Source organism: Amblyomma maculatum, chromosome 2 (assembly GCF_055883805.1).
Source record: "Amblyomma maculatum isolate TAMU_Amacu chromosome 2, ASM5588380v1, whole genome shotgun sequence".
Lineage (NCBI taxonomy): Eukaryota > Metazoa > Arthropoda > Arachnida > Ixodida > Ixodidae > Amblyomma > Amblyomma maculatum.
The window spans coordinates 177,320,082-177,392,170 of NC_139345.1; the positions used below are offsets into that span (position 1 = coordinate 177,320,082).

A 72,089-nucleotide genomic window follows, 5' to 3' on the forward strand; every position below is an offset into this window, starting at 1 on the left:
AAATTCATAGCTCCTTCCTTTTGTTCCTACTGTATGCAGCACTCTAATTTTGAGTCTCTATGCTTGCATTTTTCAGGTCATCCAACAATAGGCCCTTCAAATCCAACCGCTAAGGAAGAACTCGCCACGCATGCATTGGTCTTCATGCTAGCAGGCATAACAAGCAGATGGAAGCAAGCTGTGTCTTACCATTTTACATGTAAGTGATCAGATAGTTTCACTTCATAAGTTAGTTTTTCCAGAAAGGTCTGCACACGCTAAAGTGGATTAGGGCAAAAAATTGATTTCAGTGAGGTTTGCAGGAGACCGTTTTAGAAGATACTTCTAAATTTTGCTATTATATTCTTTTGAGCCCTGCAGCAGCACTTAGCCAATGCTTATTTAAGTGGAAATTACAAGATAATAGTTGTAAGAATGGCAAAGCTGGTTCTTAACTATTTCAAGGCATGTATTTGCCCATTATGTTCCGTACACATTGGGCTCGTGTGACAGCCGCACAGATATTTACTCCTAGAAGAAGCCTTTTGGCAGGGTGTACTTCTACTTAATAGTTACTCATCAAGACAGTTAAGTCACATTGCACCTTGCACGTGTTGACACCTGTGTTCTAGCAAAGGGTATGCTATTTTTTTCAGTAATGCACTAGAAAGCTATGTTATCTGACAGTGTCGCTTTGGTCCTTTCATACATGAGGCCGCATGGTAGTGATTTTGTATTCTTGCAGGCTCATCTTTCAATGCAGAAGAGGCAAAAAACTGCCTTTTCGAGATTATTCGTCGCGCAGAAGATTTGGGCATCACCATTGGTGCAGTTGTGACTGATATGGGACCAGGAAACTTGGCCATATGGCGCCTGTGCGGCATTCAAGTCACCAAGTATGGCAAACCTAGTGTGTCTTGCTCTCACCCCTGCGGTGGAGGAAGACGACTGTACTTCTTGGCCGATGCTCCACACCTGCTCAAAAACCTGAGGGGCCATCTTGTTCGAGGGCAGCTCATCATGCTGGACAAGTCCACAGTGGAGAAGCACAACCTGCCTAGCAATAAGGCAAGACTCACAAATTGTTCTCAGAAAGTATTTGCTGTGCATTAGAGTGCCTAGATTAAGGAATACAAAATAAGTCATAATAGAACAAGCTTAACTTTAGGCTGTCGACAAACCTGTGACACAGCTGAGCATTTTTCTGCACCTTTTGCTTGGATTTACTACTTCCTATTTTGTTCAGTCAATTTAATTTTTAAATCAAAACACAGCTCTTGACTGTGGTGCACATGACTAGCACCAGTTGCCACAATTTTGATCACAAGTCATCGTTCGTTATTTTCTGTCACTGTTGCTCTTAATTCAGCTTAACAATTTATCTGATGTTCCTAAAAGCATGGGCACTCAAATATTGACACACGATAAAGCAAGCATCATAATTGTAGAAAGCAGGAATAGTAAGAATGTGCTATCATGCAAATTGTGACGGTCATGGAGAGAAAGATTCTCGGACAGTGGCCGCGGCAATCATCTGTGATGAAGGCCTGTCAGGCACTCCTTCCGTTTGCTGAGAGTGTCAGGTCGGCACGTCAGGCTTTGACTTTCAAGTACGCTGCTCTCCTACTGACGTCTTTTCTTCTTTTACTCCCCTTTTTCCCTCCCCTCTATATCCCATCATCCCTTTTCACTTGTGCAGGGTAGCAAACCGGCTACTTTTCTCTGTTAACAAGGTATTTGGAGCATAGTTCACAAAGCAATGCAAGTCGAGGAATGAAGGAATGTTATTCATTTCATGACTAATGAAAAGAACAGAGTACCTTGCATTTTTTGGTATAGAGTCCTCAGTATGACATTCCATCTGCTTGCAATAGATTGGAAACCTATTGCTTCACGCAGGGCAAATTTGGTGTGCTAGAACGTAATAAAGGTTTTCTAACAGGCTATTTCTTGAACACTACTATTTCTCTTGCATATTTCTAAACGAAGGGCAAAACGTAACTGTATTATGTTCTCTCTTGTAGGTGTTCGTATTTCTTATGTAGCAGGCTTTGTTTTGTGTGTCTACTCACACTCGCTGACCTTTACATTCAGCCAAGGAGTTCAGAAGTATTTCCGTAATAGGAAATGCAGCAGTGTAACCATGCATGCACACTTTGTTGTCAGGACCTTCAGGCTTTTTCTGATTTTTGCAGGTTTCCCTGGAGTATGTGAAACAGGCATGCGAAATTGATGCCAAAAACAAGCTCAAGCTGATGCCCCATTTGAAGCTGCGGGACTTGGACCCTAATCATTTTGAAAAAATGAATGTAGCATCGGCACATGCCCTTTTGCACCACGCCACTGCTGCGGGTCTGCGGTACCTGGTTCAAAATGACCGCCTGCCTAAGGAAGCCCTCACAACAGGTTTTTTCATAGAGCAGGTTTTCAGATAGTTCACCATCATGAGTTCACGATCAAGGAAGACTGCTCTAAGTGAAATCTGCCCCCAGAAAGCTGATGAAGCTAAAACCTTCCTTTCAGGATTTCTGGTCATGTTTTCAGATTTGTCCATCGTGGACAAACTTGGAAAAGGGTCGTGGAAGCCAGTTCAAACCGGTGTTGTACTCTCAACCTTGTGTGCTTTGCAACTGAGGGAATACTACATTGTGGAGCAGGGGTTTAGGTTCTTGATGTTGAGCAGACTGAGCCAGGATGGTCTAGAAAACTTGTTCAGCACTGTAAGACTAAAGTCACCAATTCCACGGGCAAGAGAGTTCAAGTGCACATTAAGGATAATTGTTCTTGCACAGTTTTCGCAGCCTAGTCGGCATGGCTTGTATTCAACTGACGACTCGCATGACCTCCTAGCTTTTTTGATGAGTAGACAGGAGGAAACTGAGGCTTCTGTTGACAGTATCGTGGACACCAGTCTAGATGGAGTGCTAGAGTTGTGTAAAGAGGAGGAAGATAGCCTACAGTACTTTGCTGGTTATGTTGCGTATGCTTTAGTGCACAAGTACAAGCTGTGTCAGCAGTGCCATACCAGCATTATAGACCAAAACAAGGAGGTGCCTGAGCTAGTGGCGCTGAAATGTTATACAAGGCAAGGAAGAAACCCTCTTAAGGTTCCTTCTGACTCTCTGCTGAAACTGCTGCTCACGTGTGAGCAGCTGTTTCGTGCTAACGAGGCTGGCCTGTTGGAGTCTAAGTGCACTGTGGAGAGCTTGAAAAAGGCAGTTGAAGGCAACTGTGAGTCTCTCAGCATATTTCCTTCGTGTCACAATGTAGCATCAAAGGCAATAAGCCATTTTGTTTTGTGCAGAATGAGGTTTGCCATTAAAGAAAGGAATGCGCAACTTTTGTCTAAACTGCGCCAGCCTGGCAAGTGTGGCTCAAAGAGCGTAGGAATGCGCATTCTAAGCCAGACTGTAAGTTAACCTTCTCATTCCTTACATAGTAATCCAGGAGTGGCTATCTGGGGGCTCAGGTGAGGCAATATTTATCTTTTAAGCGGAAACCGCATGAAGCGATAATCCCTGGCGATCCGTCATGTGACACTGCCGCCAACTCCCGTGATTGCTGCTGGTGCATACCGCACGCAGCAGTCGGACCCGGCGACAGATGCGCTCTTTCAGCGTTGCTCTATTACTGCCGCCTCGTCGTTCGGTCAACGGGAGTACAGTTACACTATATCCCGTTTCTAACACTTAACAGCATGAAGTGCATCGAGGTCACAGCGCTACGGTGGGCTACTACACTGCGCTGCAGACTTGCTTTGCAAGCAGTTACTTTCTCTTGCTCCTTCCAAAAGTGAACAATATCTAGCCACACTAGACTTTTCCTTTTCCTGCCCTACCAATCTTTCACTGAACTGTCTCGATGCACTCATATATGCACAGATCGGCCAAAGTGAGTGACGCCCAAACTGGACTAGGAAAACAAACTTCACTCGCAAAAGAAAAGCCAGAGCGGAAGTTGAGCACCCCCAAAGCCTCCTGCGATTGGCTGCCTTGCGAGCTGCTTCTGGGCGACACGCGAAGATTTCTAAAAACCCAGAACCTGAGCGAGAGCGACGAGCGGAAATGCTTTGGTGGCCCTCAGCCCGCCACGTGGCATGTAGCCGCAATTTGTCAACTCGTGCGGTTAACGTCTTAAGTAGCTTTCCAGGGCCCGCTTGCACAAACAATCTTAAGACTGTCTTAGCTAAGTCCAGACTTAACTGGAGTCTAAAGAATAGGCCACTAGCATGGCCGCTTAAGACTGGAGTCAAGACTGGGCTTCAGTCCTGACTTGAATAAGTCGCTTGTATGATTACGACTCTAGTGCTGTCTTGGTTAGGACACAAGGACGCCAGGTGTCTAAGTAGAGAAATTAGGGAAATACATAGATGCGCTGGCACTGTCCCTGCTGTAAGATGTACACATTCCGTCAATTTTGTGTTGTGTAAAATCCGTGCCATTGCTTTTTGCGGCATAAGATTGTGTTACGAGGAAAAATGCCCCAAGTGGTTGCTGAGGCCGTTCTGGGAAGCCACTCTGGTGAACATGAACCCGAAGCGTTCGACGTTCGGAACACGAGCCGTCTTAAATTAGCTTGGTCTTTCCAAAGACACCATTTAAGTCTGGACTTAGCTCGGACTTTATCGTGCAAGCCGGCCCAGGTTGCAGATGAGATTTTTACTGTAGCTACCTGACCAACTGAGATGCAACAGAACAGTGAATCTCAAGCCCTCGGAACAGTAAAAGTAATTAGGGTTCAACATCCTGAGGTGGGACGTGTTCATGGCAATTTTCATGTATTGTGCAATGTCAGGGTACGGTAAAGAACCTCAGGTGGTCGAAATTGTCCAGCGCCCTCCTCTACGGCATCCCTCATAGCATGAGTCCCTTTGGGATTTTAAACCATATACACCAATCAAAAGAAGGATTTAGGATTGAGAGCACGTGAGGTGTACAAAAACTGCAAATAATTGCTGCTTTGGGGTATAAATGGACATCAGCTGTTCATGTTAGCCCATTGGAGGATTGGCAGTTACAGCAAGAGAATAAATAGGTGTGATATTGCTTTATTACTTGTATGTCTGAGTGATGCATTAGGAAAAGAACAGAATATTGCACTTAGATTTCTGTACTCCAAGTATTCCAGTTTGATTAGAGTGTCACAGCCCTCTGCTATCAAGCGCAATTACATATACTGACTACTCGGTGAAACTGCTTATTTGACGTTTCTTTTCCAACTTTACTACAACCAAATTAATATTATTAAGCATGACTGCTTAAATCCGCCGAACCACCATTCCAGCAGAATGAATCGCACCAAATGTGTTCGACCGTTTCAGTCGCAATGTAACAAGTATTCTTTCCGTTTTCTGTTGAATTGTGCAAAAGTTTGCCCAACGACATTGCCGAAGCAGTCTGCTAAGGCATTTGTGTCAGGGTTAGTTTATTTCGAGTCTTTGCCTGACTGAAACAACAGTGTTATTTATGGCTGGATCTAATGATAAGTACCATGATCCTGAATATCCTTTCTTTTTTTTTCTTTCATTGTGGCCTACCAACCACCTGTGTTTGCATACTTAGCATACTGTTGCGTTTTTTATCATTTTGTTTCTATCCATATAGCTGTATTCTTACTGCTTGGCACCAGAAGTTGTCTGAAATGATCCTTTTATTCCTGTATGCCCTCTCCAGTTTGCACCTGTACGACAGTATTGCAGTATTGATAAATAAAAATCTATAACATGTCCTCAGATCTACCTGAGCCATCACGACCAACATTTGCCTGTTTCAACAGCGAAATCAGAATTGAATTGGAAAGAACCATTTTTCAGGAAGAGGCAGACTGCATGTGCTGATGTTTGTTTACCTTAATCAAATCACTTTTTTTTTCTACCTTGCAGATATCAAATAAAACACAAGTAACAAAAATCTTGTTTGTTCATTCATTTCACTTCGTTTCCTTTCTTGGATACTAGTGCAAGTCTATACCTGTACCTCTGAGCAATATTTGTCACATATTGTCGTCCCATCCTATCTGTAATATTATTACTGCATTAAAATTTTACCGAATTTGCAGTTTGCATCTGCTACTCTTCTACATTTTACTGGTGTATCCTCTGCTTATTCTTCTGCTGCTTCAAACCTTCTGCAATAATCATTTAAGATCAAATATAAGGGACAATGAATCTTGAAAAGGCAAATTTCATGCAGAAAGTTTTGCTACATTTGGATGCTTGTGTAATTTCCGTATAAGCTTCGTTTGACTATGCCATAGTGTTTTGTGGTTAGTAAATATGACCTTAAGAACCATCTGGCAAGGATTCTGTGAGAGGTTTGAGGGTACTAGAGGCAAAAGTCCCATCTAAACAAATTTTGCAAATCCTACATTTGCGAATGATTTCAACTAAAGAAAGCAGAGGAGCCATAACCCCTGCTTAAAAAAAAATCCAGGAGTCGCGAAATGCTTTTATACTGCAACCCAAGCCGAATCTGTGAAAAGTGAGTACTAGTATGCGAAGGGAACTTTAAAATGAATTGTCATTTTTTTTCCTCGAACAATAAGGATCAAGCAGGCAGAAAAATCTCTTGCGTTAGGAAATTTCTGCGTTAAGTCAGACTCGCCTCCTCAGTGCACTGGTCTGCTGAACTGCCTGTAACATGCTGCATAATCATTTTAATGCAGTTCTAGGGGGATGCCTTTCCATATTTTCCACGAATAACTCAACACATGGCGGTGCTTGCGAAAAAAAAAAAAGTAATTCACCGCAATACTCTTTTTTTTTCTTGAGACGAGCACGCGGGAAGACAGGACGGGACAGACACTGTCCCATCCAGAATAGTGTTCCTGTATATGCTCCCGCAGGGAGCATATACAGGAACACTAATCCAGAATGGGACTGCCTGTTCATACCAAAGTACTTGATTCATAAAAAAAAAACGCATGTTTCCAAGTATTTTTTCGTAACGAAAGTATTTTTTCATGCCGCTTGCACACGCTCGGCAAATCACAGATTAGTTTTCGGCGTTATGTTTAAAAGCACCATCCAGTGCAATTTGTACGCAAATAAAAAACAAGCCCAATCGCTCTACGCGGCCAGCCCATGAACGCAGCCCCTGGACGCACGAGCAATGGCTTTCCCGCACAGCTTGGAACATGATGGCGGACGTTCGCGCAACTCTGCTCCCTGCGGGAGCATATACAGGAACACCAGCTGAGACGGTACGTCAACGCCGCTTGCGGTGGGGGCTAGCCAGCCACCGAATCTTTATCTGTTATAGGCCATGATTGCACCCGCCACCGCGTTAGCGGTGGTGGACGACGGCTGTTGCGGCGCGCTCTTTCTCTCCCTCTTTTCTTTCCCCTCTACTTTCCGCACAGCACCGCCGGGGTGGTACAGTGGTAAGACGCCCGACAACTGTGCCGGAGTACTCGGGTTTGAACCCGACCTCGGCGGCTTCGTTTCGATGGAGGCGAAACGAAGAGGCGTCGTGTGCTGTGCGATGTCAGCGCACGTTAAAGATCCCCAGGTGATTGGAATTACTCCGTAGCCCTTCACTACGGCTCCTCTTTCACTTTCCACATTCACTCCCATCTTCCTCCCTTCCCCAACGGTGCGGCTGAGGTGTCCACAGAAAACAAGTGACACATTTACCGCGCCTTTCCTTTCCTATAAACGAATCAGAGGCAGCGGAGGTGGCTCAGCTCGCCGCCGTGGTGGTGCAGAGGTAAGACGCCCGACTACTGTGCCGGAGTTCCCGGGTTCGAACCCAACCATGGTGGCTGCGTTTCGATGGAGGCGAAACGAAGTTGCGTCCGTGTGCTGGGCGATGTCAGCGTTGTTGTTGTTGTGGCTGTAGGAAGACAAAAAAAGAAAATGCATGGGCCTGCTACTGGCTCTGTAGCTGAGCCACCTCCGCTGCCTCGTGTGGACAGAAGAGTAAATAGACAAGAAAGAAAAGAAGGGGAGAGAAAGACGCGCGCCGCAACAACAGCCGTCGTCCACCACCACCGAAGCGGTGGCGGGTGAAATGACGGCCTACAACAGATAAAAATCAGTAGCTGGCTAGCCCCTGCCGCAAGCGGAGTTGACCTACCGTCCCAGCCCCGTAGGATCAGCAACTGCCACCTTTCACCACCTCCACCCTCCCGATGTCAGCGCACGTTAAAGATCCCCAGGTGGTCGAACTTCCTCTGTAGCCCTCCACTACGGCTCCCTTTTCTCTCTTTCCACTTTCCCTCTCACCTTCATGCCTCCCCTTACGGCGCGGTTCAAGTGTCCACAGAGCAAGTGTGACAGATACTGCGCCTTTCCCTTCCTGTGAACCAATTATTATTATTATAGGTGGCTCAGCTACAGAGCCAGTAGCAGGCCCGAGCATTTTCTTTTCCTTCTTCCTACAGACACAACAGTAACAACGCCGAAGTGGTGGCGGGTGCAATGACGTCCTGCAACAGATAAAACTTCAGTGGCAGGCTAGCCCCCGCCGTACGCGGTGGTGACCTACCTGTCCCAGCCTCATCCGCGGCAGCTGTGTTTCGATGGAGGCGAAACGAAGAGGCGCCCGTGTGCTGTGCGATGTGGGCGCACGTTGGTCGAAATTACTTCGAAGCCCCCCACTACGGCTCCTCTTTCTCTCTTTCTAATTTAACTCCCACCTTCCTTCCTTTCCTTACGAAGTGGTTCAGGCGTCCACAGAAACAACTGCGACGATACTGCGCCTTTCCTGTACTGTGAACCAATTAACATATCACACACATTACCCGCTTTGCTCAGAAACAATCCTGCGAAATTCTTTCAAGCAGTTAACCTTAAGAATACCCACGAGATTCCAGTAATGAAAGATTTGGGCAGACGTGTGGTGGCTCCAGAGCCACTGCCTGATTTATTTAACCAGCACTTTACAGAAATCTTTACTACCTAATCAATACCTTTTAATTTCCCCGAACATATGGATTCTTTAGCTCTTCATCCATCAGAACCTGTCGCCGTTAACGCATTTGGTGTTTCCCGTGCTCTTGAGCGGTTGCCACTTAATTGTAGCCCTGGTCTGGACGGTATCCAACTCAGCTTCTAAACCTTACAACACATGTGTCGGCTACCATGTGGACTCACATATGTCAGCAACCTTTAGATACCGGATGCCCTCCAGATGACTGAAATACAGCAAACTTCAGCCCAGTTTTTAAATCCGGTGACAGCACGTCTCCGGAAAATTATAGCCTCATATTACTAACCTCGATTTTTTGCAAACTGTTTGAACATATTGTGAGCACTGCGTGGCGCTATATCTTCCACACGGCTTAACGTGCTGCTTCATCTTCATCCTGCTCTCTCTTGTAGATACCCATCGTCATCGCGGAGTGTGGTTGGCTGCAGTGTGCGACCAAGGCTTCAGGTCTGCGATAAAACCTGATTCCCCAAGTCCGACCTTCGCGTTACCTTGCACGTGGTGGAGGTGCGCCTTAATTTCCCCGCTGCTTCGTCACCTGCATCCACCTGGAGCTTCGTTCTGGCCGCCGTTTGACCCCGACCACCATCGTCATGACTTAAGAGGGCCACTCCGCTATTCCGGCTTCTACCAACCCGACTCCAGCTCCCCTTGCCACTTGGACTGTCAGTAGCCGTCAGCGCGACCCGCAGATGTTCCCTGGTCTCCGCGGCGACAACGCAGATGACTGGCTCGACAGCTACGACCGGGTCAGTGCTTTAAACCGGGGGGACGATTCTCTTTAACTAATTAATGTGCCCTTTTATTTGACGGATGTGGTCAAAACGTGGTTCCTAAATCATGAATCGACGATTCCATACTGGGCTACCTTTAAACAAAAGTTACGCCAGATTTTCTGCGCTCCTACTGTTCGCACGGAGTCCGCCAAGAAGAAGCTAGAAGCCCGACTTCAGCGGTCCAATGAGACCTATACCTCTTGTATAGAAGGTGTCCTTGCACTTTGTCGGCGCATAAATGACACCATGCCAGAGGCCGAGCGGGTTCGGCACGTCCTTAAAGGTATTGGGCCACTCGCCTATAACGCCCTGGCCGTGCAGAACCCTACCACAATCGACGCCATCATATCGACTTGTCAACGCCTTGACGAACTACAGTCAATACGCCTGCAGCCTGATCCCACTTCGTTTGGTTTCACTGCCGACGCTGACCTCCGTGCGCTTATTCGCGGATTAATTCGTGAAGAGCTCTCGGCTCAAGGTAATTTGTGCCGCCCTGCATCTGAGCCACATCCTTCAAGTGCCGGCCTGCGTAGCATTGTCAAAGAAGAGCTGGGCTCAATGACCTATTCCCCCCAACATCGGTCGCTCCTACCATCTGTCAGGTGCCAATGTACGCCCAGGTCACGTCCTTGCCGCCTGCAGTTGGAGCGCCTACGCCACCGGCGCCTACCACTGCTCACGTCGCTGCTGGCACCACCTGCCGTGGCACCGACATACTACCCCAACTGGCACCCAGCCCGCCCTGTTTGTTATTACTGCGGGTACCGAGGCCATATTTCCCACTTCTGTTGTCGCAGGCTCCAGAATGAACGCCGCGGCTACGACCCATTTGAAGCAGACTACCCTCCTGGCTTTTCCGGCTCTAACCACCGTTCATTCCCTGATTATCCCCGACGTCATCCCCGCCAGAAAGCCCCGCTCCGCCTGCTGGTTACAGGCCTTCAAGACGCCGTTCTCCTTCGCCTTTTCGCCGCTCAACCTCGCCTCTCCGTCAAGCTTCTCTGACGACCCCCCACCTATCTAAAAACTGACCACTGCAGTTTTAGAAGGGAAAACTACACTCTTTGGCCATCCCAAAAATCCTCCGGAACGTCCCTGGAATATTATTTTAGTGTGGGTTGAAGGTTTATCTGTTGAGGCTTTGGTTGACACGGGCGCCGCTGTTTCTGTGATACACACTGACTTGTGCTCCCGCTTGCGAAAAGTGAAAACGCTTTATGATGAACCTGAACTGCGTGGAGCTAATGGTGCAATAGTTCGGCGTTTTGCTAAATGTACTGTGCGAGTTCTTGTTGGTGGTGTCCGCCACCATGTACAATTTGCCGTGATGTCACCGTGCGCTCACCCAATTATTTTAGGCTGGGATTTTCTGTCTGCCGCATCAGCCAGCATTTCGTGTCGCGACAGGGTCATTTACATGAACGAGAGCAATCCGTCTTCTGAACTTCCCGAGCCCCGTCATCGCCTGCTTGCCGCTACTAACTCAGTGTTGCCCCCTGGATGCGAACAACTTGTCGCACTTACTTCTACTGACATTGATAACGGAGATGTGCTAATGGTGCCTTCTGATCGCCATCTGACCCGTGGAATCGCGCTACCACCAAGTCTTGTTCGGTTTGAGCATGGCACAGCGCTTGTCGCTGCTTCGAACACTTCCCCAGAGCTCATTGTGCTAACTAAAGGGACACGTTTTCCTTGTGCCCTGGACATTCACCCGGTGTCCCTCACCACCCTTATCGCCCCTCTTCCTCACCAGCAGCTTCTTCCGATGCTTCTCTCTGTGTTCTCTTTGGCACCATCAATCCTGACCTTCCTGCGACTCACCGCCAAACGTTGCAGGAATTACTTCGAAAGCACCAAGCCTCCTTTGATGTCACTTCTCCGACCTTGGACCGAACGTCTTCTGCATAGCACCACATAATTACAGAAGGTACTTCTATTGTTAGCCGCCGCCCTTACCGTGTTTCCTTTTCAGAACGTAAAATTATAGAAGATAATGTGAATGGTATGCTCCGACGAGACATTATTCGGCCCTCAGCTAGCCCCTGGTCCTCTCCGGTCGTCTTGGTCAAAAAAAAAAAGGATGGGTCCTTGCGTTTTTGTGTTGATTACCGCGCACTTAACAAAGTCACTCGCAAAGATGTTTACCCTATGCCACGAATTGACGACTCCCTCGACTGTCTTCAGGGCGCCGAATATTTCTCCACTTTGGATTTGCGTTCCGGTTACTGGCAGATACCGATGCACGAAGCCGACAAAGAAAAAACCGCATTCGCTACTCCCGATGGGCTTTACGAATTCAATGTCATGCCTTTTGGACTTTGTAATGCCCCCGCTACGTTTAGCGCATGATTGACACTGTTCTTAGAGAACTTAAGTGGAAAACATGCTTGTGCTACCTGGACGACATAGTTATTTTCTCTGCGAATTTTTGTGATCATGTATGCCGCCTTGATCAAGTATTAACGGGCCTGGCATCCGCCGGTCTCCAGCTGAACACAAAAAAGTGTAATTTCGCCAAGAAAGAAATCAAGATCCTGGGCCACCTCGTCAGCCGCGATGGCATTCGACCCGACCCTGACAAGCTTGCTGCAGTTTTGAACTTTGCACGCCCTCAGCGGACTAAGGAACTATGCAGTTTCCTTGGCCTGTCTTCGTACTTTCGCCGTTTCATTCGCAATTTCGCTACCATTGCTGCACCGCTCCACCGCCTCCTTACCGACCATACTACTTTCAATTGGTCCGAAGAATGCGAAAAAGCTCTCCAAACCCTAAAGAATGCCTTCACTTCGGACACTGTTCTCGCTCACTTCGACGACACTGCTGCCACCATTTTTCACACACATGCCAGCAGCCTCGGTATCGGCGCCGTACTTCTGCAACCTGATACCGCTTCTAGGGAAAATGTAATTGCGTTTGTCAGTCGAACTCTAACACCAGCGGAACGCACCTACACCATCACTGAGCAAGAGTGCCTCGCCGTCGTTTGGGCAGTTCAGAAATTCCGCCCCTACCTCTACGGCCGCCATTTCACGATCGTTACCGATCACCACGGTCTGTGCTGGTTATCAACCCTCAAAAATTTGACTGGACGCCTGGGCCGTTGGATTCTGCGTTTGCAGGAATACCACTTCGATGACATATTCAAATCGGGTCGCAAACATCGAGATGCCGATGCTCTTTCCCGCTGCCCGCTCCCAAAATCACCACCTAGTGCTTCTTCGCGCCTTCCTGCGTGCACCCTCGACGTCCCAATGTCGTCCAGAGCTCCAAACATCACCTGTGCTACTCCTGCCGCTGCTCCAGATCGCTACGCCATTATTTCACGCCAGCGAGCAGATACCTACTGTCTTTCCCTAATCAACCTTCTCACCGGTGCTTCTCACCCTCCTACCGCTAGGATGCGCAGGCAACTCCAAAAGTTCAAACTTGACAACGGCATGCTCTCCCGTTATATGTATTGCTCTGAAGGCACCCGTTGGGTCCCGGTCATTCCGAGAGCGCTTCGCACCCGTATCTTGGCGGCTTTCCACGATGATGCTACAGTCGGTCACTTAGGCTTTCATAAAACTTACCACCGCGTGAAAACCCGTTTCTTCTGGCTAGGCCTCGCCTCATGTGTGGCAAAATACGTCGCCTCTTGTCTGCCATGTCAGCGCCGCAAACGGCCCACTTCTCCTCCTGCTGGCCTACTACAGCCGCTACCTTGCCCTGCTACTCCTTTTGCCGTTGTTGGCATAGACTTATACGGGCCACTTCCATTGTCCGCACGAGGTAATCGCTGGATCGTCACCGCCGTCGACCACCTAACACGCTACGCTGAGACCGCTGCCCTGCCCAATTGCTCAGCACATGAGGTCGCGGCCTTCTTTTTGCAATCGCTCGTACTGCGCCATGGGGCCCCTCAAGTACTTCTCAGCGATCGTGGTCGGACATTTCTGTCGACGATTGTAGCCGAAGTTATTGAGGCCTCAACCACACATCACAAATTGACCTCCAGCTATCACCCGCAGACCAATGGGCTGACTGAGCGGTTCCATCGCATGCTTTCAGACATGTTGTCTATGTACGTCGACCAGGACCACTGAAACTTGGACGTAATACTTCCTTTTGTTACGTTCGCCTATAATACGGCTGTACAGCGGACCACAAGTTACACCCCGTTTTTCCTCGTTTACGGCCGTTCTCCCGCTACCTTTCTTGACGCCTCGTTCCTTTCTACATATGCCAGTTCGTCATCCTCTCTTCCTGACCAGTTCCTTTCCCGAGTGGCCAAATCTTGTCGGCTTGCTTGCGTCAACACGGAAGCTAGCCAGGAAGACCGCAAGTGCCGCTATGATGCAACCCATCACCAAGTTTCGTTCCGTCCCGGCGACGAGGTGTTACTTTCGACCCCATTACGCACTCCTGGCCTTTGTGACAAGTTACAGCACCGTTACATTGGTCCTTACACAGTTCTAGCAAAAACCTCCCCGGTCAACTATCGCGTCTCCCCTGTTTACCCTCCTCCGGACTCTCGTTACCGTGGCACTGAAGTTGTCCACGTTTCACGTATGAAACCTTTTATTCGGCGCAGTCCTGCGGACTAATTGCGGCCAGGCTGGCCGTTTCAACTGCGCGGGCGAAATAGTGTGAGCACTGTGTGGCTCTTCATCTTCCACACGGCTGAACGTGCTGCTTCATCTTCATCCTGCTCCCTCTTGTAGATACCCATCGTCATCGCGGAGTGTGTTTGGCTGCAGTGTGCGACCAAGGCTTCAGGTCTGCAATAAAGCCTGATCCCCCAAGTCCGACCTTCGCGTTACCTTACAATATTGATACGTGGCAAGGTTAGTCCACGAAGGTTAGTCCAAGAGGACGTAGCACACAAAACACAGAAGCACAGCAGCGGCAACCTTCATCTAGCATTAACCGTTGCTACCACTTTGGCTTCTGTGTCACTGTTACTGATCGTTGTCTTCTTCAACGTCCAGCGACGCAGGCAATATATGTCACATTACCCCCCCCCCCCCCCCCAAAAAAAAAGCACAGTCCCGGTGCGCACTAGGACAGACTACTGCAGGAGTAGGACGGCTTCATTCCGACGACATGTACAATCTCGGTGCGTGGTATAGAAGACTGTTGCGGCGGATGTAGAGGGGCCATCTCGTATGTCACAGGAGTGACTGGCCGTAAAACATGGTAGGGTTCTGCGTAGCGTGGCAAAAGCTTCCCACAAAGCCCAACTTTACGAGCGGGAGTCCAGAGCAAGATGAAAGAGCCCGGAGAGTAGTGGACATCCCGGTGGCGAGAATCATGCCGCCGTTTTTGAGAATTTTGGGAGGAAGCCATTCGTCGGCGAGTAATAACACGGGCGGCGTCACCTCGGGAGAGGGCGTCACGAACGTAGGAACTGGCGTTAGTGGTGGGAGGCAGTATGCTGTCAAACGGGTCGCAGCCGTATAGAAGATAAAAGGTTGAGCAGCCCATTGTGTTGTAATGGGAGGAATTGTACGCGCACGTTACAAACGGCAAAGTAATACCCCAGTCACGGTGATCATCCGAGACATACATTGGCAGCATGTCCGTGAGCGTGCGGTTGAGGTGTTCGGTGAGGCTGTTCGTTTATGGATGGTAAGCGGAGTAAAAGAGTGCTTAATGGAGCAGTACCGAAGAATTTCTTCGACTACTCGAACAAGAAAGCATCGGCCACGGTCAGTGAGCAGCTGGCGTGGAGCACCATGGAGCAGGATGACGTCGTGGAGGAGAAACGCAGCCACGTCAGTTGCACAGCTGGTGGGTATCGCTCTGGTGACAGCGTAGCGCGTAGTATAATCCGTGGCGACCGCAATCCATTTATTCACCGACGCAGAAAATGGGAAAGGCCCGAGGAGATCAAGGCCAACTCGGGAAAACGGGTCTACTGGGATATCGATAGGCTGCAGGGATCCAGCAAGCATACCCGAGGGCTTCTTTCGTCTCTGACACCGGTCACAAGAAGCCACGTAACGACGAACAGAGCGATAGAGGCCTGGTGAAAAGAAGCGGTGGCGGACGCTGTCGTACGTACAAGATACGCCTAGATGACCCGCTGTGGGCGCGTCGTGCCGCTGCTGAAGAACGATGGTACGCAGGTGTTCGGAGACTACGAGTAGAAGCTCGGCGCCATTTGGTCGCACATTCCGCCGGTATAAGGTGCCGTTGTGGAGCAAACACAGAGCAAGGGTAGCACCATGGTGATCAGTGTTGAGGCAATTGATAACGCTGCAAAGCTTGGGATCTAAGCGCTGCTCATCGCGAATGTTTGAAAGGTCCGAGATGGCCAACACACATGGGTCATCATCACACTCGCTCGCAGTTGGCGGATCTACCGGGTTGCGGGACAGGCAATCGGCGGCAGCTTGCAGCCGGCCAGACTTGTGGACGACAGAAAAAGTGTATTCCTGAACGCGGAGGGCCCAACGGCCCAGGCGACCAGCAGGGTCTTTCAGCGTAGAAAGTCAGCATAAGGCATGGTGGTCGGTGATAACGGAGAACGGGAGGCCAAACAAGTAAGGGCGAAACGTTGTAATGGCCCACACGAGGGCTAAGTACTCACGTTCTGTGATCGAGTAATTCCTTTCAGCCGCAGAAAGGAAGCGACTGGCATAAGCAATGACGCGAGTGCGACCCATCTGCTGTTGTGCGAGTATGGCACCAATACCGTGACCACTGGCGTCGGTGCGTACCTCCGTTGGTTCCGAGGGATTGAAGTGTGCCAGGACGGGCGGGTTGGTGAGGGCTGCAATGAGAGCAGAAAAGGCTTGGAATTGTTCTTTGTCCCAGCACAATGGAGCGCTGTTTCAAAAGATTGGTGAGTGGACGAGCCGTCTCCGCAAAGTTGGGTACAAACCGCGGAAAATAGAAGCGAAGCCCAAGAAAACTACGCACGTCACTGGTAAAATGGGGTGTAGGAAATTCACTTACAGCACGTGCTTTATCTGCATCAGGTTGAACGCCACGTGCGTCGACCACGTGACCGAGCACCTTGAGTTCACGTCGGCCGAAGCTACACTTCTTGGAGTTCAGCTGAAGGCCAGCTCATCGGAAGGGCTCTGGAATGTAGACGAAAATACAATGACGTCATCGAGATAGCACAAGCACGTCGACCATTTCAAGCCGCGTAGGAGAGAGTCCATCATGCACTCGAATGTCGTGGGCACACTACACAAGCCGAAAAGCATCCCTTTGAACGTATACAGGCCATCGAGAGTGTAAAGGCTGTCTGCTCTCGGTCCCGTTCGTCGACTGCTATCTGCAAATAACCGGAACGAAGATCAATGGAAGAGAATTAGCTGGCACCGTGCAAGAAGTCGAGGGCATACTCTATCCTGGGGAGCGGGCAAACGTCCTTCTTTGTAATTTTATTGAGGTGTCGGTAATCAACGCAGAACCCCCTTGTATTGTCCTTTTTAACAACACGACAGGCGACGCCCAGGCTCTATAATGGTTTTTGCCAACATCTTGTCTACTTCATCTTGTATGACGCGACGTTGAAAAATGGCGACTCGATAAGGTCTGTGAATTGGGCTGGTGTCTCCGGTGTCGATGCGATGTGTAACGAGGGACGTTTGTCCTAAGGTGCGATCACCAAAATCGAAAATATCTCTGTACGAAGTCAGAAGGCTCGTAAGTGCTGTAGCACGGTCAGGGCGCAAGTTAGGTGCAACCATTCCTGATATGCAGGCCTCTGAAGGTGGGGCCGGTGTAGGTCATGTCGATACTTTAGTAGTAGGGTCAGGTAAAAGAGCGGCCACTGTGACGTCAGACAGTGGGGTCAGTTCGGAGAGAGTAATATTCTTTATTTGCACATAATGACCGATCTAAACGGCAACAACCTTCTTTTTGAATCAGCGTGGACTTACGCAAAAGAAGTGTTGTCAAACACAATTATTCCAGCTCGTAACAGATCTTCATGAATCGGTACACGAAATAATATACAGGGTGTTGCTAGGAAGACTTTAAGCAGTTTAAAAAAAATGGACTTTCCGAGTTAAAATTATTTTTGCTGCATGAAGTTATCAAGTGTCTGGGCGGGTTTTATATAACGGGTTAGATGTGCTCTTCAGTGGAAAAATAACTAAAATTCTTAAATTAACTTTTTAAGTATTGCAACTGGGTGCATGATTGTAATTTGGAAATTGCAGAGAATCATGAGTCAGCCCGATATCCATCGTTAGTTTTATGAAAACTTTATGGTGCGGAGAACTGCAGCGCTCACAAACTCAGCTCTCCAGACGCGCGCAACGGGCTCCACGCAGCAGCTGAGCGCCGCAAAGTCCCGCTCCCGTGTTGACGTCCCTTTCAGTTGTACAAATCACAGGCTAGCCACGCGTTATCTTGGGCCAAGCAGCGGCAAAACACTTTTCTTTCGAACCACAGATAAAGCGCGGCGCGCGGGCGATGTGTACACTGTAAGTGACGTCCACACGGGGGCGTGACTTTGCGGCGCTCAGCTGCCGCGCGGAGCCCATTGTGCGTGTCTGGAGAACTGAGTTTCTGAGCGCTGCACTTCGCCGCACAATAGTTTTTATGAAACTAACGATGGATATCGGGTTGACTCATGATTCTCTACAATTTCCTAATTAGAATCATGCACCCAATTACAATACTTAAAAGGCTTTTGTCGAATTTTGGTTAATTATTCCACTGAAGAGCACATCTAACCCGTTATATAAAACCTGCCCAGACCTTTGATAACTTCTTCAACAAAAATAATTTGAACTCTGAAAGTCAATTTTTTTAACTTACTTAGTCTTCCTTGTAACACCCTGTATACGGACGCCATATTTATAGATTTTTGAAAAGCGTTTGACCGCGTTGCCCAAAAACTATTTATGAAAAAATTTAATAACTTTCAGCTGCAGCGCGACATTATCCGATGGATTGAAGATTTCTTAGGCAATCGCTACCAATGGGTCAACATTGAAGAGTATTTTGTCTAACAGTTTCCGCGTCATATCAGAAGTTCCACAGGGATCAGTTTTAGGGCCTCTGCTTTTTTTAATTTATAATAATGACATAGCATCTAATATATCATCTAGCGTACGCCTCTTCACTGATGGTTACGTAATATATAGAAAGATAGTTGACCCCAGTGACGCAGGTATCCTATAGACTGAATTAATGGATCTAAATGAGCGTTGTCAGATACAGCAGACGGAACGTAATATGAAAAAAGCCAAGCTAATTACCTTTTCCCCACGTGAATATACGCCTTCGAATCTATACACGATTAAAGGCAGTTTAGCTGAAAGAACAGATTGCTTTAAGTACTTTTGTGTTTTTTTTAGTGCTGATTTAAACTGGAACGCTTATATAGATCACATCACATCACATAGATCACATCACATTTCGGAAAATGGGGCACATTAAACATCGTCTACACCTTGCCAACTCCAAGACAAAACTTCACGTGTACACTACTCTTATAAGGTCAGCTTTAAAGTATGCCTCCATAATATGGAATCCAAACAGGTTTCATTATTTGAACGTATTGAGTCTGTCCAAAATAAAGCTACCAAGTTCATCATTTCGTCCTACTCACCGTATCCCATTCCGTCTAATCAAAACCAATCACTCAATATTCCCGACCTTGTCACTCAACACAAGTTCTCCAGTTTATCGTTTTTTCCTTCCTTATATTACGGTGACTGTCCATTTCCAGCTAATCGCATCGCTCCTGCCCATAATACTTCATCCCGGATTGATCATCCCTAAAATTGCAGCCAATATTCGCACGAACGATATAATATCAAGCCTCAACCCTACTGTTATTTATATAAAACTGGAACTCATTACCGAGTGATATAGCTATGAGAACTACTTCATCACAATTTCAAAAAAAAAAACTTTCAGGGCACCTCGGTTATCTGTGATCATCATGATTTATTTTCAGTCTTGTAGTAACCGTTTATATCCATTGTAATGAATATGTCCTACATTCATTACTAGCGTCCCGTCTAAACTAATGGAACATGTAATCTTTTCTCTCATCATGAAATTTCTTTTATCTGTTCATTTCTTTCACGCTAGCCAACGTGGTTTTATAAATGGCTTTTCTTGCTACACACAGTTAGCTCTACTTATTAACGACTTAAGCTCCAACCTTGATCACAACATCCTAGTGGACGCCCTCTTCTTAGATTTCGAAAAGACGTTTGACAAAGTTCCCCACTGGCGGCTATTTTGGAAGCTTCCACTTCTTAACCTCAATTCCTTGGTACTTCACTGGCTTCGTAACTTTCTAACTAACCGGCAACAGTTTGCTCTTGCTAATAAATGCTCTTTTTCTCACCCCTCTGTTAAATCTGGGGTACCCCAGGGCACAGTCCTGGGGCCCCTACTTTTTCTTATCTATATAAACGACCTGCCAACTGACATATGCTCTAACATACGCCTATTTGCTGACGATTGTGTAGTGTACCGTCCCATAATCACTCACAGTGATCGCCAACTTCTTCAATCTGACATAGATCGCATTTTAACTTGGTGCAGCAAATGGCTCATGTCTCTTAACGTGAAAAAAACTTCCGTACTTTCTTTTCACAGGCGTCCCTCTGAACCACCTTTTAAATACCTAATAGCTAATTCATAAATTGCAGCAGTGACCACATATAAATACCTTGGCCTTCACTTAACACAATATCTTAAATGGACATACCACGTAAATCAAATTTCTAAAGAAGCAAATCGAGTTCTGGGGTATTTTCGGCGAACACTACGTCTAGCACCAACTTCGTTAAAATCACTAGCCTATGTAGCATTTGTACGGCCCAAACTAGAATATGCTTGCGCTATTTGGAACAATAATTAACTTAATCTTTCTAACACGCTAGAAGCAATACAAAACCGCGCCGCTAGATTCATCTTCTCTGCATGAAAGTGTAACCAAACTAAAATACAATGCTCATCTATCAAATTTAGCTAACCGGCGTAGCATCGCAAGACTATCTCTATTTCATAAATTCTATTATCATCTTTCGCACGAATCTGTTATCATCCCTGCATACCGCACCTCCAGCCGCACGAACCACGAAAAGACAACCCATCCTCCGCAAGCCCGTACATCTGCGCATCTATATTCGTTTTTCGTTCGCACAGCAAAAGACTGGAATGACTTGCCTGCCGACGTCGTGCTCCATACAGACCCGTCACTGTTCAAATCATCACTCGAAGCAATATTATGCCCTGAAACTCACTCCCTCATGTAATACCCCTTCAATGGGGCCTTTGAGGTTGAAATAAATAAATAAATAAATAAATAAATAAATAAATAAATAAATAAATAAATAAATAAATAAATAAATAAATAAATAAATAAATAAATAAATAAATAAATAAATAAATAAACCGTTATGTGCTGCTCCCTGAACCTAGGTATCCATTAGTGAATGTAGTCCTGTGTACTTCAATATGTATGTATAATTCTTGAGTGCATTAGTATTTACTAATACGTGTCAAGATTATGTATTGGGCTGTTTTTATGTCACCCCCCCCCCCCCCGTGTAATGCCCACTTGGGCTTTTAGGGTATTTCAATAAATAAGTAAATAAATAAATATTATCTAAAACGGAGTTTGAAAAAAAATTAACACGCAGGAATAAATCTGATGTCTTAAAGTGCCAAATATCGCAGCAATCTATCTAAAGAAAGAGGCGCTGTTATTTTTTCAGCCTGTGGTATTTTACTTTTTTCATCCAGCAGTTAGAAAAATACTCTAAGACAAACAAAACCTACATCTTTTATGTAGGTTTCAATTATATTTTACTTGCAGGTGTTTTATTATACCGAGCCACTATATAGCAAGAGCTGTATGCTGTGCACATATGTCAGTTAATGAAAGAATATTGTAAAGAGATTACAAAAAGCTTTTTAGTAAACATTGCAGTCCAAAGGAAGCCTGAGTTTTCTGCCGCTTGATTTTTAGTACTTTTAGGTGCTCATGGCAGACATTTCTGATGCTAATACTTTACTAAGGATGGCTGTAATTCCAGAAATTGAGAGGAATCTAGTTTTGTGTTGCATTCAAATCTTGTTCTCAGTCATGTTATAGAAAGTTTCCTGTGCACATGATCACTGGTAAGTGGTGAACTATTTACAGCACTATGCTGTAATATTATAAAATATTTTGTCCGCAACTGCATTCTGTTCTTAATGTGTGTAACACCATTTTGATGGCTGTATTGAATTTTATACCTGGCAATACCAGTTCCACTACACCTATAACAGTAGGAGGCAGCAGCTTGATTAGTGAACCATAGCGTAGCACCCCAGGTTCTTATTTATGCCATGTGCAAGCAGTTAGGAAAGGACTATTGTGCGCATAGATTGGAAAGTCTATAGGTCTAACTGCAAATTTTATCAGGGAAAGTGGAGCCTTGTAAATCATTTTCTTGAATACAGCTGCCATGGAAAGAATTAAACTAGAACAAATGGTCGTGATTAGAAATATATATGTCACATAGCTAGTAAACAGAGGCGAAACATCTCGAGGAAAGGCATGTATATGCTGTACTCTTCATTTGTGATGTGCTGCTATACTCTGCATGTTCCAACTCTCTTGACATTGTTACCCGGTTGAGATGTATGTTTCTGGGCTTGAGAATAATAACCGTTATTGGGAACCCTCAGTTGTGTGGCTTCAAATTATTGCAAGCAGGTTGCAGCCGACCAAGTTGGCCAGTCTTTGACCATTACCAGTCCCTAGTGCTAGCTAACCTGATGATGGAAACGTTGGTCATAAATCCGTAGCCGCTATGTCGGCCAGTCTCTAGCCAGGGTCAATCCCCGACGTCGAGCCAACCTTGGCATGCCAACCAAGAGCCTACCGAAAGGTCGGCCGGTCTAAGCTTAGTGTCAACCCCCACGCAGGGCCGACCTTGGCAGCGAACGTTGGCCCGACCAAAATATGGTTGACTAAAGTAGGTTGGCATAATGTCGGAACGAGCACTTTTGTCTGCTTGGGTTGTTTATACCAATTTGATAGAGGGCAACGATGTATCAAAGGTGTTATGATTGCAGTTACTGACCACCTTGTTTCGTCATGTGTAGACATTTTAACCGATTCGCAAACGATATGGGTGCCTGTCGTGCCTTATTGGTGCCATCGTGTGCCTTTCAAGAAATTGATTTTGCTCATTTGTTACCGGCCATCATGCTGTGGCAGTTGTTTTATAGATTATTTACATGATGCTACAAATAAAATTGCTGTATGTTTTCCGGGCGTTAATTTTAGTTGTCGATTGTAACCACCTATTCATCGTGTGCTCAAACTCACTCACTTATCCCAGCCCTTTCTCGACGAGATGCAGTACTTTTCTCCACATGCGAGCAATTTTAATCTATTGCAAATTATCACTGCAGCTAACCCATACTTTGTCACCATCATCAAGCGTGTTAGATCTAGCGTTGACCAACTCGCCTGACATCGTTACTTGTGCGCCATAACTTCTCCGGTGAAACGATCATTCTTTGCTTTATTTTGAAATCAATGCTTGTGTTCCTACTCGCGATAAACAAATTAAACGCATTACGGATTATAACAAAATTGATTTTGCAATGAGTAATTAAGACATGCCTTTCTTTATATAACCTTTTACCAGGGTTCACCGAGCGCTCGGTCAAAGCGAGCAAAAATCTCTTCAGAGAAAAGGTTGTTTCGCTCACATAGCGCATTCGTACCACTAAGAATAGTGACGCCTTTTGAGCGATCATCTTGATTTATTCAGTTAATAAAGATAGTAGCTAAAACGAAATAGGCGTCTCGTTTTGCTAAGCGATGTAATTTACAGCATTGATGGAAGGCGTACCTTAGGGCAGCTGCAGTTTACCGAACTGCCCTAAAAATGCTGAGGATTCTTTTTCTAACCAAACTATACGTTCAATACTGAACATCATTGTAAAAAGAATTTTGGAATATAGTGTTCAGTAAGGATGCGCTTGCTCTCCTCCTTAGACCTCCAGAGGGCGCAGATAAATGTTTCCCTGCATTAAATTCTATGTTTTTGTTGTCTTTGTCGGTCACGCCAGTCGCTACTACTGTACCTGGTTATCGCATCATAAATTTTTCTTTGAGGCACCCAATCATTTTCGACACAGTATATAGGAATATTGCGCATATTTGAAAGGCTTAAGGATGGTCATTCTATAGAATTGACAGCATAAATTCGAAGTTATTGTTAAATACAAAGCTGTGCTCGTCCATTATCCTGGCGAAACGTTTTGAGCAGTCTCTAGATACAGGCTGCGTACCCAATGACGGGTCGCTGGCAGAAGGCAAATTCCTGGACTTTTGTAAAGGTTTTTAAAATGTTTCACATTTATACTTCTGTTTAGAACAACAGCTTGAACTCAGATGCTAACATCCTTTTATGGCTGCACTTTTATTATTTATGGATCTCAGTTCATAACTGCAATTATTACGCACTCAGTTTTCCACGTTGGTTTCGTGTGACTCAAGTTTCTGTCTTAGTATTTTGCTCTTTTGCATAAATTATTTCCTCAAACCTTACTACATCATTTTTTCTCTTTGTGAATGACTGTGTTACGTGTGGTAAGATGAACAATGAATGCTAACTATCTATGTTTCAATCAATATTAACAGCATTTCAGAATGGTGCCAGCATTAGAATATGAAGCTTAACAGTAACAACTTTAAATATATGCGTGTCACTGACGTCAGTGCAATAGCTCCTACGTACTACCTCAACAATGGTTCTCTTGAATCTGTCTCTTCATACAAATATTAGGATTCACATGACTAATAACTTGTCATGGAAGTTGCATGTTCATCACGTAGGTTATTATGCTAGCCAAACGCCTCGCTTTCTCAGAAGAAACTTTGACGTTATCTTAGCGCACTAAAACTTCTCATTTACAAAACTTTGGTTCGTGCAAAGCTGTAGTATGCAGCTTTTGTCTGGCGTGAGGCCGTTGTTTCACTCATCACGCAAATTGACCGTGTGGACAATCCCCCATCTCGATTTATAATGTCTACCAATCCCTGCACTTCTAGCATGACTGCAATAAAAGCTTCTTTGTCATTGCCTCTTTTTTCGGAATGCAGAACAGCATTTCGACTGTGTTTGTTTCACAAGAGTTTTCACTATAATACAGATATCAGAAAGAAATTTGAAATAGCCCCATCCTACACTTTATCACGCGTTGGTCACCATCAGAAGGTGGGAATGCCGTTATGTCGCCCCAAATACTGCCATGTCACCTACATTTAAATCACTTTTAACAGTTGGAATTGCCTTGTTCGTCCAATTGCTGATATCGCAGATGTCACTGCTTTCTGTGCAGCTCTCACTAAGCTTTGTTGCTCTAATGTTTAACAATCGTCTTTCGCTTTCGTTGTTCAGTGTTTTTGCATTTTCAACATATCTATTGCTTGGTTGTGTTGCTCCTAATTTTATATTTTGATACCTTGCTGCGCAATTTGAAAATTGTTGTATAACGAACAGCCATTTAGTTTTGTGTTATCTTTTTTTTCGCTTTCTTGTGTTTTACTCTATTACATTTCCCCCCCACTTCCCTCTGTAACGGGCCCTGAGGATAGATAAACAACCATCCACACATCATGCCCTATTTTCATACATGATGTCTTCTTTGCTTTAAAACTCACTTGCGCAGGGCGCGCACATATATTTGTCGTCGATTTAAAATTTTTTGTTGTGCACTCCTACCGGCGAGTAATTGTTCTCCTAGGGACTTGACTGGGATGCGGTTGTTGTTTTTTATAAAGCATCCTAAATGTGATGCTTTCGACAACGCTGAGTTTCATCCCGGCATCGGCTGCGAGATCCAGTGTAACTGTCCTCGAATTCTTTTTTTTTTTTTGTAGTATTTAATAAGACCCTCATAATGGCACCTCTTTTTTAACCTTCTAGAGTACCTTCAGAGAAGGCTGACCGAAGCTCAAACTGCCGCGAAGTTCATCCCGATGAACGGTATGCAATGCCATCAAAACCAAGTTCGGAATTTGATCACAGAGCGAATACCTGGTTGGTGTCACCGCGCAAAACAGTGCTGCCTTTCTAAATACCTATAACACAACTTACAACGAATATGTCTTTCTTTGATGTGCCAGGCAAAATAGTATTTCTCCTGTGCTCTTCCGCGATAGTCTGTCGCGATTGGCGCACTTAAGTATGGTTGGCTTCGAGTCTTTCAGGTTTCATAAGTATGCAGATTAGCTCTTCACATCTGAATCCACTCGGCAGCTTTTCAGTCATTTCATGTGTTCAGAGTTTCCTGAAGAACAGCGCTTCATCCGTACTTATGAAATCCGCAAAGTTCAACTGGCGGCAAGATTTCTCTGCTTGCATTCCACGCGTTTATTGACTCAATCCGGATAAGAGTCCTGAGGCGCCAGCGTGATCAGCACTTCCGGTGACGGTGCCGAGAAAGGCAGACATTCCGTCACATCTACGACATGGGCAAAATTCTAACGCGATAGTGTATAGGGCCTTGTATCGCAGAAGTTCCGGTGTCGACTTTGTGCTTGTAACGCGAAAATCAGAAGCAAACGGAAAGCTTTGCGGAAACCCGCGGAGGCGGAATCGAACACGGTTACTTCGCAATGCGAGGCGATTATGCAACTACTCCGCCTTAGAACCGCATTGCTTCTCTCCAAATAATGGTTGCCTTATAACTGTCAGATAATGTTTAGGTGCGTCAATAAAAAGAAACTAATCACGGAAATAATATTCCAGCGAGTATCAAAGAACATCTACGCTTTGCTTACTTGCGAAGCGGCGCTCACTGCAAAATTCCTTCGATCGTACGGCGCTGCCGCAGAAGATGACGTGAGCCGCCAACCGATTCAAATGCTTATAGACCCACCCATCGCCTTCAAATAATTGAGGTTTTGAATGTTATTTCGTAGAGAACTTCAATGCGAAGGTTAAGCGCACTCAAAAGTTTGTCTTGGGGGAGGGAGGGCAAATTCGTGGCATCGCAGTGGGGAGGTTTGAAAAACATTTGCTGCCGCCGCCTTCCCCTAAACACCCGTTGGAGTTCAAACATTCTAAAAAGTTTCTTGTTAGGGATGTAAGCGGGAAACTAAGGAAGCACAGGTGGAAAAGAGATGGAGGGCAAGGGCTGGTGTGGCCGGGGGGGGGGGGGGGGGGGAGGTGCAATTGCCCTTTTTGCACCACCCTGTCGGCGCCTATGGGACTCTGTGATGCGATGCAGCTCCACTAGCGCCCTGGGCCCCTGCATCTAAGCAAAACGAAGTTGTCATTCAAGCCCGAACAGCCTCCACGTCGCAAAAGATCATGCCCGAATCCTGGTCCAGCAGGTTAAAATCTCCTCGAATTTGACAGAGTAAATCAAGCTTTCTCTTCCTCTCTATATGTACCCGGCTGCGCAGCTGATGTAATTTGAAAATAACAAAACTGCAGTTGCGTCTCCTTAATATAGCCGTAATGTGTTACGTTATTTCGGAAACCATTTTTAAACGACGACTTGATGACAGGAAAATGTTTTGTCAACATGTATGCATGGGCAGACATTACAGCTATCGGCTGTAGTTTACGCCACTTTTTTCGTTTTTTTTTTCAAATCAAAGTAGTTTTGATTTCTTATAGCATTATTTTCAAAATCTCTAGGGCATCTTAAGAATTACACTGTTTAACGATACTCGAGGCTTGAATCTTTTCTTTCGGCATGTTTTTTGACGCCAGGCTCTCGCGAGCTATTTTGACTTAATGTAGGGGCGCCTTCCAGGCCGAATCAGTTCGCTAGTTTTATGCGGCGAACCACGCCATGAGAAACAAGGCTATGAGGTGTCCCACCTGCGAATTCTCGTCGGAGAGTGCTCTTTTTTTTTACTCCCGCTTTGTCTTACTCAAGGGCTAGCGGCAGGTTCTTTCCGTGCAATCGCCGACGCTGGTTAGAACCATATCCGCTTACTTGAGTAGAACATGACATCCCATGTGGGCTCCGAAGGCTGCCTGAATATTTGAGAGTGACAGTACGTCCACTACATAAGGATGACGTCATGTTCCGGGGATGTTTGCATTTTCCATCGTATTCCCTTGGGTAAATTTTGCTTAATATGGTTGGATTCGATTATGCTTGCGCCTCTACCGTTTCCAAATTTTTTCCTTTTTTTTTTAAGGGCTGCCGATAAGCTTCCGTTATATAGCTTCCTTCCTTTGCTCAGTTGTGCGGGTGTAAAGGATGATGTGAGCCGCCTCGAAAGTACGACTTTGAACCAGTTCATTCGCCCTTGCATTGGCTGCAATCGTTTGGTGCGCGGAGATCTAGAGAAAGAGAATCTGGCCCTCGACTTGGCTTTTTGTTGTTGTGTTGTGTGTTGTGTTTCATGGCGCATAAGCATCTAAGGCTATCATGCGCCAAACACATGATGAGATCTGCTGTCCATGCAGCAGATGTATTTAATATGGTTAAAAAAAACTCATAATTTGTTAAGAAGGTTGGCATCTTTTAAGAACATAAAAACGCATGATATATTAACAAGAGCATTTTCTCCTATGAGTAAGCTAGGGTGAACAGGAATATATTCTGAATAAAATATTGGAAAATGCTTCTTTCTTAGTTCTTCTAGCTTTGTACAGGAATATAGAATGTGATTAATTGTGATTGTTTCTCCGCAAAGGTCGCATGTTCGTAGTTCCTCTTTTCTAAGAATATAATCATGTGTAAGGTGTGTATGTCCAATACGGAGGCAACATAAAATGACTTCAGTGAATCGTTCTTGGTGTGTGCATGACTTCCATTCAGATATGACAGGTTTTACTAGGTGTAGCTTATTATTTTCTTCATTATTCCATTTAGACTGCCATCTATCTCTTACCTTAGACTGCATTAATTTGACTGCTTCTTTGTAGGGAACGTGCACTTTCTTCATATCTATATGTCGAGCTTGTGCAGCGCATATATCAGCGCTTTCATTTCCATCAATTCCTATGTGACTCGGAACCTAGCAAAGCTTTACAGTATGTCCCTGGGTTGTGGCTGTTTTTATGCTCTGTATGATGTCACCAATAAGCGATTTGCCTGCATTTGTATGATTATATGCTGTTAGTATGCTCAAAGAATCAGCGTAAATGACACTATTTTCTATGTTTTCAATTTTAATTTTTTCTAGGGCCATGAGGACTGCATAACACTCGGCAGTGAAAATGGATGCACACTGTGGTAGCCGTACTCTTCTATTTCAATTGTTTTGGACCACTGCGCTTCCGACGTATTGTGCAGATTTTGAACCATCTGTATAGAATGCCACATATTCTCTGCACTTTTCACTTAGGGCTAAATATTCCAGCAATATGTGTTCGTGTGGTGTTTTTTTTTTTTCTGGAATTGGTTTAATGTGAAGTCACATACGGACAGCAGGCAGTACCATGGTGGAAGTGGATCAGATTTTCGGGTAATATTAGGTAATGAGTCTATTAAGTCTAAAACTTGATATTTCTCTTCCAAGCGGAGCAGAAGTGGTTTTATTTTTTGAGGTTTGTTTATGAACAGTGTTCGAGACTGCCACTTTGTAACTATTGGGTAACAGATATGGTTTGGCAGTGAATGGATCGTTAGAATGTATGAGCATGTGAGCATGTTTCTTCGGCTTGTAAGTGATGGTTCATTGGTTTCTACATATAAGCTGTTTATGGGGGATGCCCTGTATGCGCCAGTTGAAATACACAAGCCTGAATTGTGTACGGAGTCCAGTCGTTTTAAATATGACGGCCTTGATGATCCATATATTATGCAGCCATAATCTAAACATGAGCGAACCACAGAGCGGTACATTTTTAAAAAACATGTTCTGTCAGATCCCCAGTGTTTATGTGAAAGGACTTTCAATATATTGAGAGATTTTGAAGCTTTCTTTTTAGGTTGTTTATGTGGAGAAGGAATGAAAGCTTTCTGTCAAAAGTTAGCCCTAGAAATTTATGTTCGTGCTTTACAGGTAGCTTAACATCATTAAGCTGGATGGTGGGATCAATGTGCAGTCCTCTTCTGAGAGAGAACAAAACAACTACCGACTTTTGAATAGAAAACCTGAAGCCATTCCTATCTGCATACGTTGCCAGTCTATTTACTGTGAGCTGTATTTGCCTCTCACATGTTGACACATTGGAGGATGTACATGCAATCTGAAGGTTGTCTACGTAGACAGAGTACATAACGGATTTTGGGATTATTTTTGCTATACTGTTAATTTTTACTGTAAACAGAGTAGTACTTAAAATACATCCTTGAGGCACACCATTCTCCTGTATGAAGGTTTTAGAGAGGGTAGAACCGAGGCGTACTTTAAATGAGCGTTGAGAGAGAAAGTCGCTTATACATTTTAGCATCCTGCCGCGAATGCCAAGCTCTCTCAAATCACGCAGGATCCCAAACCTCCACGTGGTGTCATAGGTTTTTTCGAGGTCAAAAATACGGCAAGGCAATGCTGTTTATGGATAAAGGCTTCTCGGATAGTATTTTCCAGTCGGACAAGGTGATCAATAGTTGAACATGTTTTTTTGTAGCCGCACTGATGGGTATCAAGAAGTTTCCGGGATTCAAGAACAAACATGAGCCTTGTATTTACAACGCTTTCAAAAGCTTTTGCAAGGCAGCTCGTCAGGGCTATTGACCTATAACTGCCTGGGGAGTCCGGGGGCTTCCCAGGCTTTAAGAGTGGTACTATAACGGCTGTCTTCCAGGCTTCTGGTATTGTTCCAGATATCCATATTTTATTAAAAAAATTCAATAATGCATCTACTGACAATGGAGTCAAATGAGCAAGCATTTCATAATGTATTTCATCTGGTCCTGGTGCAGTTTGTTTGCCGGCATTTAATACTCTAGTTATTTCTTCAAGTGTAAATAAACAGTTAAAAGGTTCATTTGTGCCTCCAGCTATTGGGAGTCTTTGTTTTTCAGCTGCTGTTTTATACTTTATAATGGAATGTGTATAGTGTGCCGAACTAGAGATTGTAGCGAAATGTTCCCCCAATATGTTTGCTTGTTCTTCTACACTCGTTTGTGTACCAGGAGTTGTTAAAAGTGGAATCGTGAAAGGATAGTATTCGCCGTCTAGTTTATTAACCTGCTCCCACATTTTTTTAGATGTGGTTGAGCTATTTATTGATGACACATAATTTTGCCATGAGGCTTTTTCAGCTTCGCGGCGAATGCACTGTGCTTTAACCCTGGCCTTTTTAAAAGTTATAAGGTGCTCATGTGTGGGATACCTCCGGAATATTCCCCAAGCTTTATTTTGTTTTCTTTTTGCCTCTTTGCACTCTTGTGTATACCACACTTTATGGTTTTGCTGTACAGTTCCCGAGGACTGTGGAATAGCTAGGTGTGCTGCAGCAATAATACAAGCTGTAATCTCTTCATTCAGTTCATCTATGCTGAGATTTTCTGAAAATACTTTTATGAGGTCAGCTTTGGACTGAAAAGTGTCCAATCTGCCAAGTGAAGTTTCCATCGCCGTGGTTTGGTTAGAGTGATGGATGGTGAGGATGTTAGACTTATTATGACAGGTAAATGATCACTTCCATGTGGATTGTCGAGAACGTCCCATTTAAAATCGGTGAAAATTGATGGTGAAAAAAATGATAGATCTAAGCAGCTCATTTTTCCTGAGCTTGGGGAGCAATATGTTTGTTTACCTGTATTCAGGAGGCAGACGTTGTTGCACAGCAAAAAATCTTCTAAAATACGTCCTCTACTGTCTGCTTGCTCACTCCCCCAAAAGGAGGAGTGTGCATTAAAATCTCCAACTAAAATAATGGTTCAGGTAACTGTGGTAAAAGTTCCTCTAAATCGTGAAGGGTAACAATGACATGAGGTTGAAGGTAGACAGAACATATTGTGATTGTTTTATAATGAACAACAGTAACTGCAACAGCTTCGAAATTAGTTTTGAGATGGACTTCTCGCGTTGCAATACTGCTCTGCACAACAATAGCAACGCCTCCGGAGAGGCGACCTGCTTGCTCTCTGTCACATCGAAACACTTTGTGCTTTTTTAAGATTGTTTTTTTGTTGAGGTCCCAGATTGGTCTCTTGTAGGCATAGGACCACAGGGGACAGTGAATTCAAAAGGTCTGTTACGTCATTGTAGTTTTTTTAAAAGGCCACGACAATTCCAGTGGATTAGGAATGACATGTTTAGAAACCGGTGAAAAAATTAAAAAAAACATGTTGGTTGGTCTTTTGGACCTGTAATAGGGATTTTGTCCCTTCTTTTACGCTCCAGAGAGCTCTGCCGCCGCTGCAGCGGAGGCGGGGTTGTATCCATCACATCGTCAGATGTGCTGGAAGATTATGTACAGGGGATGGATAGGTCTGTTTTAGACTTCCCCATGTGTGACGGTGCCTTGGGGCCGGCTGACCAAGAGGTTCGCGCGGCCTGCTTTGCGGGTGGCAGAGCAGCGCCAAGGGCGCAGATGGCGCTGCTTCTGGCTCACTGTGCGTGGCCTGGGCAGGCGCCGAAATCCGCTGTGATGCTACGCCCTGCTGCGTCACAACGGAGTATGTTGGGTTTTGATTTTCAAGCTTTGTCCGCGCTTTTTTGGATGTTAGGTTTTCTTTGACCTTGAGGGTTAGTATATCTTTTTCTCTTTTCCGTACTGGGCAGCTTCGTCAGTAGGCAGGATGCGCGCCCTCACAGTTTGCACAGAGGTGTGGTTGAATATTGCAATCTTCAGTTTCATGCTCATGAGCGGCACATTTAGCACAGGTGGGTCGGCCTCGGCAGCTCTGTGCACCGTGACCATGCTTTTGACACTTGAAGCAACGTCGCGGAATAGGGATGTAGGGTCTGAGGCTGATTTTTGTGTACCCCACCTGCACCGAGTCTGGAAGTGTGCTCAAAGCGAAGGTGAGGACAAAGTTTTTGGTGTCGATTTCCTTGTTGTCTCGTCTGATTCTTATCCTGTGGACGTTTGTGACGTTTTGATCTTTCAGTCCCTCCAGAAGCTCTTCTTCGGTCATGTATTTGAGGTCATTGTCTGAGAGGACACCATGAACGGTGTTCAATGAACGGTGCGGGCTTATAACAATTGGTGTGTCTCCAAATGCAGTGACTGCTGAGAGTTTCTCGAACTGATGGCGGTACAGCACTTCCAAAAGAAGGTCTCCGGTTCCTAATTTCCGTTTCCAAGGTTCTCGCTACATCCGGCGAGACGCGACCGCACTTGTAACTGTTTGTTGCGATCTTAGAGTCTCTTACTGTGCATATTACATATTGTGAGGTGGTATTGTGAGGCTATTGCAATGGCGACTTCTGCTGATACTATGAAACTATTCCTAACCATGCAGCAGGCCTGTATTTGCTCGTTCTCCTCACTTGCCTCTTGCACATTGCTTGTTTTTCTTTATTATTCAGGTTCTTCAATGCAGATTACGCCGTTTTTTCCTTCTAATCCTCACCGATGAGCTCAAAACCTGCCTTTTCTATTTTCCTTGTGATGTAGACGGTGTATGTTCTGCGGCAGCGCGAGTTTAGAATGTGCTTACCGGATTCCGACCTCATTAGCCTTCCACAGTGCCCCATCTCCGTGGCTTTTATCAGCTTCTTCAATCTGTTCAAGATGTAAGAACCGGAAGACTGAGCGCATTTTTTTTTACTTTTCCTTTTCTGTTTATGCCGTCCAGCTTCTTCCCAGATTTTGTAAGGCGCTAATACGGGGTGGAGTTCGTGACTCTGCTGAAAGCCTGGAGGAGCCTGAGGAGGCTGGCTTCTTTCATGTCCGGTCTTCATTCCACAATCCGCCGAACCAGGCTTCTTGTCGACATCTCTGCTACACTCTTTTTTTTTTTTCAAACCTGTGCATCGATTCGTTGTTTCTTCGGTTGTCTTGCCGCTACATGCAAAAGATGAGAATCCTGTCTGCTTTACTATCTCGCAACTCCCCTCCCTACCCGCGCGATTAATGGAGAGAGGGAGAACGGTGCCCTAGACTTTCTTGCTGGGCCCTCGTGCCAGAAATACAAGCTCAGACTTTTGTAGAGAGCTTTTATGCTAATGTATTTGTGATAGTCTTATATCTCATTCGTGGCAGCCTGCTGCAGCGTTACTTCAATTTGCCAAATTTTTCACTCGGTATTCAACTGGTGATGTCATATTAGTAAAAGCTATGGCCGAGATTTTTTGATTTTCTGCAGTTGTAAAAGAAGCTTTCACACTCCGATTTGAATGACGTAGGCTGACCCCTTCGACGTTCATTTGTCCAAAGCCGATGTTTGCGGAGCGACGCGTTAGGGAATTTCTTACAAATTCGTACATTCTTATCCTGCATTCAGATTTAACCCGTTGTTTCGAATCGCTGTATGCTTCACGTTGTCAAAAGCAACGTCCATCTACAGGATCATCTTTCGATCTTTGGTCCCAGCCTAGAATAGCTGTTTTAGCCGAGCCATTATGCCCTGCGTAGATAGATCGGTCCGTAATACAACCACAGCGCTTCTTCCACATACTATCGCGCTCAGTATGGGCTACACCTCGCGAGCGTGTGTACGAGAGCTCTACATGGTTGTACAGTAGCGCCGATTGAGCGTAGTGTTAGAGCTATCTGGAGGGGTGTAGCTGTTCCAGCAAGCTCACATCACCTCCACTTGCTTGCTTTCACCTTCACCCTCGTTGAGTCTGGTTTTGATATCAGTTTCGAAAATAACTGTAGCCGTCGGTCGACGGCCAAACTTTATGCGCGCAGGGCCGTCTTGGTCCGCACCCTCGGTGTTATCTGGTATGCCACTTTGCGCTTCATCATCTTAGTGAACGGGGAAGGCTGCTCTGGAGCGCAACAGACTTACAAGCGTCAAACTGGCTTCTTGTAGATGCTAACATTCTATTGAAAACACTTCTTGGGCCACGTTGTGGCTAATTCTGATTTTAGCTGGACGCTAACGCGCTCAATGAGTGCTAATATCATGTCTAAAGGCACATCCCTTATTGGACGAAGAGAACGCTTCTTTTGATAACTTTTGCATGCCATGCTTCGTCGGTGGCAAATGTGCTGCATGATCTTGCAGTTTCTCCTCCAGTGAAAACAAAGTCAGAAACAAATGATGTATCCTTCCGACAAACGGGACTGAGGGGTTCAAGCACGCTTACTGGAACAGCTGAACACTCTCCAGATAACTCAAGAACCGGGCACAGTCAGCGCAACTATACAACCTTTCAGAACGCTCGGCCACGCGCTCGCGCGGTGTAGCTCATACTGAACGCGATAGTTCTTCTTTAACCTGTCTAGCACGATATCTACCATAAGTTTCGTAACGCGCGATATCACCGAGCTGAGCCATATGATTGTCCAGATGAACTTTTTTCCTGGTTCCTGGCTTTGGAGCAGCAACGGACTGGAACGGCCTAGCCCATGACATCGTCAACATCGTTTCATCATCTAGATTTGAAGAACGTGTCAACAATAATCTTCAATTCTAAATAATCGTCGCTATTTGTGTGTTTGTTCTAATAAATCCCACCCCGTTATATAATACCCCCGCGAGGGTGTTTAATGTAATACAACTGAACTGAATATGATCTTCGCTTTCTTCCATTCTTCGGCTAAGAAGCCAGCTTCCAAGCATTTCTGCGTGTATTCCGTTTTCAGCTCTCGATCTGTCGTCGTAATTTCTGGTCATTTATGATTCGCATCGTTGAATCCTGTGGTAGGATTTGTCTACAGTTTAATAATCTTTGCCATTACTGCGGCAGACCCTATCGAGCTATCTAGGCTAAGGTATTCGTGCCTCTGATAATTCGGTAGGAATTCCATTCCTGCCTCATCAACGTACCGCTGTTAGACGTCGTTTAAGTAATACTCCTCCCAGCATTCCAATCTGTGTGCTAGCCTCTAATATTCGGCTGTTCGCACCCTTGCTTTCTTCGGGATCTAACAGATGTCCAAGCAGTCTCCATTGTATTGCATTTTGCGTCCCTGTATTCTTCGGTTAATCATTGCGCTTGTCTGCGCAACCAATCGCCTTCTACTGGCACCGTAATTATATTTAAAAGCTTTGATATTGTCACGCACGTCCCGCGGTGATATTCAAATCATCCTTGCAGATGAGAAAGCTGTATACGTTGAAGGCTCCGCCTTCTAGAATACGGGTCCGCGAGCGATGGTCTCGCCCGACGAGTGAAAACCAAGTCTTAAAAACACCGGTTTATTCCGGATCAACAGAAAAGTATAAAATAGAAAAGAAACAGCATTGGTCAAAACTGCGCTGGAAACATGCCGTCGAAGTGTGCGACAATGGACTATGCAGAATAAAACGGAACATTAGTCAGGGCTTCACCGCGACAACACAAAACACACTGCGGCGCGGATAGGGCGAGTACAAAGCGCTGATTACGGTACAAAAGCATTGCTACTCGCGTGGCAGCACTCACGCTGCCACGCGAGTGCGAGTGCGATCCGCTCCGGCGCGCCGCGTCCGGACGAGTCCGACCCGGCAAACCGGCGCTCGCCGCCCGCGTCCAACCGGGCAGATGTCTCCGGCAGTCCGCATGCGAAGCCTGGCGAAGCGACGCTCCGGCGGGTGGCTGCAGCCAATGCGAGCGCGAACAGCGGCGACGTCACGGTGACGTAGGGGCTGTGCGGTGGAGCGCCTCTCGGCTCCACACATAGAGAAAGAGATTGCTCCACCGTCGATGTGCTGCCGAGCAGACGACGCATACGCGCCAGCCGCTGAAAAACCCTTCAGTATTGTTTCTTCGTGTACATAAAAAGTCATTAAATACAGGTCTGTCAACTACTAGTAAATTGTGAAGATCGCCGGCCAATACTGAAGTGCTGCTGCGAGTGATAACTGCGACATAAGCGAGTTTATGCGCACAACCACTGCTGGTGCCCGGTCGATCGCCAAACGTCTGCTCGCACCGCTGCCAAATGCGCCGCTCAAATCGAGCTTATGTTCATTCTATTATAAGATGTCTTTCTCACTACGCTGGGGATGAAATTCGAAACTTTATTACAGTGCTGGCCCGTTCCGAAGCGCGGTCCGCTGCCTCTTCGGTACGACACCGGCTAGGCCTAGCGACGACTAGGGCAAGCGCGAATCGGTGGAGTTTGTCGCCCAGCGTGTCCGCGGGTGGCATCGTTGCCGAAAGCTTCGTGCGTGTGCAGGCATGCTGTTGCACGAGTACAGTAGACAATCCTTCTGATAACATCGCTGTTTTGTTATTTCTTGTACCATGTGAATTGTTTATCAAGCCAAGCAGTCTTCGGTCTCCGCTGCGCGGTGACACCGGCTGTGGGCGGAGCTTGTGGGAGCTCGCTTGCCGGACGCATGGTGCTCCATGTGTCTCGGCTGGCACTGCGGCGGCAGTTCGCATGCGGCGTTCGCTGCGGCATGCCGGTCAAGCTTTCGCACATGTGTCTCCTGCTTAAGGCTTTCTTGTAGGCGCCGCTTCGGTCTTTGCCTCGCAGGACTCCGCTCCGTCGTCCGTGTACATCCCGCCTGCTTGGGACGCTGTCACGCCGCACTTCTGTGGCCGGCCTCCCGGCGAAAAAGCCCCGAGCCCTGCTTCCGACGCGCTTATCTACCCTCTGTCTCGCGCCGATAACATGTCGCCCCCGCTCCGGGAAGCTTGCTCATGCGTACTCGCGCTGCCCGGGCGGACACCAACACAAACAGAAAAAAGCGCGCGCGGTTCGAAACGGTAAAAGGGGCTGTGGGGCCCCACACTCCCCCCCCTCTCAAGACGGGACACCTCCCGACGTGTAAAACAAAAATAATGCGGGATAAGGACGGAACTGATACTGCTGCTGGCGGGGCGCATGCTTGGAGGTACCCGCCGAGCGTGGGTACCCGTAGTGCCTCGTAGGTCAAGTGGTTCTATGTGGCTAGTGGACGGCCGTGGTAAGCTCGGAGATCGGCCACGTTTACTGGTCCGGCTTCTCGACCACCTTGCACATGGCGAATAAAGTAAGAAAGCCGAGACGCGCGCTTTGTTATCGTGTAAGGGGCAGTCCATCGTGGAGCGAGAGAAGCAGCAAACCCTTTTGCTGCATCACTTAGTGGGTGCGTGCGGCGAAGGACTTTGTCGCCGACTGTGAATTCCAAAGGTCGCCTTCCCTTGTTGTACTGGTTACAGTGTTCCAGGCGGGCAGGGTTCAAGTTTTCCCTTGCCTCCTTCAGAGTCGAGGCCAAGCGGCTGGAAAGATCATGCGCAAATTTAGAATGGCTAAGACCCGGTAAATCAGAGCCATTCAGAGCATGCTCAATAGGGAACCTGAGCTCACGACCAAGGAGAATGGCCACTGGCGTAAAACCTGTTGACCGGTTTACCGTGGTTCTTGTAGCGAAGGCCATCTCCTGGATACGAGCGTCCCAGTCCTTGTGCCGCTCCGTGAATGCCACCATCATAGTCTTGAGATTTCGATTCACTCGCTCTGTAATGTTTGCTTGAGGATGGTAGGGCGTAGTCTTTTTGTGCTGCGCCAAGAACTTTGCAAGTGGCAGTGAATATCCTACCGGTGAAATACGTGGCATTATCAGTGATAAGCTGAGCTGGGAAACCAAAGCGAGTGAATGTTTCTAGTAGCTTATCCCAAATTATTTTCGAGTCTAGCCTACTCAGGGGATACAATTCTACCCATTTCGAGAAATGATCAGTAATTACTAACAAGTAGCGATTCCCTTTCGCTGATCTGGGATAGGGACCCATTATGTCGCAAGCTACAATTTCCCATGGGTATCGGCTCTCTACAGGTTGCATGAGGCCCGGTGGTCTTCCTCCCCTCGGCTTCGCGGTCTGGCAGGTATGGCAAGTGCGGACGATTGTCAGGACATCCCTTCTCATGCGAGGCCATGTTGCAACGCGATACAATTTGTCATATGTTTTCTTGCCATCGCTGTGACCTGCGAGGCGTGTATCGTGGAAGTACTCTAGAAAATGCTTACGTAGGCCCTTAGGAACGACCACACGAAATGCAGACTCACCACTGTCGGTGTCCGCAGCAGGTATATACCGCAGGATCAAACCATCTTCTGCTTCCACGTAGCTGTCATAGCTTCCGTTAAGCGCCCGACTCCCTGCAGGGTTGGCGCTGTTCAGGCTTTGGCGTATCTGGTTGCACTGGCCGTCTGAAAGCTGAGCGTCAAAGAGTTGTTGACGGGACACCAGTGTGCCCTAGGTGTCGGCAGGAGCTGTCACAGCATGGACCGCGGGTACTCGCTCTCCCTCACCAGGAAGTGGAGCTCGTGACAGGGCATCGGCCACTTTGTTGAAAGTGCCTCTTCTGTATTCTACCCTGTAATTGTAATTTTGGAGAGGGAGTGACCAGCGGGCTAGACGGCCAGCTGGATTTTGCAACCTTGAAAGTCACGATAGGGCCTGGTGGTCGGTCTGAATAGTGAATTCTGCGCCATCCAAATACATGTCAAATTTCTTGAGGGCAAACACAATCGCGAGACACTCTTTCTCTGTCACAGTATAGTTCCTTTCCGGTGCCGTCAGTGTATGACTAGGAAACGCCAATGGGCAAAGCTTTCCTTGATGTTCTTGAAGCAATACCGCCCCAATTCCGTACTGACTTGCATCCATTTGTACCGTGAATGGCCGGTTAAGGTCTGGAAGCCGCAGGCGTGCAGTATCCGCGATGGCTGCAGACAGTGAATGGAATGATCCCTGCTCGGCTTCTGTCCATGACCAGCGGGCACCTTTCCGGAGGAGCTGATGGAGGGGTCGCGCGAGGTCAGTGCAGTTCGGGATGAAGTGGCGGTAGAATCCCACCATGCCCAAGAAACGCTGGAGGCTCTTTATGTTGGTTGGTGGGGGGAGCTGCAGAATGGCTTGAAGCTTCTCTTCATCCGGGCGAACTGTGCCCTGTTCCACAATGAACCCAAGAAGATTGATTGTGCTTGTCACCAACTGAACCTTGCCGGAGTTAATGGTGATGCCCGCCTTCTGCATTCGTTGAAGAACATTCGTTAAATGACGGAGGTGCTCTTCTAACTTTTCTGAGAACACTACTACGTCATCCATGTAGGCCATAGCGTAGTTAAATTTAGCGTCTCCGAGCACAATATCCATTACCCGTTGAAAAGTAGCAGGTGAATTGCACAACCCGAAAGGCAATCGCACAAATTCGAACAGTCCCCGGTGGCAAGTGAAAGCCGTTTTCTCAATGTCGCAGTGGTCAATCGGGATTTGCAAAAATCCCCTACTGCAGTCAAGAGTTGTAAAAAATTCTGCTGACCCAAGTGAGTACATGACAGAGTCAACAGACGGGAAAGGGTAAGAGTCTCGCACTGTCACAGCATTCAGACGTCGATAATCGACACACAAACGTGCTGTTCCATCCTTCTTAGGCGCGAGAACAACAGGAAACGCCCAGGGGCTTTTTGATGGTCTCGCCGCACCGGTAGCCACCATTTCGTCGAGGGCCCCATCCAGCAGCGCTCGCTTGTGGACACTCAAGGGCCTTGGATTGAATCTGATAGGACGAGCATCGCCGGTGTCAATCCTGTGGGTTAGTATGTTGGCCTTCCCCGGAGCCTCCGTGAACATTGCTGCAAAGGGCCTGAGCATTGTCTCGATTCTGCTTTTTTCCGCTGGTGACCCCGTGAAGGAATTCAAAACTGTTAGAATACCACAGCCTGTGATATTGGCCGAATTACCGTTCGTGGCAAGCAACTGTGACTGTGGCTCAGCGGCCTTAGTCTTTAACTGAAATGCTTCTGTACCGGTGCCATACCGGTAGGTTCCCTTACTGAAATCTACCACGATTCCTGCCTTCACTATGAAGTTACGGCCTAGTTTGACTGGCCAGGATAGTCCGGGGAGGTGTAAGAAACGCTGTCTAATCTTTCGAAGATTTATAGTAACTGTTAGGCGGGCTGCTGAGGTTGCGGGTACTATGTGAGTCGACGCCATACGAAGGTTAGTGTTTACACTCCGCAACCGGACACGTTTTGTCTCACAGGAATTTTTCACCTGATCGCCGATGACTGACACCGTAGACCCTGTGTCTAAAAGGGCTGGAAGCTCCAGTCCGGCCATTTTGACCAAGACCAGCGGGGTCTTGTCTGGTTGGCTTTCCTCAAAAGAAGTTGACGGGACTGCACTCACCGAGTGTTTGTAGGGTTTCTCGGGGTCTGCCTCATGCATAGCAGGTGGTGACAATGGCACCTGGGTCGAAGGCACCTGGGTCGGTGGCACCTGGTTCGATTCAGGCAGGAAAGGTAGCGACTGGATCAGCTCTCCCGGTGGTTGGCCACGTCTGTGCGGCCTGGCCGCTGGATGGTGCAATGACCAAAACACCCTCTCCTGTGTTGTCCTGGATCTGCGAATCGGAGGACAAGTTGTGCCCGGGGGCGACGCCCACTTCTCACCTGATGGCGACAACGTTGCACCCGGTGGTGACACCCACGTTGCACCCGGCGGTGACGTCCACGTTGCACTGGTAGGTGACGTCCACGTTGCACCCGGTGGTAAGACCCACGCTGCACCCGTAGGTGACGTCCACGTTGCACCCGGTGGTGACACCCACGCTGCACTGTAGGTGACACCCACGCTGCACCCGTAGGTGACGTCCACGTTGCACCCGGTGGTGACACCCACGCTGCACCCGTAGGTGAATGGTAGCCGGCAGCCGCTGTAGGAGATCTCCGGGATTTGCGCGCTCTGACGTGGGGTGTCCCAACTGCTGCCACACAAGGGGTACCAGCGCCTGCGTATGGCAAGAAGACACGGGGCCCCGTCTGACCTGTCACCCCACGAAATCGGCTCGTCACCTGAGTAGACGCATCAGGGCTTGTGACTCCGTGCAAGTCGCCAGCCCCCGTACGGCAACCTGGCATCTCCAGGCTGCGTGCTGCCGATGATCCAGGCCACGCACAGGACGGCTCAAGGCAAGTCTCTGCAGGGGGAGGTGGTTTGTATTGGAGCTCCGCCAGGAAAGATGCCTCGATTCGGGATGCTTCTCCAGCCATGTCATCTAAGTCCGCGAACTGGCGACGCCGGAGATATGGCTGGTACCTTGGATGGCACCGATGTATAGCATGAGCCACATTCTCTGGTTCCGGAACTGCAGGATCTGCCCGCTCATGCAGCTCTTGAAAACTGCGCAAAAACTCTAGCAAACCCTCGTTTTCGCCTTGCGTCCTGGTGCAAAGCTCGTCTTTCATACGGATGTCATAGTCAGGCGGCAAAAACTCTTCTCGAAAACGGTCTATAAAATCCTGCTTTGTGGTGAACGGCCGCTGTCTACGCCTCCAGGTTGCTGCGGAACCTACCAAAGCTACGGGAAGCACACGCGTGACCAGAGCGCTGTCCGAAATTGCCATTGCCTTCTGATAATCGTCGTTTCATAAAGAAAATCGCAAACAGATTTGTTGTCGGCGTATCCTTCAAACCTTGGCACGGCTAAATTCAGCCGCAGCTGATTATCGCGATACAAGGGAGTGGGCGTTAATGAAACTGCCTCGCTTCCTACCATTTCTCTGAAATGTGCCTTTGATTCAAGTAGCTCGAACAGGAGGCCGAGAATTCCGCTACAAATGTCCGAGGGTTCGCTTTTCCTGTCTTCTGATTGCTCATGCCCGGAACCCGCCTGTGTGGGAGGCCGAACTGTCTCTGTTAACTGGGCGCTTGCACCCGGTAAGTCCGACATCGCTACGCACGAAACGGCATGAACCTCAAATTGCTACACATGCGGGGCAAGCCAAAGCTCGAGCAGAAATCACGTTGGGCGCCAAATGAAGGCTCACCCTTCTAGAATACGGGTCCGCGAGCGATGGTCTCGCCCGACGAGTGAAAACCAAGTCTTTCTTAAAAACACCGGTTTATTCCGGATCAACAGAAAAGTATAAAATAGAAAATAAACAGCATTGGTCAAAACTGCGCTGGAAACATGCCGTCGAAGTGCACGACAATGGACTATACAGAATAAAACGGAACATTAGTCAGGGCTTCACCGCGACAACACAAAACACACTGCGGCGTGGATAGGGCGAGTACAAAGCGCTGATTACGGTACAAAAGCATTGCAACTCGCGTGGCAGCACTCACGCTAACACTCCTAAGGCTTTCTTGTAGGCGCCGCTTCCGTCTTTGCCTCGCAGGACTCCGCTCCGTCGTCCGTGTACATCCCGCCGGCTTGGGACGCTGCCACGCCGCCCTTCTGTGGCCAGCCTCCCGGCGAAAAAGCCCCGAGCCCTGCTTCCGACGCGCTTATCTACCCTCTGTCTCGCGCCGATAACATGTCGCCCCCGCTCCGGGCAGCTCGCTCATGCGTATTCGCGCTGCCCGGGCGGACACCAACACAAACAGAAAAAAGCGCGCGCGGTTCGAAACGCTAAAAGGGGCTGTGGGGCCCCACAACGTCTACCACTATTCCTTTGAGGAGGTGGCCCACTTTATCTTCTTCCTCAGTCATGCGAGCATCAACTATTCTACACAGCTTGAGGACTTCTGTGTAAGCTGTGCAGGTCTCCCCCGGTAATTGCGCTCGCTGAGCCAGAGTCTGTACGGCGCTCTTTTTTCGACCATCGGCATTGCCAAATTCCGCTGTCATTTCTTCCATGAAGCGATCCCAGGTGATAAGGGATGCTTCATGATTATCAAACCATGTTAGCGCCATTTCTTCAAGAGAGAATACTACGTTCGCCAACTTGGCCTTTGCATCTCAGCGGTTGTATTTGCTTACCCGATTGTAGTGGGTGAGCCAGTCATCCACGTCTTCCCCGGGCTTGCCATAGAAGTGCCGGGGTTCCCGATAGGGCTGTGTGGTGGTCAGTTGAGCTGTTGACATTGGCTGCGTCGGAACATCTGCTTGGGCCATCTCCGTCAGTAGAGGGGATAGCCCAGCTATTCTTCTGCTTTGACGGGGTAGGAGAGATTCCGTGGTGATAGATACCCGCCAACTCCACCACAGTTGTTACGTAGTTTATTTACGCGGCTTTGAATCTGCTTTGTGTGAAAATTCTCCGACCAATCCTAACACGTATACTTTCGCTTTCGGATGACATAGTCATTCCTGCAATGCCAGCAGAGTTTATACAAGTCGTTTGTTCAAGCTGTACCAGTGATGCCTTCGACGTTGTAGTTGAACCACTCACTTTCAACTGCGTGAAGAAAAGTGTTCTGATTCCCCGTTGCATCGTTTCAGTCAGGAATTGCCATTCTTCTTTGTGGACGACTAACTGCTCTAATGAACCTGTTGTATTACCACGTGGCCTAAAGCTTGCCAACTTTGACGAAGACGCTGTTGAATCAGTGGCAGTGCTCAGCACAGACAATTCTCAGCCTACCGCATGCTCAGAAGTAGATAAGACAAAATTTCTTGCCATGATTAACAAATCCCTGCCAACAAGTGACCATTACAGTTTAGTGGAAGTTCTATCGAAATATGCTGCGGCTTTTGGATTTCTCTCGCGACTCGTCACCGCGGATTCACATTTCCCGTACTCAGCACAGAATAAATACTGGGACTGCTGATCCAATCCGTCAGAAGCCTTATCGTGTACCCCCATCAGAGCGTCAGACGATCGAACAACAAGCTCGTGTTATGCTGCATAAGGGCATCATTCAAGAGCCCGTGGGCTGCCCTTGTGATATTAGTCAAAAAGAAAGATGACACATGGCGATTTTGCGTCGATTATCGAAGGCTTAATGCTGTTAATAAGAAGGATGTGTATCCTCTGCCACGCATTGATGACTCCATTGATTGTTTGCATTCTATTTTTCCTCAGTTGATCTGCGATTAAGCTATTGGTAGAGTCCCGTGCACCCGAAAGACAAAGAAAAGACGGTATTCATTACCCCAGACGTATTATATGAATTTATTGTGATGCCGTTTGGATTATGCAACGCTCCAGCCACGTTCGAAAGATTCATAGATACAGTTTTGCGCGGACTGAAGTGGAACATTTGTATGTGCTATTTGGACGCTGCAGTAATATTCGGAACTACCTTTCTTCAACACAACAGTCGATTAGTGTTTGTCATGGAGTGTATTGAGAAAGCTGGTCTGGTACTCAATTCCAAGAAATGTCGTTTTGGAGAACGCCAGACAGTAGTACTTGGACATCTCCTAGACAAGGATGGGGTCAGGCCTGATCCGAAAAAAATTGAAGCTGTCACTTGTTTTAAACTACCGAAATCGTCAAAAACGCCCAGGAGTTTTTTGGGGCTTTGCTCCTACTTCTGGCGTTTTGTTTCGAAGTTTGCTGATCTAGCACATCGACGTACTTGTCTTCTGCAAAAAGATGTGCCTTTCAAGTGGACTACTGATTGTGACTCCGCCTTTCATCAGTGAAATTTTTTTTTGACATCTATTCTGCCCACCAGCTCCAACTCAACTAGACAGTGACGCCAGCGCAGTCGGAGTTGGTGCGGTCCTCATACAGCGCCAGAATGACAATGAAAATGTCGTTGCATATCCAAGCCGTTCTTTAAGCAAGGCAGAGCGCAATTACACGGTAACTCAAGAGGAATACTTAGCTGTTGTTTTCGGTGTACAACGGTTTAGGTCATACCTTTATGAATGTGCATTTAAAATTGTGACGGGCCATCATTCATTATGTTGGCTTGTAAACCTTTGTGACCCCTGTGGACGCCTTGCGCGGTGGGCTTTGCGCCTCCAAGAATTCAATTTTACTGTGTCTTTTAAGAGGGGTCGTAAGCACGGTGGTACTGAGTGCCTGTCACAGTTGCTTCTTGAAAGTACTGATTGCGAGAGTGAGATCTTGGATGAATATATAGCTGCTTCCTTTACACGCTTCCCCGATGTTGGTGAATTCAAGATTGCACAGCGGAACGACAGCGAGTTGGCATCGCGTTTTGATGCGGCAAGTTCTCCGAACCCTGTGACCTCATTCTGCATTCGTGATCGTCTACTATACAGGAAGAACTACTCTTCAGTAAGTGCACGCGGTTTCTTCTGGTAGTTCCTACAAAGCTTCGGCGTCAGGTTCCTCGGGTAATGCACGACGATCCTATGGCTGGACACTTCGGTTTTGCCAGGATATTGCACAGGATTAAGGAACTTTTTTATTGGCCGAAGATGAGTCAAACTACTCAACATTATGGTGCCAGCTGCCTCCTGTGCCAGCGCTTCAAACACCCAACCTGCTCTCCGCCGGGTCATCTTCAGCCTATAACGCCGCCACGAACTCCATTCGAACACGCTAGAATTGACCTTCTAGGACCATTTCTCCGTTCCACCAACGGGAACCGCTAGATAATCGTGTGCGTAGATTACCTTACGCGGTACTGTGAAACTGCCGCCATACCGTCAGCCCCTGCTTCTGATGTCTCAGCCTTCCTCCTACGGTCCAGCATTCTTCGACATGGGCCTCCTCGTGTGCTAATAAGTGACCGGGGGCGATAATTTACGGCAGAAGTTGTAGAAGAACTTCTTCGTCTCTGCTCATGCCGTTTTCGTCATTCAAATCCTTACCAGCCAAAAACAAATGGCCTTACCGAACGCACCAATCATACCCTTAGCAATATGCTCGCAATGTATGCCGATTCCCGCCAGAAAAACTGGGATCAAGGTCTTCCGTTTATAACTTACGCATTTAACACTGCTAAGCACGAAACAACAGGCTGCAGTCCTTTTTTTCTTCTTTACGCTCGACTTCCCCGAAGTACTCTGGACACATTATTACCTTTCTCGCTCCCAGCTGAAACATCAGTAGCGCATACTTATTCTTTGGTTGAAGAAGCTCGCCGGCTCGCTAGACTTTGCACTATAGCCTCCCAAGAACGCTACAAGCAACGCTACGACAAGCGTCACCAAGATCTTAATTATGCCCCTGGTGACTTGGCGTGGCTTTTGACGCCGTTGTGTAAGCGCGGCCTGTCCCAGAAACTGTTGCACGAGTGTACTGGTCCTTTCGCTGTGCTGGAACGCATCAGCGAAGTCAACTTTTTAGTCTCTCGCCTGAGCACCCATGGTCGTCGTTCTCGAAAGACTCAAAATAGTTCACGTGGCTCGCATGAAGCACTGCTATCAGCGTGACGAACCTTGACTCGTCCGGCGGGCTTCGTCTGCGAAGGGGGCTGTGTCACGCACCTTCCGCGGTGGTCCTGTGTTGGAGGAAGATGACAGATTGCAGGAGAAGCGGAAGAGGAAGAGGAAGCTGGCTTGGTTCGATCTGGGTGTGCTAACGACCAGCGCATCTAACACCCGGCGTGTAAATAAACAATGTAACAATATTAATGCGTATAAAGTAATGTCGGAAATGTTGAAAAGTTAGGCTCTAAATGGCAGTTACATTGATGTTTTAGGTGGTATATTATAGATAGACTGCAATGCGTTACGATTGGAAATAAATAGCACGAACTTCTAATATCCGCAGTTTTGTAAGAAAGCGCACTGTCACATTGATATTCAATATCTATGTCCTGGGATCCTCGAAGCCAGGTTTCTACTCAGGAAAAAAGTTTTTTTCAGCAAAATGGAAAGTTGGGCTAGTTGAAAGCTGTTCATGATGGATAAAAGGGCGCAGAAGGAACGTTTACACAGAGAAGAGTACAACACAAGCGCCGTTTTCACAACTGGTTTATTGGGAAAAATAGGAACTCTTAAATAAGAACAAGTATCTAATCGACAAAACTTAGTCATGTAACAAATCTAGGAGAAGAAGAAAACAATGTCAAAATCTGCGCAGATATCCTATTTCTCCCTTAGTAAGTGAAACCGAAGGCTTGCTTACACAGTTACCATATGATGCAATGTAGAACGCTTCCATCACCTCTCTGGTTCTTTGCTGATGATGACGAAGCAAGACCTGTATATCTTAATAGATAGGACTGCAATGGTTACACTCTCGCAGGTGTTCACTCACCCCAGAAGAGCTATCATATTTGTGTTCACGAAGTCGGATATTTAAACATCGCCCAGTTTGTCCTATGTAAGCCAAACCGCAGAGAAAAGGAATTTTGTACACCCCACCAGATTCACAACGCACAAACCTTGCTCCAAGCTTTACTTTGCAGTTGCGGGAATCATTGGCTACATTTTCTGCCTTTCTTTGCACAAGATGACATAATCTTCCCAACTTCAAAGAGGCGGATAAGGCTATTCCTACATCATATCTTTTTGCGACATGTTTTAACCCGTGTGACAGGGAATGGATGTATGGGATGACAGCACGCTTCTTCATGTTCACTTGAGTGGGTGATACGCGGCCTTTGACCCATTTCAATAGCTTAATGCATGACTGTGAAATGACATTATTGGGGTAACCTGCGTTTGACGTTCTAGAAACTTGGATATTGAAGCTATCAGTGAGAACATGTGGGCATGATTTTGCCAGGCAGGATCTGAGACAAGAAACCGCTATTCCGTTTTTAACTAGTTTCGAATGTTGTGAACTGTAATTGAGCAGTGTTTTTTTTATCTAGGCCGGTATTGCCAAACATGTGTGTGGGTGAAGTACAGCTTTAGATCAAGAAACTGTAACTTAGTCTGTTTAGCAACCTCTAAAGTGAATTTGAGCCCTGAGCCACATTCCTTGAAGACTTTTATGATGTTCACCATACGATTACGAAACCCCTTTCTGTCAATGAAAACCACAAAATTGTCAACATAACAAAATATACTTTTGTGCATGCCATCCAACCTCTGGCTAAGGACACAATCAACGTTGCTCAAAAAAATACTACTCGAAATGGGCGCAACAGGGAACCCGATGCAAATTCCCGACTTGGGCAGATATACATTGTCTCTCCAACCGACAATAGTGGAACTCAGGTACACAGTCAACAATTCTAAAAACCCCTCCAATGAGGCACCTGATTCATTTACAAACTTCATTTCATTATCCTCCGTTATGCATGACTTCACGGAAGACAAAAGCCGGTCATGTGGTAGGGAGTAATACATGTCTTCAATGTCTATGCTGAAGGCATATGCTGTGCCGGGATTGTGGTCTTTCAGAAAGCTGACGATAGAGTCAGAGTTTGGAACACCAAAAGGATCTATGTAGACCAACTTCGATAGGTGCTTCTGAAAATAGACGGCCACAAGATTCTGCCAAGTTCCTCGTTCAGACACTATAGCACGGGACGGAATGTCAGACTTGTGTCTTTTGGCAGAAAAGAAAACTTGAAGTTGATCAAGTTTGGCTGTGCTTACCGAACGGTACTTCTTTTGCAGATTCAACTCTAGAAGGATTTCCAGCTCTCATTCCTTAACTTCAGGTGCCTGAGCACACACTTCCTTGAAGTTCTTCTCAACTGCAGCGAGCGCCTTGATGTTATAAGTGCCGTTTGGTACTATGGTGAAAACAGCTTCCTTATCTGGTAGTAAAATCCTTTGATTGTTCTGCACTAACCATTTTGCCACAGGTCCCACTTTGTCTTGCCTTCTTGAGTCTCCCATCAATGCACTCGAAAACGCACCGAGGCCTGTAGTCCTGAGGAGCAAGCTGGGCGATGGACCTAGTCATGACAACCTTCTCAACCGGCTCAGGTGAGGGCTGGAAGCTGAACTTCGGGCCTAACCGTAGAATTGGCTCGTGTTCCTCAGGTATAGCTGTTTCTCCGACATTTACGAAGCTTCCTGGTGAAGCGCACCTTTTCTTCTTTGTGGGAAGCGTAGGACGTACAGTGTTCCAGACGAACTCGGTGAACTGGTCTGTGGAAGCGCACCATTCTCGACAGGGGCTGGGACGTCTGCTAAAAGGCGGCGAGAGAGAGCAAGCAGTTCTGAGGCGATCCTTCAGGAAGCGTACTTGATTACGCCACTCAGCTGACATCATGCGTCACAGCCTTCTCGCATGGCCCTAGGAAGGTTGAAGCAGTCCAAATATCGCTTTAAATTCAGGTGGGCAAGTACCAATCTTCACGTACCAAGATGCAACACGTGCTTTGAAGGTGAAAATGGCTATCAACGGGGAGATGATCGCGGGAGTGGAAAGGTCGAAGTTGTGCACGTAAAAGAGCCCTTTGTACTAGATATGTGTTCAGCAGAATGGAAAGTTGGGCTAGTTGAAAGCTGTAATGATGGATAGAAGGGTGCAGACGAAACGTGGACAGAGAGAAGAATAGAAGACAAGCGCCGTTTTCACAGCTGGTTTATAGGGAAAAATACGAACTCCTAAATATGAACAAGTATATAATCGACAAAACATACAGTCAGCCAACAAATCTAGGAGAAGAAAACAATGTCAAAATCTACGCAGATATCCTATTTCTCTCTTAGATAGTGAAACCGAAGGCTTGCTTACACAGTTATCATATGATACAATGTAGAACGCTTCCATCACCTCTCTGGCTCTTTGCTGATGATGATGAAATAAGACCTGTGTATCTTAATAGATAGGACTGCAATTGTTACACTCTCGCAGGTGTTCACTCACACCAGAAGAGCTATCATTTTTGTGTTGACGAAGTCGGATATTTAAACATCGCCCAGTTCGTCCTATGTAAGCCAAACCGCAGAGAAAATGAATTTTGTACACCCCACCAGATTCACAACGCACAAACCTTGCTCTATGCTTTACTTTGCAGTTGCGGGAATCATTGGCTACATTTTCTGCCTTTCTTTGCACAAGATGACATAATTTTCCCAACTTTAAAGGGGCGGATAGGGCTCTTCCTACATCATATATTTTTGCGACATGTTTTAACCCGTGTGACAGGCGATGGATGTATGGGATGACAGCATGCTTGTTCATGTTCACTTGAGTGGGTGATACGCGGCCTTTGACCCATTTCAATAGCTTAATGCATGACAGTGAAATGACATTATTGGGGTAACCTGCGTTTGACGTTCTAGAAACTTGAATATTGAAGCTATCAGGGAGAACATGTGGGCATGGTTTTGCAAGGCAGGATCTGAGACAAGAAACCGCTATTCCGTTTTTAACTAGTTTCGAATGTTGTGAACTGTAATTGAGCAGTGCTTTTTTTTATCTAGGCCAAGGTTAAAACATGTCGCAAAAGATATGATTTAGGAGCAGCCCTATCCGCCCCTTTGAAGTTCGGAAGTTTATGTTATCTTGTGCAAAGAAAGGCAGAAAATGTAGCCAGTGATTCCCGCAACTGCAAAGTAAAGCATAGAGCAAGGTTTGTGCGTTGTGAATTTGGTGTAGCGTACAAAATTCCTTTTCTCTGCGGTTTGGCTTAGATAGGACAAACTGGGCGATGTTTAAATATCCGACTTCGTGAACACAAAAATGATAGCTCTTCTGAAGTGAGTGAACACCTGTGAGAGTGTAACAAATGCAGTCCTATCTGTGAAGATACACAGGTCTTATTTCGTCATCATCAGCAAAGAGCCAGAGAGGTGATGGAAGCGTTCTACATTGCATCATATGGTAACTGTGTAAGCAAGCCTTCGGTTTCACTATCTAAGACAGAAATAGGATATCTGCGTAGATTTTGTCATTGTTTTCTTCTTCTCCTACATTTGTTAGCTGACTGTAAGTTTTGTCGATTAGATACTTGTTCATATTTAAGAGTTCGTATTTTTCCTAATAATCCAGTTGTGAAAACGGCGCTTGTCTTGTATTCTTCCCTGTGTCCACGTTCCGTCTGAGCCCTTTTATCCATCATGTTTCAGCAAGAAATAGAATTTCAGGGCGCGAGTGGATTTTGATCCAAAGCCGGCTTTGCTGGCCACTACCTTAGGGCACGTTGCCACCGCCGCACCTCGAACAGTCTCGAACTCGCTCATCTTTTTGTTCTGTTGAGGCATTGAATCTTTACCCTATTCTTTTCACGAAGTACTAAAAGTGCAAAGTTTGTCTGGCAGCCTCCCTCTCGCCAAGCTTTGTATTAAATTGAGACATTACAACGTAACAATGTTGTTATAATTATTCAACAGAAATGACAATCTCTATCGCCAAAGTCAACTGGCATATGGGGTGTCCGCGCATAACTATGATAATTTACCGCTCATGAAGTCCTGCACCTTACTAAGTTCTTTGTGTTCATGTGTTATTTCATGTCCCCGCATCGCAATTAAAGCAGTGAATATTCACGCTGCGCGGTCTCTCATTGTCAACCCGCTGCCAACGGAGAGGCCCTCCTGGCAAGAACAGACCGAAAGCTTGTTCCTGGAAGCATGCATTTAGGTCTAGAAGCGAGATAATTATTCATGAAGAGAGCATTGCGCCAAGCTCAAGAAAATGACGCTTCATTTAGGGCCTCAGTAAGGCCTCTGCAGAAGGGCGCGTTTAAATTTATCGCACGAAGGCAAGCCATTCCTGGGGATTCCCTAGGGAGCCAAGCATTGCTTTAATGTTGCACCCCAGACACCTTAATGCGGAACCTAGGTGAGTAAACGCCTTCGATTAAAGCGATCGTGTCGCACGTATGCAACTGCCTCCTTGATATTCTCGCTTTTGCATTACTTCAATCATAAGCACACAAACTTGCACGCAACAGAAATTTGTGCCATAAATAGCGCGTTCGAAAAAAGGTTAAACATAAACATTTTCTTTATGTAGTCCCAAAGTCTTACCCCAACTTACTGACTTAGCCGTTTATTATTAGCCTGTAATGTATTCTTCGCTCATGCCCCTACCGGTATTGCCTTTTAACAATGTTGCAACAGATAGCTAGTATCGTACGCATTGCTAACATATATATGTCGTGGAGTTCGCACGTTGATGCGATCTAAAGGAGCCTTTTCTGTACGCCACTAAAGCACAGAACCATTACCCGTGTTTCAGGGCGGTGGTATGTAACTGTCCTGACTGCCAGCGGCCTTGTTCAAGTCCTCTTTGTATTCGCCTTGTAGCACCTGCTCTATCAGAGTGTACATGCACCGGTTACTGTTGGCTCTTATTGATGCCGCTTCTTTTGCCGTGAAGGCGTCCGCCCCACTTATGTCTGTGGTCAAGTTAAACGGGCGCACCAGCCACGTGCGCAACCTTGGCCGACCACCTGCGATAAACAAAGCACCATGTGAGGGACAGATTTCGTAAGTAGCATAATTATCAGGCATTTCAGTGGGATGCCACCATATAAAAGAGATCTTCTACCGAAAGCAAAGACTGATCTTAGGAGCATTGTACTAACTAATTACGAGTAGTTCCTATTGCATCACTCAGCAGTCTTCTAGGCACTGTTGTGCGCTTAAAGCAATAGACCGATCCCACCGACCGACCTGCGCATGCGCCGGTTTTCAAGAAGTTGCGCCACCTCCATGTTTGTTGTAGTCGGCTGTCGGCTGGTAAGCATGCACCCATGCAACTGCACTATTGCAACCTCCGTTCCACAGGAACTCAAGCCATCTTACTTAAGAGAAAAAATTCGTTGTCATTACTTCACAAATTTAAAATGACAGTTACGTGCAAAGCAAGCGTTCTAAGGGCCTTAAATTAGTTTTTTTTAACCAGTAACCGCGTGCAGTTGTAAAGACCTTGTCGGAAATAATCAAGGGCTGCACAAAAAAAAAAACGAATCATGGAAATATGTGCTTCTGATTATTGATGATTCATTCGTGCGTGATAGGCGATGGCGAGGTAAAGAAATAATTGTAATTCAGTGATAACTAAACGAAAATAAAAACAATTGAATTGGACACTTATGCTTATGCGCTTGATCAAATAAGTGAACTAATTGAAAAAATGAGAAATTGGAAAAATCAGTTTCAAAGGTATCAAAATGCTCACAACGAAAAGCCAATGCTCGATTACCTAGTAGAGAAAATTTAAATGCGTAATAAATCAAATAATTGAAATACCAAAATTCAAGAAACGAAAAATGGCCTTCAAAGGCGCTAAGTTTCAACAGCGAAAATCTTTGCTTGATATAATATTCACAAAATTTTAGAAGGCGAAACTGGCTAATTATATATTAGTATTAGAGAAAAAACAGAAACTTTATGAAGAGGGGCAATACACATTATTAAAGGTAAATGCTTGATGATGTAATGGAAAATTTAGTGTATAAGTGACCAACCAATAATTTTAATGAATGTATGAAACGAAACAATGCATTTAACGATGTTAAACTGATATTTGTCAATTTTGGTACGCCTCTTTAATAACACAAGATTTTCAATTATTTTAATTATTTGTTTGTATATTTACACACTTTAATTTTTTTTTATTTAGCCCCGTCTAGCGTTGAATTTTGTTCCCGGGCATTTTGACACCTTTGAATCCATGTGTTCGTTTTTTTTCAATCATTTCAGTTAACCATTACAAAAATTAAATTTTCCTAATTAGTGTCATCATGCATTGGCTTTTCATTCCTAGCATTTTGTCACCTTTTAACCCACTTTTTCTACTTCATCATTGTGAAATATTTCCATTATTCAATTGACCGATTACACGCTCTAAATTTTCTACCTTACAATCATCAAGCATTCTCTTCTTGATCTCATAATTTTAAAACCTTTGAGCCCCGTTTTTTTTCAATTTTTCACTTTTTCAATTTAAAATAATATTTGATTATTTACACATATTTTTTTATTTCGACTGATCAAGCATCGGATTTTCCTTGTGACAATTTATTTTGACACCTTTGAAGACCCATGTTTCTAGATTTATTTTTTTTTTTCAATTTAATTACCCATTCTAAATTTTCATAAACAGCACCATCTAGCACTGGCTTTTCATTCAATTAATAGGACAGAAGTTTTCATTCTTCAATTATTTCAGCTAATTAGGTGGTAAATTACACCAACTTGCGAAGTTAGCATCAACTTGGTTTTTCATTCTGAGCATTTTGAGACCATTGAACTACCCATTTTACAATATTTTTATTCTTTATTCAATCGATTAATCACACTGATTCCGTTAGCTTGTCATCGCCTACTAAGCACCAATCAATTCTCAATGAATACAAGAAGAAAATAGCGTGATAATGTTTTTTTTACGGAGCCCTCCTCATTTCAGATAGGCGGTTCCCGCCACTATTACCTTTGCTACTAAAACAAAGCCGACGGCTTTTCTGCAAAACGAGTTCTATAAGCTATTGCCTAAATACGTAACACTACAGTACTATATGTGCCATGTGCTGTTATAGCGCCCAGGAATGAGACAGGTGAATTTTCCAATGCACTCCCTCATACGCATTAGCTAAACATTGGTTCGGAAACACGGTTCGCAAGGGCCATAACTGAACCATATGTCGAACCACAGAAGTGTCTGTGGAGCGGAGACTCTAGACGATGCGCTGAACGGTAAGACGCCCGACTACTGCGCCGGAGTACCCGAGTTCGAACCCGCCCTCGGCGGCTGCGCTTCGATGGAGGCGAAACGAAGAGGCGTCCGTGTGCTGTGCAATGTCAGCGGACGTTAAAGATCCCCAGGTGGTCGAAATTGCTCCTTAGCCCTCCCCTACAGCTCCTCTTTCTCTCTTTCCACTTTCACTCCCACCTTCCTTCTCTTACGGTGCGGTTCAGGTGTCCAAAAGAAACAAATGAGATAGTTACCATGCCTTTCCCTTCCTATAAATCAATCAGTCAGGTCCAGAGGAACACGTGTGACAGATACTGCGCCTTTCCCTTCTTGTGAATCAATTTTGTAGCGTTAGCTATTGTGTTGTTGTGGCTGTAGGAAAAAGGAAAAGAAAATGCACGGGCCTGCTACTGGCTCTGTAGTTGATCCACCTCCGCTGCCTCGTGCTGACAGGAGAGAAAGTAGAGTTAAATACAAGGTAGAGGAGAATGATTATAGAGATCATGGAATTTGTTCGTTAAGAAATCCAGGCATTACAGTGAATGGTGCTTCTCGAGACTGGTAACAGAACCTTGCTGAGGCCCGAGGAGTTTGCTCAGTAAGAGCGAAGTTTTTTTTTATTTAGCGTGATATCGATAGCAATAAAAGTGTGTTTCATTGATTCGTGGCAAGTCTAAAGGAATCTTTTAACCTGTCCTGTCCATTTGGTAACAAACTTGAACAGGTGAGAATTTTTCGGCTGAGGGTGAAGGGTGCGCAAGAGTCTCTTCCGCATCTTCTAGATGCGAATAAGGTAAGAGTCCAGATTATACGATCAGGCTATTGTGGAACCGTTCTGCGTGGCTTGTTTCTGGGCTTACGCGAGTGCTTTTGTCCAGCTGTGAAGACTGCGAATCATATGAGAGATATCGCGAATAGCACGAAAGATCTTCCAGTTTGTGTTGGAAATTTTACGTTTCTAAAGACAGTGACTTGAATAATTTATTTATTTTGTAAGAGTACGTTCAGTGTGAGGTCGGTGTTCTGGTCGAACGTTTAACTAGCGCGTCAGTCTCTTGCGTCTTCTTCTTTGTCTGCCGTCTTCTTCGTAGCACGCGCCATTTCGACATACGCTTGTCGTCTTTGTCACCGTCGACAGTCACCGAGCGTTGGTGTGACACTACAGTTATCCCCGGGAGAAAAAGGAGGCATCCTGCCGACTCATGGCATCAACACAACAGGCGGGCGACGCATATCCGGTGTCGGTGCAAGTGGTTCTATAACGTAGTTCACCGGAGAGGTCTGGCAAATAACCCTATATGGGCCATGATATTTGGAAGCAAGTTTGATAGAGAGGGGTGGCAAGACAAAGCCACACGAGGGAGTCTGTGCTGTATGAAGGAGCTGGACAAGACGGTGTGTGAAGGAACTGCTGGTGACCTTGGTTCTGGGGTGTAAATGATCGGGCCAACTGGCGATATTCTTCTGCATATGCTGCCGCTTGAGAGACTGCGGTCGATTCGGAGGTGTCAGGGCGATAAGGAAGTACCGTGTCCATAGTTGAGGTTGGTTCACGGCCGTATAGAAGGAAAAGAGGGTAGAAGCCGGTCGTGCTTTGTAAGGCAGTATTATAAGCGTACGTGACGAAAGGGAGAATCCGGTCCCAGTTTGAGTGGTCGGACGCGAAATACATGGCCAGCATGTCACTTAAGGTGCGGTTAAAACGTTCCGTCATGACATTTGTGTGCGGATGGTAGGCTGAGGTAGAACGTTGGACAATGCGGCACTGCTGAAGAAGGGCTTCAACAGTCTCGGAAAGAAAAACACGGCCACGGTCACTGAGCAATTCTTTAGGTGAACCGTGGCGGAGAACGAGATGGTGCAGGACGAAAGGCGCAACGTCCGGCGCCGACGCAGAAGGTAAATATGATGTTTCTGTTCGGGTAAGGCGGTCAACAGCCACGATAACCCAACGGTTACCAACTGGAGTGACTGGTAGTGGCCCGTAAAGATAAATACTCACACGGTCGAATTGCCGGCTGGGGCAGGGCAAGGGCTGCATCGGAACGGTGGAGTGGTGTGGAGGGTTTTTGCGGCGTTGGCATTCCTGACAAGCGCGGACGTAATGACGCACGAAATGGTACATACCCTGCCATTAATAGCGGAGGCGAAGACGAGTGTAAGTTTTCAACACTCCGGCGTGGGCTCACTAAGGTTCGACGTGAAAAGCGGCGCATATTTCCGCACGAAGGTGCCGAGGAACGACAATGAGCCACTTGCGTCCGTCGGAAAGGTAATTCGGCGGTAAAGCATGCCGTCGCGAATGGCAAAATGACCAGCTTGGCGGCGAAGCGTTGGAGAAGCTGGGCGCAGAGAAGGTGTAGATAGAAGCGTGAGAAGTGAAGCGATCCAAGGGTCTTGCCTTTGTTCATTGGGCATGCCGGCAATTTCTAAATTTCCTGTGAAAATGAGTCACCTATGGTAATAGCTGTCGAGTCAGAGCCGCATTCAAGAGGTGGTGACCTAGACAGGGCGTCGGCATCACAATGCTTACGGCCAGACCGTTAGGTGACCTGAATGTCGTACTCTTGTAAGCGGAGGGCCCAACGAGCAAGACGGCCGGATGGGTCTTTAAGGGTGGACAACCAGCAAATTGCGTGATGGTCTGTAACAACAGAAAAGGGACGACCGTAGAGATATGGGCAGAACTTTCCAATGGCCAAATGATGGCCAAACACTCCTTTTCGGTTGCAGAACAATTTTTTTCGGCCTTTGTTAAGGTGTGGCTGGCATAAGCAACAACGTACGCTGGGTAGTCGGGCTTTCGTTGTGCAAGGACAGCGCCGAGACCTACACCGCTGGCATCAGTGTGAACTTCGGTAGGCGCCGCAGGGTCAAAATGGCGGAGAATCGGAGGTGACACTAGAAGGCGCCGAAGCATCGAAAAGGCCTCATCACAGTCGGACTTCCAAGACGAAAGAATGGCGTCACCGGCAAGGAGCTCAGTCAGCGGCGAGATGATCGAACCGAAATTGCGGACGAAGTGACGAAAATACGAGCACAGCCCGATACAACTACGCAGCTCCTTTAGGAAAGTTGGGCGTGGAAACTCAGCTACTGCATGGAGTTTTGCAGGATCTGGACGAACACCGTCTTTCGAAACAACGTGTCCCAATATAGGAAGCTGGCGAGCCCCGAAGCAGCACATTTTCAAATTTAGTTGCAGGCCGGCATCAGTAAAACACTTAAGCACAAGCTCGAGATGGTCCAAATGTGGCGTAAAATCTTTTGAAAACATGACAACATCGTCCAGGTAACAAAGGCAATCATGCCACATGAGTTCGTACAGAATTGTGTCCATCATGCACTCGAAGGTGGCCGGTGCGTTGCACAATCCAAACGGCATGACGTAAAATTGATAGAGACCGTCAGGAGTCACAAAAGCGGTTTTTGGTCGATCGTCAGCTGCCGTGGGTATCTGCCAATAGCCCGAGCGGAGGTCCAAAGATGAAAATAATTTGGCACCTTGAAGGCAATCGAGAGCGTCATCAATACGTGGAAGGGGGTACACGTCTTTTCGCGTTATCTTGTTCAAACACCTGTAATCAATGCAGAACCGAATAGAGCCATTTTTCCTCACGAGAACAACTGGAGAAGCCCAAGGGCTGTGCGAAGGCTGGATGATGTCACGCTGAAGTATGTCATTAACGTGCTCGGTGATAACCTGACGTTCTGCAGCCGGTACGCGATAAGGGCGCTGGCGTACCGCGGCGTGCGTACCGGTGTCGATGCAGTGAGTGACAACGGATGAACGCCCCAAATATTTCTGAGGAAAGTCGAATGAGGAACGGAAGCGCTGAAGTAAGCTGACGAGCTGATCGCGTTGATCTGCTGAAAGGCTGGCATCAAGACAGCCAGAAAAAGCTGCAGTGGAGTTGTTGTGTACAGAAGCAGGCAAGTCAATAATATTGAGCTGAAGTGAGGCTGGGTCTTCTGAGACGGGATATGTCATAGCGTCATCAAAGGGCTCGACATGACCAAGACGTTCTCCACGAAGAAGCGTTGACGGACAAGGCAACGGGTTAGAGACGTACATGACACTGTAGCCATCACAGAAGGTCAGAAGGGCGAAAGGCAGCACTAAGCAGTGGCGACGATTAGCGGCATGAGTCGGAGTGAAAAGAACAGTCGAATCGAACACGCAGGCGCAGGAAACAAGCACGAGGACGGTAGAGCAGGCGGGGATGTCAGTATCTTCGGCCACGGTTATCTTATCGACGTGGAGCGGTGTGTCGGACGAGACGGCAGGTGAAAGCGGAGACAATTCGATGCTAGCTCGGGCACAATCAATAATCGCATGATGACTGGTAAGAAAGTCGCAACCCAGAATCAGTTCGTGAGAGCAGTGAGACAGCACAAGGAATTCGGCGACGTACAAAACACCCTGAATAACAATTTGAGCTGTGCACGCCGCAAGAGGTTGAATGCGATGCGAGCTGGCAGTTCGGAGAAAAAATTTCGAAACAGGCGGCGTAACTTTACGATGTCGGCGTCAAAGGTTGGCATTTATAACAGACACAGCAGCGACAGTGTCCGCAAGTGCGAGAACTGCGACGCCATCAACAAACACTTCGATAGCGTTGGCCGGGAAAGACAGAGGACTTGCACAAGTAGAAGAAAACGCAATTCTTGCCTCCGGAACTGCGGCTGTTAGTTTTCCTCTGGGCCAGCAGGAGAGCGACGGCGCAGCGGCGAGAGGGAACGACGGCGGGGAGATGATGATCGACGAGAGGAGTGGGAGGAGCGGCCCAGATAAAATGAGTTTGTAGAGGTGCCAGCAGCGACAGGGGGAGGGGAAGGTTCATAGTTTGAACTGTAGTTGGAACTGTACAGGTGGAGGCCATTGCGGTACGACTGTGCGCTGGCGACAAACCCGGGCGACGTGGCCAGGAACACCACATGAATAACAGATTGGGCGGTTGTTGGAGGTCCGCCATAAATTGTTGACCCGACGTCGAGGAGGTAGATAAGGGCAGGGCGGAGGTGGTGGGGGAGGTAACGGCGTAGCATACGCGACAGGGCACGATGAAGGTGTGGCGGTGACAGCGGCGTGCGTTAGCGGGGCTGTCACAAGCGTAAGTTGAGAGCCTGGCGGTAAAACTTCTGCAACTTGCTCCTGGATGATGCGTCGAAGTGCAGGATCTAGCGATGGGGTGGCTGCAGCAGAAGCAGGGAGGAGCGACAGTTGGTGAGCCACTTCCTCCCGTATAAAAGCCTTGATCTCGGGAAGGAGGAAAGTCGGTTTAGATGCGAGGCCGCATGCTGTCGGAGGCGGGAATAACCGATCGTTCATGACAAAACGTCGAGCAGAAGCTCGTTGCCTCCTGAGGACGTCGTAACTTTGACAAAACTGAACCACTTAGACAACGGTTTGCGGGTTTCTGGCCTGCAACATATGAAACGCATCGTCGGAGATTCCCTTCAGGATTTTGGTGATTTTGTGAGCTTTGGACATAGAAGGATTAACACGTTTACAAAGATCTGCAACATCCTCTATGTAGCTGGTAAATGTTTCGTCAGGAAGCTGAGCGCGGGCTTCGAGGCGTTGTTCGGCGCGGAGTTTGCGCACGGCGGGGCGCCCGAAAACCTCGGAAAAGCTCGTTTTACATGCCAACCAGGTGGGCAGGTCGGGTTCGTGGTTGCGAAACCATAAATTAGCCACATCTGTTAGGTAGAAGAGGACGTTAGCTAACTTGGTGGTATCGTCCCACTTGTTGTATGCGCTTACGCGTTCATATGAGGATAGCCAACCATCCACATCCTGGCCATCTGCGCCACTGAAGAAGCTGGGATCACGTTGGCGAAGCCCACCAGAGCACAGGATGGTAGGCGGAGCAGTGGGAGCAGTCGAGCATGGTGTAGCGGTCTGGCTTGTTGCCTCAAGCATAGCGGATGGCGGAGCGAGTGTGCGACTGCGAAGCTCCAGCGTGAGAGGAGGGAACGAAGAGCAGCCTCCACCAAATACAAGAGTACGTTCAGTCTCAGGTCGGTGTTCTGGTCGAATGTTTAACTAGCGCGTCAGTCTCTTGCGTCTTCTTCTTTGTCTGCCGTCTTCTGCATAGCACGCGCCTTTTCGACATACGCTTTTCGTCTTTGTAACCGTCGACTGTCACCGAGAGTTGGTGGGACACTACAATTTATTTATTACGGATTCCTCCAGCGCCCGAAGCCTTTAATGCAGGGGGGGTGGGGGGGGGGGGGAAGACAAATAACATTGCTAGAACGCCAGTAGTACAATAAAAATACTTAAACATGAAGAAAATAACACGACACAAAGTGATAATGCAGAATGAGAAATATGTATCTAAAGGGGGTAACTGCGCGACGAGCAAAGTTATGAAACACTTAAAAACGAAGTGATGAAGGAAACACACGCAAGAGAACTGGGCGCTACGTCATACATCTGATAAAAAAACCCGAAATAAATTTTCCGTGCAGCACTCAGTGATGCCAGCTGGCAGTCGGTTCCACTCATTGATCGTCAGTGGAAAGAACGAGGTTTTGTATACATCTGTCCTGCATTTTATTTCTCTGACCTTCCACTGATGATCAAGCCGTCTAGATAAAAAGTGAGGTTGAAGCAGGTACCGGTCTTTATCAATGCTGAGCTTTCCAAAATAAATGCGATGTATGATCTGCAACCTGAAATATTTTCTGCGGTGAGCTAAAGATTCCCAACGAAGATGATGTTTAATAGACGTGACACTAGATGAAAAGTTGTAATTGTTAGACACAAATCTGGCAGCATTATTTTGGACGCGTTCGAGCATGTCAGATAAGTAAATAAACTGGTGATCCCATACAGAGCATGCATATTCAAGAATTGGCCTTATGTAAGTGAAATACAGGAGCTGCTTGACATTTGACTGCTCTTTGTTGATATTACGCTTTAAAAAAATTAAAAAATTAAATATTCTGCAGGCTTTCGATGTAATATGCTCAATTTGTCTCGTCCACGTAAGGTTAGATGTGAAATATACGCCAAGATACTTATCTTCAGAAACGTTTTGCAGGAAAACATTATTTATTGAGTAACAGGTCTCTAGAGGGGAATGCTTACGAGTGAACGAGACGTGTTTGCATTTTAAAATGTTCAAAGGCATTTGCCATTTTGAGCACCAGTACTGAATAAAATTTAAGTCTCGCTGAAGTTTTAATGCGTCAGGAGAACTTTCCACAACAGGGTAAAGCACACAGTCGTCAGCATATAGCCGAACGGGCAGGTGAGGTCAAGAACAATATCAATAATAAAAATGAGAAAAAGGAGGGGTCCAAGGACAGACCCCTGGAGCACACCTGAGGAGACGTTTACGGAATCGGAGTGAGAACCATTAATTACAACACGCTGCATGTGGTCCTGAAGATATGAAGCCAGTCGATGATATTGGGATGCAGACCAAGACAATGTAACTTATGTAATAATAGCACATGAGGTACAGAATCAAAAGCTTTTTAAAATCCAGAAATACACAATCAATTTGATATCCGTGGTCAAAAGAGGAAAACAGATCATTACTGAACTCAAGTAACTAGGTGGTACAGGAAAAACCCATTCTAAAGCCATGCTGAACTGGCGTAAAGAAGTCATGAGAGTCAAGGTGTTTCATGACTACACTGTAAATTATATGTTCCAATGTTTTACAACACACGCTAGTCAGAGAAATGGGTCGGTAATTAACAACAGACGTTTTCGAACCGCTTTTATGCACTGGGACAACAATAGCATATTTCCAGTCATTTGGCAAACATGCCGAGTTAAGCGATGTTTGGAACAAGGTGACTAAATAAATAGTCAGCAATTTCATTCGCTCCAAGGTGACATCTCGCCGTCCCCGGCCCGCCGTGAGGTCTGCCAAGTTAAATTGGTGGTGCCGGTAACCTTATCGAGATATGGGTCATGGGGTATTATAAACAGTTGAGTTCCGTTTAATATGTCGTTCAGCATGCGGCCGGGTCGGCAGGAACGTGAATACCCTCAAACATCATGCGGAACTTTTAGGTCCCTACCTATTAAGAACTCGGAGCCTCGATACAATCTTAGCATAGAGCGCCTTCAAAGACGTGTACTCTGTAGTGGATTATAAAAATTGAGAATGGACAGAGAACGAGATGTGTGATCAGGTGACGTCAATATTTATACTCTTTAGATAGGCCGTGCGCAAGAGACTTTCGTGACATCCTTAATTTCACATGGCTTGATGTCCGCGTCACGAATATGAATAACACTAACGTCTCACCTCTGTTCTGACATATGACATCAGTGGTTATTGCAAGTTTTTGGCTTAGTTCTCCCTTTCGTTAAGAAAGGCTGTTTTCACCTAGAACGATTTTAGATTGAGCAATAACTGATGAAAGTTTCGAGCAATTTCAAGGCCTTGTAGAACAAGAAATATGAGCTGACGAATTTAAAGAGCGGAGTGCCATACGAGTTTACCAATTGTTTTTGAAAAAAAAAATTACAGGATTCTCTGCCCCGAGAAAGCGGTAATAGGCACAAACGATTTAGGAAGCCATGAGTTACTCGCTAGCTTTATAGAAGAATAAAAGAGCGAAATCTAAAATGCAAGGATTCATTAAAAGTTCGAACACATACTTACTACATGATTTCAAGAAATTAAGAAACATATTGAACTCACATCTAAAGAATAACAATCCAATTATTGCCAAACAAAATTTCACGATGTTGAAAATGATAGCAAGAAGACATGGGGCTGATTGAACAACATATTAGGAAAAAGCCACGTTGACAGCAGTTTGACAGAAATAGGCATTGACAATGTGCTTTAACTGGGAACGATCTATAGTAGATGCAATGAACCGACGTTTTCTTAAATAGGACCTAGGACCATATCACAGTGCTGACGACTGCGTACCTAGGAACGGCTTGCTACAGTCTATTATGCTTGCTCCTACATCTTGTGGTAAAAACCATGTCGCCTCGAATGATGACGGTCTAAGGTCTTGCTGATTAAGCACGTGCAATCCTTGATGCGTCCTGCGCTATAATACATTATAAACAAGACGCTCCATACCGAAGATTTTCCAGAGAAGCTAGAGACCTATCTGTAAAGACGGTGATGAGACTAACGTTAATAATTACAGGCCCATTTCAGCTGTTAAATTGTTTTCTAGGGTATTTGAATGGGCCGTCAACCACAGACTTAGCGGTTCTTTAAGATATATCAAATAACAACAGAAGAGAAATGCGGTTTTCAAGCAAATAAATCTGCAGAGCTTGCCAAAACGTAGAAAAGAAAAAAAAATGCTTACTTTTGGCTTATTTCTAGATTTAAGGAAAGCTTTTACGCTGTCCAACATGAGATCCTTTTAAGAAAACTTGAAACATGCGGCATTAGATGAGTGGCGCTAAAACTTATTCGCAGTTGTCTTGTTAAACGCTATCAATATGTGAGTGTCAGTAATTGGTCTTTTAGCTAACTCGAAGTGCAATATAGAGTTCCCCATGACTACATTTTAGGACCCCTTCTTTTTCTTTACATAAATCACATCACAATACCTAGATCCCAGCAAATAACAATGTACGCAGATGATACTAGTGTTTTTTAAAGGCAAAACTGCACACTATCTACAGAACTTTGTTGATAATGATTTAGTATAACTATATAAATGACTGCAAAGAAACTGTTAATCTAAATATAAAAAAGAAAAGTAAATAATTTTCAAGTAAAAAAACACACATGACTGTAGCTCGGTAAACATTCGATTAGAAGGACACTGTTTGGAACCGTTGATTGAGCAGAAATGTATCGGTGTGGGGTTCAGGCAGGAATTCTCATGGAACGCACATGTTGATCAAGTTAAATCAAGCTTGTCTCGCACTATTGGGTGCATTTACAAAATGCAAGATCTTATACCCAAACGATTGAAACAAACGCAAACTTTAAATTCAGCTATTGCGTTCTGACTGGAGGTATGACGACGGGGTTGAATACTACAGACTTGATATATTGCAATAGCAAATATAACACATACTGGAAGATTACCAATGGAATAAACAGTCTTTAATAGAACTATTATTTGCCCAATATAATATATTGAAGGCTGTCCAGGTTTATTTCTTTAAAACATTCCAATGGATCCATCACCGTAAGTTGCATACTTCATCAGTACACATTTCCAGTTCATAAAACATCCGAAACCCAAAACGGGAAATTCCACAAGTCAGAACTATGGACCAAAATCACTATAGTTTCAAATAGCGAAGGCTTTGAACCGACCCGACATGCAGATACATCTTTATAAGGGTAACAAAACATTTAGAAAATACTGCATGCAGTTTCTTGTGAATAGCAATTTTAAATTTTCATGGCTAAATTATTAAAAAAAAAAATGTTCTTTGTTATCTCCTTTATTTCGTAGAATCGTGATGTCTGTGATGAAGCTGTGCTGCTGTGCCTTGGTTGCCCGAGGACTGCAATAGCTATGCTCGCTGCAGTTATGTTTCTGATGTATCGTTTATTCACTTCCTCTTGTCATGTTACTGTATAGCCAAATACATTGTTGTGTTGGCGTGCCTTTTTCGTAGTGATCAGGTATCTCATGTATCAGTTCCCCATATCTCTGCTTAGGACGGCTGCTGGGTCGAACACTGTAAAACGGTCACTATCTTTTGCCTTTATACATCGTGTAAAAGGGCCGGGGCTTTGTCCGGTGCTCTATCACCTTTACACTCTACCCCTTCATAGACAAGTGTCTAAAGAAACAATAAAAAAGAAAGAGTACCGACTAAACCCAGTGATGTAACGTTCAGGGGGGGGGGGGGGAGTAGATGATCTGAAACCGAAGCTCCCGACGAATATGAGTGCTCTATAAAGGAGCACAATTGCATAACGAGCTGCATGCAGGGTATGGTAGCCCGCAATACCTTTTAGAGCACGCGATGCCTGAATGGAAATCACGTGGGGCTGCGATGGCGAAGTAAATAACCATGGGGACAAGAGGTTTCGATTGATAATGAGGTTTCTGCTGTTCCACTGTTCCGTATGCATGTTATTGTCCCAGTCATTTTTAAGCTGTGTTAGCGGCTTCTCAGGGAGATGGAAGATGATGTAGCAGCTGCTTCGGTGGATATAGGTGGTCGGGGCCATTTGAGAGAATGCATTAGGAATTTTATACGTTCGTCGTTCTGTAGGAAGCTACTAAGGAGTGTATGTATGATATCGAATGCTTGGTGAATGGCGGAAATATGTCGTGCGAGATACCAAATTCTCAAGTAATTTCGATCTTTTTTGTGACGCATGTAAGTCTTAGATGTGCTAACTGATTTTGGATCGGAAGGTTTGTAAGCGAAGGAAGGGGGGCGGGATATGCTTACCCGGTAGTGAGAGCGTAGCTGGCGTGTGAAGCGGAAATGGGGCAAGTGCCTGTTGCTAAGCTTCCCAATGCTAGGGAGAGGGCCGATGGGATCATGTAGTCTCCTGCTTGGCCAGTGATGGTAGGTTAAGTCATTGCGGCATGGAAGTTGACGGGGATGCATATTCGTTTTGCCAGGGTGACCAGACGATGTTTGTTGCGCAATCGTTAGTCGCTTTGTGTTGAGCGCTGGAGTTTAGACGTTTTTCAGTTCTTCCTCTGGAGGCTCCAGCTAATCGCTGAGAAAATTCCTTCGGTCTTATCCAGCTTTGTTGCTCATTTGGTCTTGCTGTTTTTGTACGGGGAAGTTCTTGTAAATCGTAGAGTGGGTTCCAGCGCAGTGGAAGCAATAGGCGGAGAAATCATGTGGTTTATCTTGTTGATATAGCTGGGCTGAGCAGGTGAGGCAATATTTATGCTCATATTCGCAGCTCCAACTGCACTTCAGGGTAATGGGTCTCTCAGGCTTGCATCTATACAAGACGCGGCGGAACAAAATTAGCATTGACTCGCTCTTTCACATCATTGGAGCGGACAGGATTTTCGCGTACCACACTTTAATGTTTCTAAATGCTCGGTTTCTGCTTTAGTTTATGGGGTTTAACGTCCCAGAGCAACTGAGACTATGAGAGACGCCGTAGAGGAGGGCACCGAAACGTTTGACCACCTGGGGTTCTTTAACGTGCACTGATATCGCACAGCACACTGGCGCCTTGCCTTCCACCTACAGCAAAAAACGACCGCCGATGCCGGGATTGGATCCCGCATACTTGGGAACAGTAGTCGAGCGCCCTAACCACTGCGCAACCCAAGCAGGGCGTTCGGTTTCTGAAGGACCTTTATCAATTCCATAATATACGCCCCGGCACAAAACCACGGTCACTGTCACAAAAGATTGAATTGTATGAGCTTTCCCTTGAATAGAAAACGAGATAACTGCTGCTAACGTTCGGGCAACGAATTCATTTGTGGTCTTAAAAAGGATACCATTCTGGTGGTACTTGATTAGGCGAGTCAGAGCCTGTCGCCCATGTGGCGCCAAGTCTCCTGCTGAGGCAAATAATTGGAGAATTGCATAGGGCCTAGACTGGGCAATATTGAGCGCACGTAGCGCACTGGCTACGCAGGGTATAATGCAGCGAAAGGCGTCGTCGCATTCTTGGCTTGCCTTTCCTTTTGGGAGTAGTCCAATCAGCTCCATCTAGATCTTCCGATGCACGAGCGCGTGCTTCAGCGGCGTGGGCGCTTGGTTCGGCGGGAGATACATCTCTGGCCCGTTGCGCCGGTGACAACCGCGCCGTTTCTATTGTAACAGAATCGAAATATTTGGGTTTATGACGAAGAAGCGGTCAAATTCGGCACGTTGGGGTAAGTACAATCCAGGAGACTTGGTGAATGGCGTGAGCTAGGTGGTTGAGGTCGCGAGGTCGATGGCTTAGCAAAGACGTAGATCTCGGAGCTCGGAGTGCGTTATCCATCCGTCACGCGCTACATTCCGGCCCTTCATATTTACATTATCTTTGTAGTTCGGTGAAATAAGAGGTGGTTCGCTTAAAACTTAATATATCCCTATATATCCCACATGCTGCTACTGTTGCTCAAATTTCAGCATATGGCGCAAGTATTTTGTTATACTTCTACATTTGTTCACAATAATATAAGAGCCAACAGCAGCTACGAGATGGCGAAACACAAGAACATGCCACGAAAACTTCAGGCCGCACCCCGAGAACTTTTATTGCAAGAATGAAATTTAATGGCTAAATTTCCCCTCCTATAGTCCTTCACGGTTCCGTTTAACAAGGCAAAACGATGCCAAGACGTGATCTAGGGACTATAGGGACTATCATCGGAGTTTGTTTATTGGTTCATCTGCTACTGTAGTGATTTAAAAATAACATCAGACCAAGGGATACTCAATGTCAACATATTTTTATTAATGCGAAAGCATTACTTCGCTATGTTCACAAATTCCTGCCCGCTAACCGCGTCCAAAAAATCGAGTCCGCAGCAGTTGTAATTGAGAAGCGGCAGAGGTTAATGAGTGGTCTCAATCGATACAGGGTGGCGTATTGTTGTGTCGGAAAATATTTAGGCCAGTAAATTAATTAGGTAATTAGAGGCAGAACACGCAAAATTGTGTCCGCAGCAGTTGTGAGAAATTGAGAAGTGGTTGAGGGCAATGAGTGGTGTCAATCGATTAGGGTGACGTCATATTGTGTCCGAAAAGTTATGTAGGGCAATAAGTTTATTAGGTAATTATTTAGAAGACCCAAAGGTAAAAGTAAAGGGGAAAATGGTCTCATTAGCCAATTCTTGGCACCAGATTTGAATGTATCAAATAGTAACATAGTTATTTCAATCAGTCAATTAAGATGACATCACGGATGTGACGTCACGCAACCCAACGTCGAGCCAAAAAAGGGCACAGAAAGGGATTGGCGCGCAATTTGAAAGTACGAAAGACTAAAGTCGTTAAACAAGGTAGTCAGTTAGGGTTACATTAAGGATGTGACGTCACGCAACCGGAAATAGAGCCGAAAAAGAGCATATGGAAAGGGATTGAAGCGCAGTTTGAAAGTGCCAAAAACTAAAATGGATAAACAAGAAGTGAATTAATGTGACGTAGAGGATGTGACGTTATGCAACCGGAAGTAGAGCCGAAAAAGGACATAGGAAATGATTGGCGTGCAATTTTAAAATACCAAAGATTAAAATGGGCAAATAAGAAGTTAATTAAGCAACTAGAAGCAACCAATAGCAGCATCCGTGCTTTCGCATTACTACAATGCAGATTCTGCAGAGCTCTTTTTTACTACAATGAATAACAATACTGTGAAGACAATATTACTAGTTTGTGACAGGTTCTAGCTCAAATGCCCTAACTCAATGATCGGCAACTTTTTGCAAAAGTGGCGCCATATGGCATAAGCATGCACCCCGAATTTTTGTTTTATTTGCGATAAGTAGTATGTGGCTATTTTATTATATATCGAAAAGAAAGGAAAATATGTTTGGGAGCCCCGGTATCTGCTATCTTATACCTGAAGCACTTGAACTGGGGCGGCGGAAATAGAGGAATAGTGAGGAAGCGATAGAGAAATCAAAGAGGTGAGTGATAGGGAGAAAGCATAGGGTAGATAAAAATAAGATAAAAAGAAATATAACGTGCGAAAAGTGGCCGTATGCTAGGCTGAACTTAAAGGGCCATTTTCTCCTTTGCACATTCCATTCATAACTGCCACCCGCTACGACTTCACATAATTGGCGTCATCTACGACATAATCTTCCATGAGTGTTGCTGCCGATCGCCGAGAACATGATCCATTTCTTAAGCGGCGGGAGCAGCTTTGAGACGAAAGAGGAACAAAGGTAACAACTTTAACAAACACGACCACGCTAGGGCTTCGAACCTCAAGCAGTAGAGCAAACTAGAATGCCTTCGGAAGCAACCAGCGAGAGTGTCTACTTCGATGTCAATGAGCAGCGAAAATGCCTTCGCGAGGTGCGGGCGAGAACTCTCGACAGCCAGCTAACCGAGTGAGTACATAGGCACTGCGCAGGCGCCTGACACCCCTCTCATTACTTGCGGCGTGCTAATTAACATTAGCGCTAAAATTCACAGTGGTTGTCAATGTTCATGCGCGAACTAGTTGGGGCGACAATTGCTAAGAACGCAATTCAAGACACTACCAGAAGAGCATCTTCCATATATTACATCGTTGCACCACACGTCTATTTAAAGAGCAAGAATTATGCCTGTTACTTCGGCTACTACATACCGTTACTCACTGTCGTACCCGCGACAGCACAGAGCAGACACATCCTTAATGCTGTGCTTCCTCAAAATCTGCACTTTCCTCGCAGCAACAGAACGCAGGCAACAGGCATGCATTCCTGCAGTGGGTCTAGTCGTACCACGTATGATAGCGCCAACTTGTTTTCTGTGCCAGCGTTTACTTAAGAATGCGCCGTGTGTATTATATCAAGGTTTTGAGGACAGTAAGAATGTAAGGTAATCGTCTGCGGCACAGCGACGAAGGCGCAGTACCTAGGTTTGAGGCAAGCTCGACGATGACGTCAAGCTCCTTTACTGCAGCGTACACCTGCACCACATCACGGACGTTGGTGAAACGGTCGATCACCAAGCCGGAGCCCGCTAGCAAGTCACTGAAGAACGCGTAGCAGCCAACGGTCACTTCGTTGCCGAGCCATCCTGGCGCCGAGCACCAGCCCCTGCGGAAAGATGCGAGGAGGGGGCAATTATTGCTGTCGATCTAATTCAGGGCTTGTAGGTAAGCCTCATTATTTGTCCGCGCTCAGCGCAGTTATGCTTATTATGAAAAATGCATCGTTTCATACGTGAACAAGTGAGCATATCAGCAGAAATAAAAGTTCTTTACAGACAAGGAGGCAATAATAAAGGTCTTTAAAATTTGAAAGCGTACTCTAACAGCTACATCAGACTGTTGTACAAAGAAGACGGTTCTTTTAAACGAACTAGTATTTTGCAGGTGAAAACCATATGACCATGATATAGTCTATAGTATTTTCAGTCCCAAAGCGACTCAGGATATGAGGGACGCAGTATGTGAATCATCTAGATTGCTTCGAAAAGCTGCGGTTCTCTACTGTACTGACGTCGGAACGTAACGTATGTCTTGCGTTTCGCCTCGATCGAAACACGCCAGCCACGGCCAGGATCGAATACTGAGCAGTGTAACCACCTCAGCTGGGCTGAAAATACGAGTAGAATACTTTCCATTGTACACTAAAACGCTATTGTGCAACGAAAAACAACTACATGCAAACAGGATCATGACACATAACACAAGCGCTCACTATCAACTACTTTATTGCCGGAAGGCAACACCTTATATACGGCAAAAAGCATGAAAAGGCTGCACAAAGATGCATGACAGAACTGTCGTTTCTGTTATATAAGAAAACGTAGAGGATGCTGCGATCGCTAGGTTGCACAGATGTGCTCAGATCGAATCCGTCTTGTACAGATGATTCTGCAGCGATTTCGACCGATTTTCTCCGAAATTCTTCAGCATCGGCTCCGTGATGTGACGAGTATTCTGCGGATACCCGGCTTTGAGGTGGGTCAGTAATACTGACAAGTTTACAAGGACTTTTCTACCGCGACCTCGCCGCCGCCGTGCTAAGCCTAGGCATGAACAGACGGTCGGCTTAGCGGACGCGCCAGGCGCACATGAGTCCGCTGCGTGCTCAGCGAACGAGGTTTTCCTGTCACATTAACGATTTGTGAGCAAAACAGAACATAGAGGTTTCATTGAGCGGAACGGAAACGCTAAATGACAGCATCGCGAGCGGAATCTGACGTAAGACCATGCAAACTTAAATTGTCAAGATATAAATTCGAGAAACGCCAAGACGTGCGTAATCCAATCCAGAAAGATGTGTCTATTGCCGAAGGGTAATACCAAGACCATGTCAGGCCAAAGGCTGGTTTGGATATGCTCAACGTCGGCAGCTCCATGGTCACGGTGGTAATTTTCCAAGCTACGCGTATTAACCTAGAGGGAGGAGAAGACATAGTATCCCCAAATAGCAGCAGAACATCGTGATATAATCAGTACGCCAAGTCAAAGAACGTGGACAGACGTGTCCATATTGCCACGAACTACCCAAATTTATATATTTTTTTGTTTTTCTTAACAGCCTCCGGCATATGGCCTTATCACTTTGACTGTAGCGCACAGATCCAATGCAGAGAATGCTCCGATTTCTTGAATACAATAATCTACAGGAATTCTGGAAGTTAAAGACAGCCCGATTCTATGCCGCATGGCAATTCTGCGAATAAAAAAAAAAAGATTAGGTACTGTTTATTTGTTCATGCTCCTTATCGCGAGACGCGGCT

At 46.2% G+C, this 72,089-nt stretch overlaps 1 protein-coding gene across 1 annotated transcript; it reads right to left on the reverse strand.

The window, feature by feature from the left end:
• Window positions 1-32,286: 32,286 nt before the first annotated feature.
• On the reverse strand, window positions 32,287-41,497 carry LOC146200507 (uncharacterized). Its single transcript, XM_084592382.1, has 5 exons — window positions 41,485-41,497; window positions 41,030-41,431; window positions 40,382-40,933; window positions 32,526-32,694; window positions 32,287-32,443 (listed from the first exon to the last, which is right to left on the reverse strand). Exons 1-5 carry the CDS (start codon window positions 41,495-41,497, stop codon window positions 32,287-32,289), a joined length of 1,293 nt encoding a protein of 430 aa, XP_084448508.1.
• Window positions 41,498-72,089: the final 30,592 nt, after the last annotated feature.

Bases quoted from the DNA above. Each gene is read 5' to 3' on its own strand.
- LOC146200507 (XM_084592382.1), bottom strand. The intron at 40,934-41,029 runs GTGAGAAGTGGG...TGCACCATCCAG, and splicing joins TGCAACGTTGTCGCCATCAG to CGGCCAGGCCGCACAGACGT. The intron at 32,444-32,525 runs GTACACAAAAAT...CACGGTGCACAG, and splicing joins CCAGACTCGGTGCAGGTGGG to AGCTGCCGAGGCCGACCCAC.